Source organism: Pecten maximus, chromosome 3 (genome assembly GCF_902652985.1).
Source record: "Pecten maximus chromosome 3, xPecMax1.1, whole genome shotgun sequence".
NCBI lineage: Eukaryota > Metazoa > Mollusca > Bivalvia > Pectinida > Pectinidae > Pecten > Pecten maximus.
The window spans coordinates 27,624,489-27,685,436 of record NC_047017.1 but is presented as its reverse complement, the minus strand read 5'-3'; the positions used below and the strand labels follow the sequence as shown (position 1 = coordinate 27,685,436).

General features: G+C 38.2%; 4 protein-coding genes across 4 annotated transcripts; 2 read left to right on the top strand and 2 right to left on the bottom strand.

Moving 5' to 3' along the window:
• Positions 1-535: 535 nt before the first annotated feature.
• LOC117322696 (uncharacterized protein DDB_G0290685-like) lies at positions 536-997 on the bottom strand. Its single transcript, XM_033877634.1, has one exon. It carries the CDS (start codon positions 995-997, stop codon positions 536-538), a length of 462 nt encoding a protein of 153 aa, XP_033733525.1.
• Positions 994-1,584, bottom strand: LOC117322695 (cylicin-2-like). The gene has a single exon (XM_033877633.1). It carries the CDS (start codon positions 1,582-1,584, stop codon positions 994-996), a length of 591 nt encoding a protein of 196 aa, XP_033733524.1.
• A 677-nt stretch (positions 1,585-2,261) lies between these two features.
• Positions 2,262-10,351, top strand: LOC117323775 (homeobox protein prophet of Pit-1-like). Its single transcript, XM_033879210.1, has 4 exons — positions 2,262-2,383; positions 3,519-3,620; positions 7,654-7,868; positions 9,262-10,351. Exons 1-4 carry the CDS (start codon positions 2,315-2,317, stop codon positions 9,644-9,646), a joined length of 771 nt encoding a protein of 256 aa, XP_033735101.1. The 5' UTR covers positions 2,262-2,314; the 3' UTR covers positions 9,647-10,351.
• A 2,401-nt stretch (positions 10,352-12,752) lies between these two features.
• Positions 12,753-46,041, top strand: LOC117323774 (dipeptidyl peptidase 3-like). The gene is made up of 20 exons (XM_033879209.1): positions 12,753-12,779; positions 29,144-29,218; positions 30,408-30,578; positions 31,236-31,355; positions 32,479-32,568; positions 33,057-33,194; positions 33,344-33,418; positions 33,935-34,025; positions 34,812-34,960; positions 35,434-35,564; positions 36,240-36,298; positions 38,621-38,815; positions 39,093-39,205; positions 39,426-39,518; positions 39,893-39,955; positions 40,754-40,878; positions 42,681-42,801; positions 43,225-43,404; positions 43,579-43,741; positions 44,522-46,041. Exons 3-20 carry the CDS (start codon positions 30,423-30,425, stop codon positions 44,653-44,655), a joined length of 2,196 nt encoding a protein of 731 aa, XP_033735100.1. The 5' UTR covers positions 12,753-12,779; positions 29,144-29,218; positions 30,408-30,422; the 3' UTR covers positions 44,656-46,041.
• Positions 46,042-60,948: the final 14,907 nt, after the last annotated feature.

Sequence of the window (60,948 nt, the reverse complement as noted above, 5' to 3'; positions counted from 1 at the left end):
AGTAACCATGATATTACAGTGGACAGTGATATGCTCCTCTCTCACACAACCCATTGATTGACTCCGGTCTCCCATCACACATTAAACTCTCGATTGCCCCTTCCCTCCTGTTATGATTGATCCCCTCTCTTCTTCTCCTTCCCGTCCTCATTGTTCTCTTCTTTCCCCCATCTTGTTTGTCCCCCCTCCTGTCTCCATTGTCCCCCTCTCTTCCTCTCGTCTTATTTATCCTCTCTTCACCTCCCTCCTGTCTTGAATGTCTTCCTCTCTTCTTCTCCCTCCCATCTTCATTGTCCTCCTCTTTTCCCTCTCTCCCGTCTTGTTTGTCCTCTTCTTTTCCCCTCCCTCTCGTCCTATTTGTCCTCCTCTCTTCTACTCTCTCCATTCTTGTTTGTCATCTCTTCATCCCCCTCCCGTCTTCATTATGCTCCTCTCTTCCCCTCTCTCCCGTCTTGTTTGTCCTCCCCTCATCTTCTCCCTCTCGTCTTGTTTGTTCTCCTCTCTTCCCATCCTTCCTGTCTTGTTTGTCCTCTCTTCATCCCCTCCCGTCTTCATTGTGCTCCTCTTTTCCCCTTCCTCCGTCTTGTTTGTCCTCTCTTCCCCTTCCTCCCGTCTTCATTGTGCTCCTCTCTTCCCCTCCTTCCCATCTTGATTGTCCTCTCTTCTCCTCCTTCCCGTCTTGTTTGTCCTCTCTTCTCCTCCTTCCCGTCTTGATTGTCCTCTCTTCTCCTCCTTCCTGTCTTGTTTGTCCTCTCTTCCCCTCCTTCCCGTCTTGATTGTCCTCTTTTCTCCTCCTTCCCGTCTTGTTTGTCCTCTCTTCTCCTCCTTCCCGTCTTGATTGTCCTCTCTTCCCCTTCCTCCCGTCTTCATTGTGCTCCTCTCTTCCCCTCCTTCCCGTCTTGATTGTCCTCTTTTCTCCTCCTTCCCGTCTTGTTTGTCCTCTCTTCTCCTCCTTCCCGTCTTGATTGTCCTCTCTTCCCCTTCCTCCCGTCTTCATTGTGCTCCTCTCTTCCCCTCCTTCCCGTCTTGATTGTCCTCTCTTCTCCTCCTTCCCGTCTTGTTTGTCCTCTCTTCCCCTCCTTCCCGTCTTGATTGTCCTCTCTTCTCCTCCTTCCTGTCTTGTTTGTCCTCTCTTCTCCTCCTTCCCGTCTTGATTGTCCTCTCTTCTCCTCCTTCCCGTCTTGTTTGTCCTCTCTTCCCCTCCTTCCCGTCTTGTTTGTCCTCTCTTCCCCTCCTTCCCGTCTTGATTGTCCTCTCTTCTCCTCCTTCCCGTCTTGTTTGTCCTCTCTTCCCCTCCTTCCCGTCTTGTTTGTCCTCTCTTCCCCTCCTTCCCGTCTTGTTTGTCCTCTCTTCTCCTCCTTCCCGTCTTGATTGTCCTCTCTTCTCCTCCTTCCCGTCTTGATTTGTCCTCTCTTCCCCTCCTTCCCGTCTTGTTTGTCCTCTCTTCTCCCTCCTTCCCGTCTTGATTGTCCTCTCTTCTCCTCCTTCCCGTCTTGTTTGTCCTCTCTTCCCCTCCTTCCCGTCTTGATTGTCCTCTCTTCCCCCTCCTTCCCGTCTTGAGTTACCTCCCAACCCATTCCACATCCCCACTTACCTCTATCTCTCACCCTGTATTATGACATTTATCTCCCTCCACTTTCCTTTCTTTATAGCCATCTTCTTATTGTATCATCACCCTATTCATTCTTTTGATCTTAAATGTAAGCAATCCCATCTTCTTCAATTACTTTATTTGGCCCGCCACATGCTCCAGGCCCTCCCACGGAAGTATGAACTTTTTTTTACTGTCATGGTGGAAACCTGTCGTCTCGAATAACTATAAACCCCAGAACGGCAAAGCTCATTGTCTCTGTGAACCAATTAACATATAAGGAACGATTCCAATCATTACTGTTTAATTAACAGTGCAATGTCCTGTCGTGATACAACCACACAACACTCCTGGCACATCAGCATAATTTCCGTATAGAGCCACTGCTTGCAGTAATTTTCTGTTGTCCCGTACTTGCCCTTTTTCCACTCGTAGGTCTACCGATCTCTAATTGATCTAGCTGAAGATCTGGGTGTAATGGGATAAACGTGGCCGCGAGCTGCCGTCTGACACGTATATGATATAAATAGCAATACACGTACTTTAATCAGTTATTATATATTAAGTTCTGGTACGTAATGGGCTGCTAATACGATTCATGAAATAGCTTGGTATTTTTTTGGACATGGACAGTGTTTAATACAGCAATTAAATTAATAAAAATTGGTCAGATAATTTAACGTTCGAATTTTGAATTAATTTAATCATTTTATAATTGTAGAAATGACCATGGGAGCTCCGTCCGACAGGAAGTGTTCACAGAGGAACCGCATCAAATATACTCCGGAACAGGTCAGTCATGAAAAACATGTAGGATATAACTGAATGACGCGACAAGACCTTATCATATGTATACAGTATATACAGGTGGACGTCATATTATTGATAGCAGTGGAAACTAATTATAAGGAGAAATTACATAAAAAAAATCTAAATCTGCGCAAGAAAAAGGTCAAAACATAAAATAGTAACATAGATACCGACGTTATCACTGTAGTGTGGTAGATAATGTCGTTTAATATTACTGAAGGGAGGTAGATAATGTCGTTTTATATCAAAGTAGGGAGGTAGATAATGTCGTTTTATATCACTGTAGGGAGGTAGATAATGTCGTTTTATATCACTGAAGGGAGGTAGATAATATCGTTTTATATCACTGTAGAGAGGTAGATAATGTCGTTTTATATCACTGTAGGGACTAGGGAGGTAGGTAATGCCGTTTTATATCACTGCAGGGAGGTAGATAATGCCGTTTTATATCATTGTCGGTAGGTAGATAATGTCGTTTTATATCACTGCAGGGAGGTAGATAATGTCGTTATACAGCTGTATCACTGTAGGGAGGTAGATAATGTCGTTTTATATCACTGTAGGGAGGTAGATAATGTCGTTTTATATCACTGTAGGGAGGTAGATAATGTCGTTTTATATCATTGTAGGGAGGTAGATAATGTCGTTATATCACTGTAGGGAGGTAGACAATGTCGTTTTATATCATTGTAGGTAGGTAGATAATGTCATTTTATATCACTGGAGGGAGGTAGATAATGTCGTTTTATATCACTGTAGAGAGGTAGATAATGTCGTTTTATATCACTGTATAGAGGTAGATCATGTCGTTTTATATCACTGTATAGAGGTAGATAATGTCGTTTTATATCACTGTATAGAGGTAGGTAATGTCGTTTTATATCACTGTAGGGAGGTAGATAATGTCGTTTTATATCGCTGTAGGGAGGTAGGTAATGTCGTTTTATATCACTGTAGGGAGGTAGATAATGTCGTTTTATATCACTGTAGGGAGGTAGAAAATGCCGTTTTACACTAGTATTTCACTTAATGCTATCTTCTTCCATCCGGGCCAACAAGATTAGTTGGTACAACTTGCATCGCAGTAGTTACTGACGGCCATTGTTTTTATCAACAGCTGGAACGCCTGGAGAGGGAGTTCGGGGTTTCCCACTATCCGGACACGGCTACTATGGAGGACCTGGCTTTAGTGCTAGACGTCAGCCTCGACCGTGTGTCGGTAAGCTTTAAGTTGACAGGACACTATTACCCATAATGCAATATCTTTAAGAATTTACACAACAAATTTTGTGGTAAAAATGATTGAATCTTGAATCATATGCCGTATAATGCAACGTTTGGGTGCTATACGGAACCTTTGGATTTCGAAAACGTATTTCTGTATCCGTCTTAAGTAAGGTATGAATGTCCCTAACAGGGCAGTCAAATTCTAATCACCTTTTGTCCGTAATTGTCACCCTTGCATCCGTAAACAATTTTAATTTTCAACTTCTTCTCAAAAACAAGTTTCATTTGAACTTCGCAAAAAAAAACCCATCCCAAACTTCCATGGCCAAAGATCCCCACAACCTTGGGCTTGAGGGGCGGGGTAAAAACGGGACAAATCGACTTAAGACTTCTTCTCAAGACACACAAAAAAGTTTTTAAGTAGCATCAAATCCATTTCACAGGAGAGCAAATGGAATGGCTAATAGTTGGGTTCCCAAAATTGTGAATTCCACGACCCTGTAGTCTCACGTTTGCCCCTTTAGAGAAGATGATATTTAATACATATAGGGAAATAATGTTCATGTTTATCGTTTGTTGAATTTCTGTTTGAATTAATCCAAAAACTTTTGACAAGTCAGTTTGATAGTATGCACATATTTACATTGATTGGACCCCGGGGCTGATGGGCGGGGCCAGATACAACTTGTACGTTGGTTAACAAAGAGTTTCATGACCATCGGGCTCGTGTTTATCTCTTGGGAGAGGGTAAACTTAACCATAGTTTATAACGAATTCTACCATGTTTGCTATGCAACGTCAGTTTTGATTGGTTTAAATCCATGTATTATTTTCCAATAACCCACGCTCGTGCCAATAATACACGGTCGGGAGTCACGGCTGTAACAATTTTATATATCTAATATTCACCTATTTTATAAAAGGTTACCATACCCGAGTGGGCTAATGGGTTAGTCTTTCAATACATTTTTATCACGACGCGAGTTCGAATCCTACGGAGGTCCCCCTTTTTTTCTTTCTTTTTTTATCCTTTTTTATTTTCAAAATCAATGCTATATGATAGATGCTCTTGATCGTACTACTGTATTGCCTGTATATTTCATCAACAAATAATGCAATACTCAAGAAATAAATTACAAGGTTTTCTCGGGGTTTCTTTTCAGAGCTGAGGTGACCGTTACTGTCCATTGGCCACTTGTGCTACATTGTTTCTATCATTATCATATCAAGAAAATTTTATGAAGTTTTACTGAAATCATCCCGATATGTCCGAAGGGAGACTGGAAATTCTAGATATACAGTCATTATGTTGATATTTGACCTACAATTATGCGTGTATACATGGGACGTCGAATGCAAAAAGAACAGTAATTGGTGCCATGTAAATCTATGATAAACAGGGATATGTTTCGTTCCTTCTGTGGTTTAGAGACCACGACATACAGGAGGAGATTTCATCGTAATATTGCCCGCAAACAAAAAGTTCAATATTGATCCGAGTGTTTGCATTTCTGTAGCTTTCTCACTCCGGGAGAATTAATCTTTATTACTATGTACTAATATACATTTCTTAGCACTACGTGGCCAGTGATTAATTTGATTATGTTCATCAGAGACATATAAACAGAGAGATTAGTAACATCGCTATTTCCCCGTACACATAGTGGCTCCCTTTATTCGTGACCACTCAAGCATATCCCTTATCGAGAGCGTCCTGTCTCCTATCAAACACACGCGAGCGCAGGTAAATCGGGCTATGCGCATGTGTGTATCGTAGTATTGGAACTTATTCGACATGTTCTGGTTAATCCGCCATTACGTCAGACCAAAACATCGTCATTTTAGATACACACAGAAAGCACATCGTTTTATTTTGGCCACTACAAAAGTTACCACATTAACCAAAAACTATCAAACTTATGGGATATAGTCTTATTGATCATGCATATTGTTGTCATTTATCCGTATTTTCGAAAATCCATTGGGTCCTATTCGACATGTCCAAGTTTGTAATTAAGCCGCCATTACGTCAGACCAAAACATCGTCAATTTTAAACGAACACAAAAAGCACATCGTTTTATTTAGGCCACTACAAAAGTTACCACATTAACCAAAAACTATCATACTTATGGGATATAGTCTTATTGATCATGCACATTGTTGCCATTTATCCGTTTTTTCTAAAATCCATTAGGTCCTATTCGACATGTCCAAGTTTGTAAATAGCCGCCATTACGTCAGACCAAAACATCGTCAATTTTAAACGCACACAAAAAGCACATCGTTTTATTTTGGCCACTACAAAAGTTACCACATTAACCAAAAACTATCAAACTTATGGGATATAGTCTTATTGCTCATGCATATTGTTGTCATTTATCCGTATTTTCTAAAATCCATTGGGTCCTATTCGACATGTCCAAGTTTGTAATTAAGCCGCCATTACGTCAGACCAAAACATCGTCAATTTTAAACGCACACAAAAAGCACATCGTTTTATTTAGGCCACTACAAAAGTTACCACATTAACCAAAAACTATCATACTTATGGGATATAGTCTTATTGATCATGCACATTGTTGCCATTTATCCGTATTTTCTAAAATCCATTGGGTCCTATTCGACATGTCCAAGTTTTGTAATTAAGCAGCCATTACGTCCGACCAAAACATCGTCAATTTTAAACGCACACAAAAAGCACATTGTTTTATCTAGGCCACTACAAAAGTTACCACATTAACCAAAAACTATCATACTTATGGAATGTGGTCTTGATTATCATGCACATTGTTGTCATTTATCCGTATTCTCGAAAACCCCATAGGGACTTTTCGAAAATTGGAGATTCCCGCCGATCTTTCCTGCGTTGTGCTTGACTTTCATACTCAAAATACAAACACTTGGACAGCAAATTGTGATATATTTCATATTGATGACACTTCTGCACTTTGATATTAATAAAATTAAAGCACATAATTGGATCTTGGTGATGATTTCAAATAGAAATTATCGATAATTATGTGTCTGGTTTTCAAGTTTTCTCCAATATGGCGTCTAGTGAAGACTGAACCGAGCGACCGCAAAGGATTGTGGGAAGGTCAGGGGCCACTATGTAAACACAAGGGCAAATAGAGAATACGGATAGATGACAACAATGTGCATGATAATCAAGACCACATTCCATAAGTATGATAGTTTTTGGTTAATGTGGTAACTTTTGTAGTGGCCAAAATAAAACGATGTGTTTTTTGTGTTCGTTTAAATTTGACGATGTTTTGGTCTGACGTAATGGCGGCTAATTATAAACTTGGACATGTCGAATAGGACCCAATGGATTTTCGAAAATACGGATAAATGACAACAATGTGCATGATCAATAAGACTATATCCCATAAGTTTGATAGTTTTTGGTTAATGTGGTAACTTTTGTAGTGGCCAAAATAAAACGATGTGCTTTCTGTGTGTATTTAAAATGACGATGTTTTGGTCTGACGTAATGGCGGCTTAACCAGAACATGTCGAATAAGTTCCAATACATCGATACACACATGCGCAAAGCCCGATTTACCTGCGCTCGCTTGGTTTGATAGGAGACATGACGCTCTCGATAAGGGATATGCTTGAGTGGTCACGAATAAAGGGAGCCACTACGTGTACGGGGAAATAGCGATGTTACTTATCTCTCTGTATATATGTCTCTGCATGCTAATATCTACTCATGATGTAAATTATCATTCAATTCGTATTTTGTTCTATTTCGGTGTCATTCTATCTATACTTTTTGGCGTAATTCTGTCGAATACACACCTAAGGATGTAAATTGTCATACAATTTGTATTTTGTTCTAATACTGATGCGGAATTAGCCATCTTATGATGAGCTTTTCAAAATATTTCTGATGATAATATTTTTCATGTTTCTTTAATAAATTGTCATCTTGTATAAGATGGCCTTTTCAATTCAATCATTGGTTTTAGTTTTATGTGGAGCATGCATAAATATTTTTTATTTGGCATATTTGTAGATATGGTTCCAGAACAGGCGTTCCAAGTTCAAGCGTCAGTCCAAGGACAGTCACGTGACATGGATGAGGAAGCAGATCTTTAACCAGGATACAGCTTCCACTTCCTGTAGTATCGTCCAGCCCAAGTTTGTTTCCCAGCGCCACGTGCTGTCGGCGCCTTCATACTCACCCAGTCGGAGGCGAGATATCTCGTGGCACCGACAACCGTCCTCCAAGTAAGTACTTAGACTAGTTCATCGAATGTCAAATTATAAGAGGGGCACGTTATACTGTCTCCTGTTCTTGCCGATTGTGTCTTTCAGATATTGTAGTTCAGAGAGTAACCACCCGTTGACCATTTTTATGTTTGGTGTAAGAGTATTTGATTTTTCTTCGATCATTTTTATATTTGGAGCAGAGAATAATCTCCCTTCGATCATTTTCATTTAGACGTAGATAATAATCTTCGATCATTTTTATGTTTTGCGGAGAGAATAATCTCCCTTTGATAATGCTCTATGTTAATTTGAGAGAGTTATCTCCCTTTGATCATTTTATTTTAATTGGAGAGAGTAATCTCCCTTTGATCATTTTAATGTTTAGGCGAGAGATTAATCTCCCTTTGATCATTTTTATGGTTAGTCGAGAGAGTTATATCCCTTTGATCATTTTATTTCTATTGGAGAGAGTAATCTCCCTTTGATCATTTTTATGTTTAGGGGAGATAGCAATCTCTCTTTGATCATTTTTATGTTTAGGCGAGAGAGTTATCTCCCTTTGATCATTTTATTTTAATGGGAGAGAGTAATCTCCCTTTGATCATTTTTATGTTTAGGCGAGAGAGTAATCTCCTTTGATCATTTTATATGATCACTTTAAAACTCATGTTTGATGGGAAGAGATGACCATAAACTACTTGTAATACTGATTTAAAACGTCACTTTCAGTTCTCTGCTGTCGACAAATTTTACTTCAAAGGCATATTCGTTTATTGAAAGTTCAGGGTCATATATATTATAGTTCCCTCATAATTTCCATTTCAAACAAAACTTAGCAGAAGGTCAGCTTTATCTTTCCCGGTCTGTTATGTAAAATTTACCATACCTAAGTCAGCTCCTATCCAGTCGGTCGCGGTCTACAAGTAAACTTCACCATACCAGATCGAGTCAGTTCTTATCCTGTGGGTCCCGATTATATGTAAAATTTACCATTCCTTAGTCAGCTCTTATCCTGTCGGTCGCGATTTGTATGTAAATATGAGTCACTCCCGGTCTATTTAAATCAGTTCCGGCATATACATCAACTGAAGTCATTTCCGGTTTAAATATCAACTTTAATCAGTACCGGAATATTATGTCATTTTGAGTCATATCCGGTCTATAAACAACTTAAAAGAGTTCCGGATTATATGTCAACTTGAGTCATTTCCAGTCTATATATCAACTTTCGTCAGTTCGGTTTAGAAAGCCTACATGCCAACCTCAGCTATTTCCGGCCTTCAGTTAACTTACTGTGTTGCTTTTTTTGAAATTAAGGACAAAGGAATTATTGCGCAGAAAGCTTTTATTTACATTTCCATTCGCAAAAACGAGAATCTGATTATAAATTTATATTTGGTCTTTTTTTCAGTCTCAGTTATCTACCGTCGCCACACGCCATATTTGACCAACAAGTGGATGTCCATCATGCCCATGTTCAGCCGCCATCGCCAAACGGAAGTCACTGTTCCGCTATACCGGAAACAGCGTTCTATGCATACTCCCAGTACCCCACCCCAGGAGGACACTCGCCGCCCCAGTCACCACCCGCATCATCGCCACTGTCACCGCGCGCAATGATGTTTTCCCAACTGATGAGTGAAGGTCATCAGATGATCCCCTCCACCACTACATACCAGATGAGTACCAACCAAGCGCCACCTAGTTGCGTATTCGCCGACCATTACAACCCCATGCCATTCTATCCAGCCTGCTCTACGCCCTTTTCGTCCCGACCCCAGCTGACGGGGTTGTGATACTACACTACACAAATTAATATCACAGAATGTGCTATGATACTCGGTGACTAAATCAGACACTAATTTGTACAGTGTTGTGTATATATACTGGTAATTATTGGGCCGATGTAAATATACTTGTGTTAGGCGCTGTATTTTGGACAGTAAAATACAGATCTAGACAATCTCCATTATTGTGAATTTCATGGATTTTTTTTGTTAAGTATATGATGCCTTGTTTCTAATCCAAGGATTCTCATGTTTTCTACTGGACGATCACACTGTTGTTTTCATATTCGCCTCATCACATTTAGTCCACATGCGTGAAGTGTTGACAGCCTAAATAAGTTAATTTCTTCTATTTGTGCATGTGGATAAAGGGTTTTCAAAAACATTCTTCTGTTCATTAAACTGGTGAAATATATGGATATAGTAATGACAATGATTGTGATCAAAATACATTGATACAAGGTACATGGGAAGATGGTGTCCTTGAATTGGTAATGACTGACTACTTATAGCATTTCGGAGAGAATATTCATCCAACAGCAACAATTTTACCTCAGTTTTCGCAGGGACGTCTATATTTTCGTTAAAGTATTTTTTGTTGTAGTAATATATTGGGTAACTTTGTGTGAACTTCGTTACAGAGACATATTGTTTTGGTAATGTATCGGAGTAAACAAACTTGTGTGTACTTGTACATAAATAAAGATACCACGTCAAATCAGGTGTTTTTTGTTGTCCTTGTCATGTTTACCCGAAGGTAGCGACCTATCTATTCACAGCGCTTATCTGTTGTGTTTGCACTGACTAACGTGTCGAGTTCCTACATGAAAATGATAAAATGACAACTTAACTATTTTTGGATTCTATGCATTACATAATTCTATAAGCTTGACGGCGACATTTTAGCCTATACTGAAAAGTATCGAGAGAACAAACCCAATATATATGTCTCTAGATATACATGTAATCGTTTAGGCGTAAGCAATTAGATATAATTGAGAGAACTATTACTCTGGACAAACTTTATATGTAAAAGAAAAAAGAAGAAAAAAAGTGTGTGTGTGTGTGGGTGGGGGGGGGGGGGGTTGTAACTCATTAAGACAGGTACACACATAGAATAAACGCAAGTACACATCTGAAACTAGGTTTCAGAAAAATTGTATAATAACCGTGAAATGAGAGTGTCTACTGGGAATTCGAATTATATATAAATCCACATTCATTTAACATAATTTGTAGAAAAAGTTTGTCTAATCTGAAGACAGATATATATTCAGTCTGTCTAATCTTAAGTCATAGTTATTCAGTCTGTCTAATCTTAAGACAAAGTTATTCAGTCTGTCTTATCTGAAGACAGATAGTTGTTCAGTGTGTCGATATCTGTTCAGTGTGTCTTATCTGAAGACAGATAGCCGTTTGTCTATATTTACAGGTTTAACAGAAACAGAGTTTATTTCTGTGTTATCACAAATTTTGTTTTCATCACACAATATTCTGAATTAATCTAGCATCCTGACTAAGACGGAATTTATGCTTTCTATTGATTATTGTTGGTTCGCATTTTGTGTGAACAGCTGTGTTATTACGAGGGACTGGTTTACTATTTACGTATTCACTTTTTTACATCTGAAAATAATTTTTGATTGAATTATTTTTTATATCGGAAAATGCTTACGATTTTTATTAATACCAGACAATTTTTTTTTATTTCAAACATCCATTTTCTATTAGTTTAAACAATATTTTTTTATTAACATTCAAGTATATTCACAATACAAATCAAATATACATGTATACATATAGGATTGGAAAACAAGCTAAAAGCTTATACTAATTCCTTTCCTAAAAACCGATTACGGCGTTAAATCATGGACATTTACACACAATAATGAGATGGACAAATTAACTTCTCAACAAAATACTTCAGTTGATTACATATTTGATACTTTCAATTCTGGAAACTTTGATGTAACCTCAGTGGTGTTTGAAAACTAAAGATGCTGACATTATTAAAAAAAATTACTGTTGCAAATAAAGTTCTGCACAGAAATGAATATTACATTTGATAAATATTGTTGTCTGATACGATTGTGATTAATACAATTGAATGAATAATGTAAATTGTCTTCTATCATAAAACCACATGTACATCGAGGTGAATCCACAAGATTTTTACGAAAAAGATGCTGGTTTAGTGAAAATGAAAATAAGCAGTAATCAGTTGCCGTTTTACTGTTTATTCATTTTATTTGATCATAATCATGATTTTATCTACATATAAAAATGAATACTTGATATAAACAATTATAAATAGTTAAATGGTGCCTCATATGTCATCAGTATACATATTTGTCGTTGAGTTTTTTGAAACCAAAGTTAGATCGTACACAAGATGGACGTTAAAGGTCGGGGGGTCGAATCCTGAGGACACCGACTGTGAGGGGTTGATTATTATTTGTAGTTTAAACAACCATTTATTATAGGTGGCATTAGAGCAATTTATATACGTTAATAATTGTGAGTAACCTATTACGGTCTATAAGATCAAGGGTCCCGATAAATATCCCTTAACAGAATCATATTGTGCTCTGAAACCCGATCGGCATTCTACCCCCGTTGTAGTAATTTGTAATATCTTTACATCAGTAAACAAGCCAACAATCTAAATGATTTGATAAACGTTTCGTGATATCTCCTGTTGAGTGCTGCTTTGCTTTCCTTGTAATATGTTTATTTCACACAGGTTTCACGGGACAAAATTTTATAATCTACGTTCTTTTTTGTTTTTACAAAAAGATAACATTATCAAATTGGAGCAACTTTCACTTTGGCTTTTCGTATACTTGTACATGGGACTGTATAATGATAAATACTAGTACTTATATAGGTCACTATCTAGTGCAAAATTACTCCAAGGCGCTTCACATTCATATACTAAGTATACCCAAGTGTTATACAATACACAGAGCAAATAATAGGTACATGTAATATATTCAGGAAGCCGATCTGCGCGGAAGTCTAAAAAACTGACGTAAACAGGTAAGGTTCATTGAATGTTATCAGGGTTTTTGACTTCCTGGTGACGGATGGTAAAGTTCCTAAAAGCGACTGTTATCTCTCTGAAACATTGGATACCATAAACGTAAGTACGAGAGTTTGGAAACGTATAACAAGGATTCTGTCGGCAATCGTCACGGCTGGTAGAGGCTGACAAATTACTGTAAGAACTGAAGAGAGTTTTACCATTAATTGATTTGTCCACCGTGCAGTACAGTATAGGTAGCTGTAGAACCCACGACATGGCCGACGCCGATCCAGGAAAGCAAAAACATGTCTGTTTTCATATTTAAGAACACGTGTTCATGCATAGTTTAAGGCAGTTTGGAAATGTGGCGTAAAGCTGTAAGGGTGGCGGTCTATAACAGGTGAAATGACGAGTGGTGTAAATTTGGGCATGTCGTCTAGGTCACTGAAAACATGTTTTGAAAGCGAAAGTAGGTAACTGAAATTATAGGTAAGTAACTGAATTGAAAAGAGGTAACTGTATACAAAATTGGCTGCGTTGGAATCATTGATGGTATATATTTGTGTTAAGGCTGTTTTCGTCGATGGACATAAAAAAACGTTCTGATCGATTTAGCCAGTCGACGCATCTAAATAACCTGTTCAAATTGACTAACATATCGTCTGTCTATAGGGGTTCCTTCGGAGCAAGATTATTGGACATTGTTTCAGTTACATTTGTTTTTTCATTCTCAAACTGATTTTAGTACGCCTTTTCAGCATTTTTTTCTTCCACGACAGCACAATATTCATGATGAAAGGCTTATGATATTTTATTGGTTCTCACTCGTATCATAACGGAATGTCACGTGATCGTTCGGAGCCGAAGAGAGCTTTCAGCGTACTCAGACCATCACGTGAGAAAATTATACCCATAATTCTTTTTTCCGATTCTTACTAATCGCAAGAAGGAAGTAAAGCAGTACAGTGCAACGTTTTACTGACACTGAAATCACAAGCACTTGCTTTGTGCAATTTTGGAGACCAAACCCCAGGTTTTCATTTCTATTCACAGTGAAGTTTTTTGTTTTACATTCGTAAAACATGTGCATTTTAAGCAAATGATAAAAAGAGTACGTGTATGTTAAAAAATAAAGAACTATTTACCAAGTTACTTTTTAAACCGAATGATCTACATATACTGTTTGTACGTATACAGGTATCGCTGAAATCCGGAGTCATAACCTGTGTATATATATGGCCAAGAATGAGAAAAGACACACCTCATGGTCCGACCCCTAGATAACTTATCATTGTCATTCTGGATAATAGGAACGTGTCATGCTCCTGTGTAAACATGTACATGTTTGTACATCAAAAATGGAAAATCGAGATCTCCCGAAACCATGTCCTGCATTTGCACGTGCACACGTCCGATATTACAATCCTGCATATATGTAGAACATTATGTATTAAAGAAAACACAATATCTAACTTTATTGCTACCCCTATTTTTGGACAGTTCTTCAGAAAACTACAGAAGGAAATGCTATTATACTAGATTCTGCCGCTGTTTATAATGCTCTTTGGCAGTGACAAGTACATCATGAATGATTCATGTTTTTGTATACATAGTAAACCGTGATAAAAAGGGATATTCCCATCCAAAATTTTTACTCATTAAATGTTGAATTCAATTTGGAAACCTTGCTCCTAACGTGAACCTAAATTCAAATGTCTGTAGATATGTAAAAAGCTATTATTACATCCAGCAACAGATTTTGGTAGTACATTGTACTAAATATTGTATTATTGTAGAAAAATGCATGTTTTCACTGTATTACAGTAATACCAGTCCTCTGTATGTAAATGTGTTTTGTGAGAAGGCGTAAACAAGTTATGTTTGTGCCTAATCCTTTGTTAAAAGTTCAATGATACATATGTTTAAATCGAAATAAAACAGTGCACGTGTAATTTCATCGGTTGGATTGGGAACATGCATTTTGCATAAGGGATATCATTCTGTCACGTGATTGTCTGTTTACTTCCAAATATAGCGTATTTTCGACCTACTCCGGTACGCTGAGAAGGCGCGTATCCGTGGAAAAGCCTTTTCAACTTATCACTTACACTGCACTTTAATGTACAAATTTGAAATAACACAATTTCACAACTTGGGCAATCTAGGAAAAATAGAAAATATTGGATATTTTCACTGGGAACAAAGATTTCCCATGTTTGACAATTGATCCAGCATAATCTGTAGCCACACCACAGTCCTAACACATAAATAAAGGTCTCGTATGCTTTTAGCTTCTATAATATGTACACATCTACCCAGTCATGATCAGTTACGAGCCGCACCGTGATTAGCGAAAAGCATCCAGTTTCACAGTTTATTTTTCAGTTACCTACGGCATCGTCATTTTTGAGCAAGGCTTCTAATGGCTAGCGAAGATGTTTTTGGGGTAGCCGGTTTCACTTATCCATAGAAGTTTATAGCAAAATAAGTACCAAAGTCGTTAAGTATGAGAAAAGAGACATTGATTTTTTTTTACCTGGATCAGCTTCGACCATGTTGGCGGTGGGTACGCGGTACCTACCTCCGGTTAGGTGTAGTGGGTAACTACCTACCCCCGGTTCGGTGTAGTGAGTAACTACCTACCGCCGGTAAGGTGTAATGGGTAGCTACCTACCCCCGGTTAGGTGTAGTGAGTAGCTACCTACCCCCGGCTAGGTGTAGTGGGTAACTACCTACCCCCGGTTCGGTGTAGTGGGTAACTACCTACACCCGGCTAGGTGTAGTGGGTAACTACCTACCCCCGGCTAGGTGTAGTGGGTAACTACCTACCCCCGGTTCGGTGTAGTGAGTAACTACCTACCGCCGGTTCGGTGTAGTGGGTAACACCGCCGGTTCGGTGTAGTGGGTAACTACCTACCCCCGGTTAGGTGTAGTGGGTAACTACCTACCGCCGGTTAGGTGTAATGGGTAGCTACCTACCGCCGGTTAGGTGTAATGGGTAATTACCTACCGCCGGTTAGGTGTAGTGAGTAACTACCTACCGCCGGTGAGGTGTAGTGGGTAACACCGCCGGTTAGGTGTAATGGGTAATTACCTACCGCCGGTTAGGTGTAGTGAGTAACTACCTACCGCCGGTGAGGTGTAGTGGGTAACTACCTACCGCCGGTGAGGTGTAGTGGGTAACTACCTACCCCCGGCTAGGTGTAGTGGGTAACTACCTACCCCCGGTTCGGTGTAGTGGGTAACTACCTACCGCCGGTTAGGTGTAATGGGTAGCTACCTACCGCCGGTTAGGTGTAATGGGTAATTACCTACCGCCGGTTAGGTGTAGTGAGTAACTACCTACCGCCGGTGAGGTGTAGTGGGTAACTACCTACCGCCGGTTCGGTGTAGTGGGTAACACCGCCGGTGAGGTGTAGTGGGTAACTACCTACCGCCGGTGAGGTGTAGTGGGTAACTACCTACCGCCGGTGAGGTGTAGTGGGTAATTACCTACACCCGGCTAGGTGTAGTGGGTAACTACCTACCCCCGGCTAGGTGTAGTGGGTAACTACCTACCCCCGGTTCGGTGTAGTGGGTAACTACCTACCGCCGGTTAGGTGTAATGGGTAGCTACCTACCGCCGGTTAGGTGTAATGGGTAATTACCTACCGCCGGTTAGGTGTAGTGAGTAACTACCTACCGCCGGTGAGGTGTAGTGGGTAACTACCTACCGCCGGTTCGGTGTAGTGGGTAACACCGCCGGTTCGGTGTAGTGGGTAACTACCTACCGCCGGTTAGGTGTAGTGGGTAACACCGCCGGTTCGGTGTAGCGGGTAACTACCTACCCCCGGTTCGGTGTAGTGGGTAACTACCTACCGCCGGTTAGGTGTATTGGGTAACTACCTACCGCCGGTTAGGTGTAGTGGGTAACTACCTACCCCCGGTTCGGTGTAGTGGGTAACTACCTACCGCCGGTAAGGTGTAATGGGTAGCTATCTACCGCCAGTTAGGTGTAATGGGTAATTACCTACCGCCGGTTAGGTGTAGTGAGTAACTACCTACCGCCGGTGAGGTGTAGTGGGTAACTACCTACCGCCGGTTCGGTGTAGTGGGTAACACCGCCGGTTCGGTGTAGTGGGTAACTACCTACCGCCGGTTAGGTGTAGTGGGTAACACCGCCGGTTCGGTGTAGTGGGTAACTACCTACCCCCGGTTCGGTGTAGTGGGTAACTACCTACCGCCGGTTAGGTGTAGTGGGTAACTACCTACCCCCGGTTCGGTGTAGTGGGTAACTACCTACCGCCGGTAAGGTGTAGTGGGTAACTACCTACCCCCGGTTAGGTGTAGTGGGTAACTACCTACCCCCGGTTAGGTGTAGTGGGTAACTACCTACCGCCGGTTCGGTGTAGTGGGTAACACCGCCGGTTCGGTGTAGTGGGTAACTACCTACCGCCGGTTCGGTGTAGTGGGTAACACCGCCGGTTCGGTGTAGTGGGTAACTACCTACCGCCGGTTAGGTGTAGTGGGTAACTACCTACCCCCGGTTCGGTGTAGTGGGTAACTACCTACCGCCGGTTAGGTGTATTGGGTAACTACCTACCGCCGGTTAGGTGTAGTGGGTAACTACCTACCCCCGGTTAGGTGTAGTGGGTAACTACCTACCCCCGGTTAGGTGTAGTGGGTAACTACCTACCGCCGGTTCGGTGTAGTGGGTAACACCGCCGGTTCGGTGTAGTGGGTAACTACCTACCGCCGGTTAGGTGTAGTGGGTAACACCGCCGGTTCGGTGTAGCGGGTAACTACCTACCCCCGGTTCGGTGTAGTGGGTAACTACCTACCGCCGGTTAGGTGTATTGGGTAACTACCTACCGCCGGTTAGGTGTAGTGGGTAACTACCTACCGCCAGTTAGGTGTAGTGGGTAACTACCTACCCCCGGTTCGGTGTAGTGGGTAACTACCTACCGCCGGTAAGGTGTAATGGGTAGCTATCTACCGCCGGTTAGGTGTAATGGGTAATTACCTACCGCCGGTTAGGTGTAGTGAGTAACTACCTACCGCCGGTGAGGTGTAGTGGGTAACTACCTACCGCCGGTTCGGTGTAGTGGGTAACACCGCCGGTTCGGTGTAGTGGGTATCTACCTACCGCCGGTTAGGTGTAGTGGGTAACACCGCCGGTTCGGTGTAGTGGGTAACTACCTACCCCCGGTTCGGTGTAGTGGGTAACTACCTACCGCCGGTTAGGTGTAGTGGGTAACTACCTACCCCCGGTTCGGTGTAGTGGGTAACTACCTACCGCCGGTAAGGTGTAGTGGGTAACTACCTACCCCCGGTTAGGTGTAGTGGGTAACTACCTACCCCCGGTTAGGTGTAGTGGGTAACTACCTACACCCGGTTAGGTGTAGTGGGTAACTACCTACCCCCGGTTCGGTGTAGTGGGTGACTACCTACCGCCGGTTAGGTGTAGTGGGTAACTACCTACCGCCGGTAAGGTGTAGTGAGTAACTACCTACCCCCGGTTAGGTGTAGTGGGTAATTACCTACACCCGGTTAGGTGTAGTGGGTAACTACCTACCCCCGGTTCGGTGTAGAGGGTGACTACCTACCGCCGGTTCGGTGTAGTGGGTAACACCGCCGGTAAGGTGTAGTGGGTAACTACCTACCCCCGGTTCGGTGTAGTGGGTAACTACCTACCGCCGGTTAGGTGTAGTGGGTAACTACCTACCCCCGGTTCGGTGTAGTGGGTAACTACCTACCGCCGGTAAGGTGTAATGGGTAATTACCTACCGCCGGTTAGGTGTAGTGAGTAACTACCTACCGCCGGTGAGGTGTAGTGGGTAACTACCTACCGCCGGTGAGGTGTAGTGGGTAACACCGCCGGTTCGGTGTAGTGGGTAACTACCTACCGCCGGTTAGGTGTAGTGGGTAACATCGCCGGTTCGGTGTAGTGGGTAACTACCTACCCCCGGTTCGGTGTAGTGGGTAACTACCTACCGCCGGTTAGGTGTAGTGGGTAACTACCTACCCCCGGTTCGGTGTAGTGGGTAACTACCTACCGCCGGTAAGGTGTAGTGGGTAACTACCTACCCCCGGTTAGGTGTAGTGGGTAACTACCTACCCCCGGTTAGGTGTAGTGGGTAACTACCTACACCCGGTTAGGTGTAGTGAATAACTACCTACCGCCGGTGAGGTGTAGTGGGTAACTACCTACCGCCGGTTCGGTGTAGTGGGTAACACCACCGGTTCGGTGTAGTGGGTAACTACCTACCGCCGGTTAGGTGTAGTGGGTAACACCGCCGGTTCGGTGTAGTGGGTAACTACCTACCCCCGGTTCGGTGTAGTGGGTAACTACCTACCCCCGGTTCGGTGTAGTGGGTAACTACCTACCGCCGGTTAGGTGTAGTGGGTAACTACCTACCCCCGGTTCCGTGTAGTGGGTAACTACCTACCGCCGGTAAGGTGTAATGGGTAGCTACCTACCGCCGGTTAGGTGTAATGGGTAATTACCTACCGCCGGTTAGGTGTAGTGAGTAACTACCTACCGCCGGTGAGGTGTAGTGGGTAACTACCTACCGCCGGTGAGGTGTAGTGGGTAACACCGCCGGTTCGGTGTAGTGGGTAACTACCTACCGCCGGTTAGGTGTAGTGGGTAACACCGCCGGTTCGGTGTAGTGGGTAACTACCTACCCCCGGTTCGGTGTAGTGGGTAACTACCTACCGCCGGTTAGGTGTAGTGGGTAACTACCTACCCCCGGTTCGGTGTAGTGGGTAACTACCTACCGCCGGTAAGGTGTAGTGGGTAACTACCTACCCCCGGTTAGGTGTAGTAGGTAACTACCTACCCCCGGTTAGGTGTAGTGGGTAACTACCTACACCCGGTTAGGTGTAGTGGGTAACTACCTACCCCCGGTTCGGTGTAGTGGGTGACTACCTACCGCCGGTTAGGTGTAGTGGGTGACTACCTACCGCCGGTTAGGTGTAGTGGGTAACTACCTACCGCCGGTAAGGTGTAGTGAGTAACTACCTACCCCCGGTTAGGTGTAGTGGGTAATTACCTACACCCGGTTAGGTGTAGTGGGTAACTACCTACCCCCGGTTCGGTGTAGAGGGTGACTACCTACCGCCGGTTCGGTGTAGTGGGTAACACCGCCGGTAAGGTGTAGTGGGTAACTACCTACCCCCGGTTCGGTGTAGTGGGTAACTACCTACCGCCGGTTAGGTGTAGTGGGTAACTACCTACCCCCGGTTCGGTGTAGTGGGTAACTACCTACCGCCGGTAAGGTGTAATGGGTAATTACCTACCGCCGGTTAGGTGTAGTGAGTAACTACCTACCGCCGGTGAGGTGTAGTGGGTAACTACCTACCGCCGGTGAGGTGTAGTGGGTAACACCGCCGGTTCGGTGTAGTGGGTAACTACCTACCGCCGGTTAGGTGTAGTGGGTAACATCGCCGGTTCGGTGTAGTGGGTAACTACCTACCCCCGGTTCGGTGTAGTGGGTAACTACCTACCGCCGGTTAGGTGTAGTGGGTAACTACCTACCCCCGGTTCGGTGTAGTGGGTAACTACCTACCGCCGGTAAGGTGTAGTGGGTAACTACCTACCCCCGGTTAGGTGTAGTGGGTAACTACCTACCCCCGGTTAGGTGTAGTGGGTAACTACCTACACCCGGTTAGGTGTAGTGAATAACTACCTACCGCCGGTGAGGTGTAGTGGGTAACTACCTACCGCCGGTTCGGTGTAGTGGGTAACACCACCGGTTCGGTGTAGTGGGTAACTACCTACCGCCGGTTAGGTGTAGTGGGTAACACCGCCGGTTCGGTGTAGTGGGTAACTACCTACCCCCGGTTCGGTGTAGTGGGTAACTACCTACCCCGGTTCGGTGTAGTGGGTAACTACCTACCGCCGGTTAGGTGTAGTGGGTAACTACCTACCCCCGGTTCCGTGTAGTGGGTAACTACCTACCGCCGGTAAGGTGTAATGGGTAGCTACCTACCGCCGGTTAGGTGTAATGGGTAATTACCTACCGCCGGTTAGGTGTAGTGAGTAACTACCTACCGCCGGTGAGGTGTAGTGGGTAACTACCTACCGCCGGTGAGGTGTAGTGGGTAACACCGCCGGTTCGGTGTAGTGGGTAACTACCTACCGCCGGTTAGGTGTAGTGGGTAACACCGCCGGTTCGGTGTAGTGGGTAACTACCTACCCCCGGTTCGGTGTAGTGGGTAACTACCTACCGCCGGTTAGGTGTAGTGGGTAACTACCTACCCCCGGTTCGGTGTAGTGGGTAACTACCTACCGCCGGTAAGGTGTAGTGGGTAACTACCTACCCCCGGTTAGGTGTAGTAGGTAACTACCTACCCCCGGTTAGGTGTAGTGGGTAACTACCTACACCCGGTTAGGTGTAGTGGGTAACTACCTACCCCCGGTTCGGTGTAGTGGGTGACTACCTACCGCCGGTTAGGTGTAGTGGGTAACTACCTACCGCCGGTAAGGTGTAGTGGGTAACTACCTACCCCCGGTTAGGTGTAGTGGGTAATTACTTACACCCGGTTAGGTGTAGTGGGTAACTACCTACCCCCGGTTCGGTGTAGAGGGTGACTACCAACCGCCGGTTCGGTGTAGTGGGTAACTACCTACCGCCGGTGAGGTGTAGTGGGTAACACCGCCGGTGAGGTGTAGTGGGTAATTACCTACCGCCGGTTAGGTGTAGTGAGTAGCTACCTACCCCCGGCTAGGTGTAGTGGGTAACTACCTACCCCCGGCTAGGTGTAGTGGGTAACTACCTACCCCCGGTTCGGTGTAGTGGGTAACTACCTACCGCCGGTTAGGTGTAATGGGTAGCTACCTACCGCCGGTTAGGTGTAATGGGTAATTACCTACCGCCGGTTAGGTGTAGTGAGTAACTACCTACCGCCGGTGAGGTGTAGTGGGTAACTACCTACCGCCGGTTCGGTGTAGTGGGTAATTATCTACACCCGGCTAGGTGTAGTGGGTAACTACCTACCCCCGGCTAGGTGTAGTGGGTAACTACCTACCCCCGGTTCGGTGTAGTGGGTAACTACCTACCGCCGGTTAGGTGTAATGGGTAGCTACCTACCGCCGGTTAGGTGTAATGGGTAATTACCTACCGCCGGTTAGGTGTAGTGAGTAACTACCTACCGCCGGTGAGGTGTAGTGGGTAACTACCTACCGCCGGTGAGGTGTAGTGGGTAACACCGCCGGTTCGGTGTAGTGGGTAACTACCTACCGCCGGTTAGGTGTAGTGGGTAACACCGCCGGTTCGGTGTAGTGGGTAACTACCTACCCCCGGTTCGGTGTAGTGGGTAACTACCTACCGCCGGTTAGGTGTATTGAGTAACTACCTACCGCCGGTTAGGTGTAGTGGGTAACTACCTACCCCCGGTTCGGTGTAGTGGGTAACTACCTACCGCCGGTAAGGTGTAATGGGTAGCTATCTACCGCCGGTTAGGTGTAATGGGTAATTACCTACCGCCGGTTAGGTGTAGTGAGTAACTACCTACCGCCGGTGAGGTGTAGTGGGTAACTACCTACCGCCGGTTCGGTGTAGTGGGTAACTACCTACCCCCGGTTCGGTGTAGTGGGTAACTACCTACCGCCGGTTAGGTGTAGTGGGTAACTACCTACCCCCGGTTCGGTGTAGTGGGTAACTACCTACCGCCGGTAAGGTGTAGTGGGTAACTACCTACCCCCGGTTAGGTGTAGTAGGTAACTACCTACCCCCGGTTAGGTGTAGTGGGTAACTACCTACACCCGGTTAGGTGTAGTGGGTAACTACCTACCCCCGGTTCGGTGTAGTGGGTGACTACCTACCGCCGGTTAGGTGTAGTGGGTAACTACCTACCGCCGGTAAGGTGTAGTGGGTAACTACCTACCCCCGGTTAGGTGTAGTGGGTAATTACTTACACCCGGTTAGGTGTAGTGGGTAACTACCTACCCCCGGTTCGGTGTAGAGGGTGACTACCTACCGCCGGTTCGGTGTAGTGGGTAACTACCTACCGCCGGTGAGGTGTAGTGGGTAACACCGCCGGTGAGGTGTAGTGGGTAATTACCTACCGCCGGTTAGGTGTAGTGAGTAGCTACCTACCCCCGGCTAGGTGTAGTGGGTAACTACCTACCCCCGGCTAGGTGTAGTGGGTAACTACCTACCCCCGGTTCGGTGTAGTGGGTAACTACCTACCGCCGGTTAGGTGTAATGGGTAGCTACCTACCGCCGGTTAGGTGTAATGGGTAATTACCTACCGCCGGTTAGGTGTAGTGAGTAACTACCTACCGCCGGTGAGGTGTAGTGGGTAACTACCTACCGCCGGTTCGGTGTAGTGGGTAATTATCTACACCCGGCTAGGTGTAGTGGGTAACTACCTACCCCCGGCTAGGTGTAGTGGGTAACTACCTACCCCCGGTTCGGTGTAGTGGGTAACTACCTACCGCCGGTTAGGTGTAATGGGTAGCTACCTACCGCCGGTTAGGTGTAATGGGTAATTACCTACCGCCGGTTAGGTGTAGTGAGTAACTACCTACCGCCGGTGAGGTGTAGTGGGTAACTACCTACCGCCGGTGAGGTGTAGTGGGTAACACCGCCGGTTCGGTGTAGTGGGTAACTACCTACCGCCGGTTAGGTGTAGTGGGTAACACCGCCGGTTCGGTGTAGTGGGTAACTACCTACCCCCGGTTCGGTGTAGTGGGTAACTACCTACCGCCGGTTAGGTGTATGAGTAACTACCTACCGCCGGTTAGGTGTAGTGGGTAACTACCTACCCCCGGTTCGGTGTAGTGGGTAACTACCTACCGCCGGTAAGGTGTAATGGGTAGCTATCTACCGCCGGTTAGGTGTAATGGGTAATTACCTACCGCCGGTTAGGTGTAGTGAGTAACTACCTACCGCCGGTGAGGTGTAGTGGGTAACTACCTACCGCCGGTTCGGTGTAGTGGGTAACACCGCCGGTTCGGTGTAGTGGGTAACTACCTACCGCCGGTTAGGTGTAGTGGGTAACACCGCTGGTTCGGTGTAGTGGGTAACTACCTACCCCCGGTTCGGTGTAGTGGGTAACTACCTACCGCCGGTTAGGTGTAGTGGGTAACTACCTACCCCCGGTTCGGTGTAGTGGGTAACTACCTACCGCCGGTAAGGTGTAGTGGGTAACTACCTACCCCCGGTTAGGTGTAGTGGGTAACTACCTACCCCCGGTTAGGTGTAGTGGGTAACTACCTACACCCGGTTCGGTGTAGTGGGTAACTACCTACCCCCGGTTCGGTGTAGTGGGTGACTACCTACCGCCGGTTAGGTGTAGTGGGTAACTACCTACCGGCGGTAAGGTGTAGTGGGTAACTACCTACCCCCGGTTCGGTGTAGTGGGTGACTACCTACCGCCGGTTAGGTGTAGTGGGTAACTACCTACCGCCGGTAAGGTGTAGTGGGTAACTACCTACCCCCGGTTAGGTGTAGTGGGTAATTACCTACACCCGGTTAGGTGTATTGGGTAACTACCTACCCCCGGTTCGGTGTAGAGGGTGACTACCTACCGCCGGTTCGGTGTAGTGGGTAACACCGCCGGTTCGGTGTAGTGGGTAACTACCTACCCCCGGTTCGGTGTAGTGGGTAACTACCTACCGCCGGTTAGGTGTAGTGGGTAACTACCTACCCCCGGTTCGGTGTAGTGGGTAACTACCTACCGCCGGTAAGGTGTAATGGGTAATTACCTACCGCCGGTTAGGTGTAGTGAGTAACTACCTACCGCCGGTGAGGTGTAGTGGGTAACTACCTACCGCCGGTGAGGTGTAGTGGGTAACACCGCCGGTTCGGTGTAGTGGGTAACTACCTACCGCCGGTTAGGTGTAGTGGGTAACATCGCCGGTTCGGTGTAGTGGGTAACTACCTACCCCCGGTTCGGTGTAGTGGGTAACTACCTACCGCCGGTTAGGTGTAGTGGGTAACTACCTACTCCCGGTTCGGTGTAGTGGGTAACTACCTACCGCCGGTAAGGTGTAGTGGGTAACTACCTACCCCCGGTTAGGTGTAGTGGGTAACTACCTACCCCCGGTTAGGTGTAGTGGGTAACTACCTACACCCGGTTAGGTGTAGTGGGTAACTACCTACCCCCGGTTCGGTGTAGTGGGTGACTACCTACCGCCGGTTAGGTGTAGTGGGTAACTACCTACCGCCGGTCAGGTGTAGTGGGTAACTACCTACCCCCGGTTAGGTGTAGTGGGTAATTACCTACACCCGGTTAGGTGTAGTGGGTAACTACCTACCCCCGGTTCGGTGTAGAGGGTGACTACCTACCGCCGGTTAGGTGTAGTGGGTAACTAGTTACCGCCGTTCGGTGTAGAGGGTAACTACCTACCGCCGGCTCAGTGTAGTGCTTGTATGATCTCAATTCCACAGGTAGCCAATGCAATTTACTGTAAAAGAAATGGGTTGGTATACGGTCTCTGTCACTCATGCTTCGTATCGCGACGGAGACCCGGGTTCGATTCCTGTCGGTGTACTAGACAGTAGTTTGTTTGTCTCTGTTCTTTCATATTGGCTCCAAAACTAAAACCACACGGGAGGTATTGGTATTTGGGTAAATATCCAGTCGATGTCACTCAGCTCAAGAGGTTGAACCAGGGATAATCACACAGGGGACCCGGGTTCCCTTTCTGTTGAGACAATCCTGAAGAATGTGTTTTTCTCTGTTCCTTCATAGCATAAACACTGGTGTGATGTGCTCCCCTTTCGAGTATGGGTAACAGTTGTGCTGCAGTGTTCTGGACAATCTACAGGCGGCTAATACACCAGAACATAAAATCATACCATAGTCTAATAAGCGAATGCATCAATGCCTTGCATGCCCCTGTGTTGATAAAATGCCTGATACACCAATATTTCTGATTTGGTGATAACAGGAACTCCCAATAGTGTTAAACTTCAGTCCGGTCTAGGGTTACCATTTCCCCTTTGTTAAAAAAAAGGGTGATACCAAAGTCTCCCGGATGCCCAGTTCGGGTTCAAACCTAGTTTGGTACTAATGCCATTTTTGTTTTACATGGTATAATTAAGAAAATGGTCTCTCTAAGTCGTAGGCTCTGTCTGTTGTTTTGTAGACTATCTTAAAAACCCTTGGCAGTGTTAATAGACACAAGTTATTTTGAAAGCTTTTTAGGTCAGGGTGACCTATAGCCATCGTGCTTCGTTCGTCGTCGTCCGCCGTCCGTAAAATTTTCACATTTCAAACTTCTTCTCAAGTTCCACCAGTGGGATTGAGCTGCAACTTGCCATAAATGATCCTGAGATGGTCCTTACCAAGTAATGTTCTTTATCGGGTCGGTCCAGCCATCTTGAAAAACACATTTTAAACTTCTTCTCAAGTGCCACTGGTGCCATTGAACTTGAAATTGGTGAGGATGTTAAGGACCAAGTGTTGTTATTTTTCGGCCTCGTAATAACTTTGACATGGCAGCCACGGTGGCCATTTTGTAACATGATTGTGCTGTCATGGTTTTCCTGAACAACACCTATTTCAAACTTCTTCTCTAGTTCAAACAGCGGGATTCAGCTCTAACTTACCTGAAAGGACCCTGAGATGATCCTCACCAGGTGCTATATTTTTCGGGTCGGTCTGAAATCCAAGATGGCCGCCCTCTTGAAAAACACATTTTAAACTTATTCTCCAGTTCCACTGGTGCCATAGAACTGGACATTGGTGAGGATGTTAAGGAAGGGGGCTATCAAAGTGTTGTTATTTTTCGGCCTCATAAAAACTTTGATATAGCAGTCATGGCGGCCATTTTGTAACATGATTGCACAATCATGGTTTTCCTGAACAATACCTATTTCAAACTTCTTCTCAAATTCCACCAGGGGGATTCAGCTCTAACTTAGCAGAAATGATCCTGAGATTGTCCTGACCAAGTGTTGTTTTTTATCGAGTCGGTCTTTCCAAGATGGCCACCATGGCAGCCATCTTGAAAAACACATTTTAAACTTATTCTCCAGTTCCACTGGTGCCATCGAGCTGGAAATCGGTGAGGAAGTTAAGGAAGGAGAGCTAACAAAGTGTTGTTATTTTTCGGCCTCATAAAAACTTTGATATAGCAGTCATGGCGGCCATTTTGTAACATGATTGCACAATTATGGTTTTCCTGAACAATACCTATTTCAAACTTCTTCTCAAATTCCACCAGGGGGATTCAGCTCTAACTTAGCAGAAATGATCCTAAGATTGTCCTGACCAAGTGTTGTTTTTTATCGGGTCCGTCAGAAATCCAAGATGGCCGCCATGGCATCCATCTTGAAAAATACATTCAAACTTCTTCTACAGTTCTACTGGTGCCATTGAGCTGGAAAATGGTGAGGATGTTAAGGAAGGAGAGCCAACAAAGTGTTGTTATTGTTCGGCCTCGTAAAAACTTTGACATGGCAGCCACGGCGGCCATTTTGTAACATGATTGCGCAATCCTGGTTTTCCTGAACAACACCTATTTCAAACTTCTTCTCAAATTCCACCAGTGGGATTCAGCTCTAACTTACCAGAAATGATCCTGAGATATTCTTGATCAAGTGTTGTTATTTTTCGGGTTGATTCAAATTCCAAGATGGCCACCATGGCCAACAGGTACACACATAATGCATACTACAATAGTATAAGGGTCTTTAATTTAGAGTCAGATGACCGTTAAGGCCATTGGGCTTCTTGTTTATCATGCTAGCGGGTATAGATACAAGGGGAGGGATTGTCTCTCTTTCTTTACTCCATGTACATACATGTATGTAAATGTTTTTGAAAATGAATTTATTAATTCTTCATGTGACGCTTTATTCCTAAGAGATATTTTGTTATTTCTTGTTATGTATGTAGATGATATTGTCCTTTTTCTGAATTTTCTTCTGGTTTGCAGAAAATGTTAGACTCTTTAAAACAATATAGTGACAAGTGGCAATTGACAGTTAACACAGAGAAAACTAAAATGGTTGTATTTCGAAATGGTGGTAGATTACGTATTGGGGATTTTTTTTTAATTTGATGGTAATATAAATTGTTTACAGATTTAATTATGTTGGTATAGGCCTAGTACAATTGTACTAAACTTTAACGGCAAGGTTACAAAAGCCCAAGCTATAATTGCTGAACAAGGTCGAAAATTAATTATAATGCATTTAGAATCTGTGATATTTTGTCCCTCAACGCAGAATATAAACTGAATGTTTTCTATGTCTTTGTTTCAAAAGTTCTTTATTATGGTTGCAAAACGTAGGATTTTCATGCTGCAGACAAAGTAGAAAAAATGCATGTTGATGTTTTGAAAAGAATTTAGTGAATGTAAAGAGAATTACGCCATTGTTGATAGTGCACTCGGAGTTAGGGCGAATGCCTTTACATATTATTAGGAAATGTCGAATTGTCAAATATTGGTTGAAACTAATTAAATGTGATAATTGTGTTATTAAAGCAGTTTATGATGACATGGATGAGTGTAATCACAGAAATTGTGATTGCCGTTGTCAAGTTAGAAACTTATCACTGGCGTCTGGCTTTGGTAATGTTTGGTATACACACTACGTTGATAATGAAACTGTATTTTTACATTGTTTTCAGCAGCGTTTGATAGAAGACTTCATTTAGACTAGGAATTAATTTTCTGAAAATTCGTCTAAATGTCTTTGTTTTATTACATATATGTGTCAAGTCACTGTCGTCTCCAGATTTACACATGAACCATGTTGTAGTCCGTCCCCTGGCTGCTCCACTAGATTCAGTTCCTGTTCTTAATTTAAATCATATATACTTTGTTGAGGCTCGAATATTTTAGAAATATTGCCAGCTCCTTATCGTTTTTCGACAGACTGGGTAATACAGATTTAATATCTAAGCTGTCCATCTTCATAATTTTTCTCGTACAAATGTATTTTTTAAATAATCATGTTTCGTAATGATGATAAATTATGTTGTAATTATAATCATTGACTGTTGTTTATATGTTGTTATACTTGTATGTTTATGAGCCGTAGGGCTTCAAGTGAAATAAAAAAAATAAGCATTGAAACTAGTCAAATGGTGCACTAAGATTTCTCATGGTTTGGACTGCCTAACCAAGATGTTATATTTAGTGTATACACAACTTGAGAGAGAATCGTACAGGAGTTATAAATAAATATATATTTTTTCAGTTAACGGAATGATTTTAGTCAACTGGATGGAGAATTGAAAAGAAAAACTGATAAAAAAAGAAAGAAAAATAAATCCTCCCCGGCGGGGAATTGAACCCCGGTCTCCCGCGTGACAGGCGGGGATACTTACCACTATACTACCGAGGATTGAATATAGCAATCAAATTAACAATATTTATACATAGCATCTTGTTAACCTTTTTTTTTAAATACAATTAATGCTGTTATAAATTTTAGTTTTATTTCTTAATAATCCGAAACGACTTTTTAACATTTTTAATAAATTACAATATTATCATAGTCATTCTGGATATTAATTATATTACTTGCTTCCAGATTCCAAGTTATCTCCCTTGTGGACGCCGGCTTGCAAACAGAGAAGATAGAGACAGACTCAGAGTTGACTTTTGTGTAAGCTTCGTACGATGTAATTAAGTATTGTCTTCGCTTATACGGATAGGTTGATTATTATTTAGTCGAGTAGCTAAGAAATAGCACAGAAGCTAAATATTCCGCTGTTTCGAAACATCTGGTTTTGGTTCTGGTTCACGACATTTCCACTTTCTGTTTACAGCAGTAGGTCTGTGTGTTACATGTACTCAGTAAGCGTAAGTAGTCTATGTACAATCACGGATATGAACTAAATCGGTAGACTGAGTCCGTACTCTAATTATTCCGTGACACAACGTATGTCATATATTGAAATAAATCTGTCGGTGAATCATTAATTGTACTTGGCTATTTAATAACATTTTTACAGCAGGATTTCAATTTTGTTCTTGCATTTTTTTCCATCTTCGCGAAATTTACATTTCTGATCAATCTTTTTAATGATAATGTTAGTTTTAAGACAGTTACAAGTCTGCATAACATTGATAAATGATAATGTGCATTTAATTCAGAGGTCCGGGTTGGTAGTACAACACATATGAATACAGTACTGTACAGTTCATATTGCAGGTATACATGTAATTAGACGTAAACAGATGTTCGAGTTATTCTCTATTGTTCTTGACCATGTTCTAAGTCATAGAGGTCAAATATGTAACAGTTCTTATCCTCAACAGCACACTTAAGATATTGAGTGTACTGTACATTATCTCTTCATTATATTGGTGGCCACTGCATGTTTATCTGTGATCTGACTTATTATAACTGGACTCTGACTTAATTCAGTCTATTTTTTGGTATCTTTACACTTTGGTGTGTGATGTACAACATCTCGGGCAAAAAACATATTTCTGTTAGAAGAGATACGGCCAGAGAGTACAGTGGTCCCATTCACTAAAACAACCACGGTTTGGTTCTGGAATTTAATTTAACCAGTCAGGATACTCCGGTTTCCTCCCACAGTAAGACCCCCTACTTATACACTACCATCAGCCTGACAAATGTTTTATATTAGTTGATGAAATGTGTTCACAATTTTCATTGAAAACTTCAGCGCATTCATTTTTGTCCTAATAAGAAAAATGGCAGAATAATTAAGGTACAGTAATTTGCAAACATATTTTCCTACCTGGCTATGACAACATTGGGAACTCATGACTACAGTTTATTTCTACATGATGTTGGATAAATTTTTACTTCAAACTTGCAGCTGTACACCGATAAGATGGCAGACATTTCCCAGTATGTGATGCCCAATGACACAGGCCTGTGTTTGTTAGACTGCAGTGATGCATTTGGTAATCTGACTGACCGGGAGAAGTTGTACGCACACTACATATCACAAGCATCCTGGTACGGAGGCCTCATTGTCTTGGTACAGGTAAGTAAGTCATGGTAAATATAGAAAGAGGTAAGTCATGATAAATGTAGATACAGGTAAGTCATGATAAATGTAGATACAGGTAAGTCATAGTAAATGTAGATACAGGTAAGTCATAGTAAATGTAGATACAGGTAAGTCATAGTAAATGTAGATACAGGTAAGTCATAGTAAATGTAGATACAGGTAAGTCATAGTAAATGTAGATACAGGTAAGTCATAGTAAATGTAGATACAGGTAAGTCATAGTAAATGTAGATACAGGTAAGTCATAGTAAATGTAGATACAGGTAAGTCATAGTAAATGTAGATACATGTAGGTAAGGCATAATAAATGTAGATGCAGGTAAGTAAATACAGATAAAGGTAAATCACAAAGTAATTATAGGTACAGTTTTATCATGGTTGATGTATTACAAAATTGATAACACAATTTTTCACAGACTTTTTGTAAGAAATGTTATAAGAAGATTATAGCCATTGCAATTTAAAAATTGACTTTGATCTTGAACAGTTCTGGAGTTCTGTTGATTGTGAGCCAGTACATGTATCTATTTCTAATTTGAATTTTACTGAAGTGTAACTCTGCCTTGTTCATTAAGGTTAAAATGGAGTTCCTTGGGCTTTATTATTTAATCCTTTTTTTTTTTTTTGCAGACATCTCCTGAATCACCTGGAATTTTCTTGCTGCTACAAAAGGTGTTCCGTGGACAGACAATCGATCAACTGAAGGAAGCTGTGACTAAGGATGGCTCACTGACTGACAACCAGTTCCAGGTAAAGGAACCAAAGTTGATTGTTTTTGTTTCACCTGCAATGAAGTTGTGAAGTAAGACTAAGGTGTAATACAAATGTATATATATATATAAAAGTGGGACAGGCAAGACATAAAATGATAATATTGTATTGTTGTAGAGTAAGACAGTAACTGTGGCCTAATAGAAAAGTAAGAAACACATACTGGTATACTGGAGGTACATTAGGATGTCTAGAATTATCTTTACAGGAAGTGTTGATCTAGATTTGTGAAATCATTGATATCATTACAGACAGTGTTGATCTAGATTTGTGAAATCATTAGTATCTTTACAGACAGTGTTGATCTAGATTTGTGAAATCATTAGTATCTTTGCAGACAGTGTTGATCTAGATTTGTGAAATCATTGGTATCTTTACACTGGAAGTGTTGACCTAGATTTGTAAAATCATTGGTATCTTTACAGACAGTGTTGATCTAGATTTGTGAAATCATTGGTATCTTTACAGACAGTGTTGATCTAGATTTGTGAAATCATTGGTATCTTTACAGGAAGTGTTGATCTAGATTTGTGAAATCATTGGTATCTTTACAGGAAGTGTTGATCTAGATTTGTGAAATCATTGGTATCTTTACAGGAAGTGTTGATCTAGATTTGTGAAATCATTGGTATCTTTACAGGAAGTGTTGATCTAGATTTGTGAAATCATTGATATCTTTACAGACAGTGTTGATCTAGATTTGTGAAATCATTGGTATCTTTACAGACAGTGTTGATCTAGATTGTGAATCATTGATATCTTTACAGCAGTGTGATCTAGATTTGTGAATCATTGGTATCTTTACAGACAGTGTTGATCTAGATTTGTGAAATCATTGGTATCTTTACAGGAAGTGTTGATCTAGATTTGTGAAATCATTGGTATCTTTACAGACAGTGTTGACCTAGATTTGTGAAATCATTGGTATCTTTACAGGAAGTGTTGATCTAGATTTGTGAAATCATTGGTATCTTTACAGACAGTGTTGATCTAGATTTGTGAAATCATTGGTATCTTTACAGGAAGTGTTGATCTAGATTTGTGAAATCATTGGTATCTTTACAGGAAGTGTTGATCTAGATTTGTGACTTTAAATTTACAGGCAGTGCTGATCTATGCCTCTGCCTTCTATGCCAACATGGGGAACTATAAATCATTTGGAGACAGCAAGATCATTCCAAATTTACCAAAGGTAGGTAAGGTACATGTACACCTCATTATGGAGAAAGCAAGAACATTCCAAATTTATCAAAGGTAGGTAAGGAACACCTCGTTATGGACACAGCTAGATCATTCCAAAATTACCAAAGGTAGGTAAGGTACAAGATCTCCTCAACATGGACATCTATGTGTCATTAGAAATATACCAAATGTAGCTAAGATTGATTAACATTATTGAAATATCAACCAATTAACATTGAGACAGCAAGATCAGTTATAATTCCACCAGAGATATGAATATTTAAAACATGTCAATTAATCAAGGATTTTTTTCCAAACGAGTCTCATTGATTGTCTTTTAATCAGTAGAATCATTATCTGTCCTGCTGGTTTTCTCCTTCAGCTTTCTTCTAAAATTGTGTTTTCATATGTGTTGTATTAAGTGCTATTTTCAAAAGTTTCCAATCAGCAGCTCACCATGAAATGAGTAGTAATTAATGTATGATTGTTTGTACACAGGAGAAGTTTGAAGCTCTGGTAATGAAAAGTGCTGCCTATGAAAAAGACGCCCGTGGGATTAAGGCGTTGTGGGACTCTGTGAGTGACAGGATGTTTGGTTTAACAGAGAGACAAAAGGAACTGGGACTCGGAGAGAAGGTTTGCTATTTAACTTTTAAAAACAGAAATATATACAAGTGTGACTAACAACTGGTTTTTCTTTTGTAAATTGAATTTAATGTTATGACCAAATAAATGTCATCAGAGTTTAAAGTTTTGTAATATGTCATTGTTTGAAATATTTTCAGGGAACTACATCTTACTTTTCTGCCAACTGTGATTTAGACGACGCAAAGATTGCTCAAGAATTCATGACAGCAAAAGTAAGTTCAGTGGTATCAGTTGAATAATTGATAGATAAAAGAATTGATTTTAGCATTCATGGTTAAAAGATATTTAATTTATATATGAATAAAGTTAATGGATATCAACATAATAGATTTAAACATAATTAATGGTAAAAAGATAATTGATCTGAATAAAATTAATGGATGAAAACATAATTGATTTAAACATGCATAATTAATGGTAAAAAGATAATTGGTCTGCATGAATAAAATTAATTGATTGAATAATAATAATAAATGGTCAAAAGATAGTTTAATAATGGGTATGAATGAAATAAATGGATATAAAGATATTTTATTTTAGCAAAATAAAGAGTCAAATTAAAATTCAAAGGTACATTGTAATGAATATGAATGGTGGGTTTAAAACATAATTTATGGTTAAAAGATAATTAATAAATGTAGATATAAATATGATGGATTGGAACATAATGACTAGATATGACCTTATTGCATACACATCTAAATCTGACTGGTTTCTCATTGTACTAGGACCTCAGTCCATACAACACTAGATTATTCAAAACCACAGAGAACGGGAAAACGTGTTACGAAGTCAGACTGGCCTCAGCAGCAACAGATGGTAAGTACTGTACAATTTTGTATTTACTATAAAAAAAACAGCAAACAAACTCTGATGTAGAGTGAAGAATGTTGTATTTTTTTAAACTTGTTATTTTGATGAACAAACATTGAAATTTACTAATGTAATGTAACTAAAATCTTCATCGCTACACTCTGAAGTGATGGGATGGGGACAAAGGTCAAGGTTATTTTACTAAAGACTTCATCACTACACACAGGTGTGATGGGATAGGGCCAAAGGTCAAGATAACCTAACTAAAGAATTCATCACTACACACAGGTGTGATGGGAGAGGGACAAAGGTCAAGGTTACCTTACTAAAGACTTCATCACTACAAACAGGTGTGATGGGATAGGGCCAAAGGTCAAGGTTACCTAACTAAAGAATTCATCACTACACACAGGTGTGATGGGATAGGGACAAAGGTCAAGGTTACCTAACTAAAGAATTCATCACTACACACAGTGTTATGGTGGGATTAGGGACAAAGGTCAAGGTTACTTCAATAAACATTCACCACTACACTCAGTGTGGTGGGATAGGGACAAAAGTCAAGGTCACCTAAGTAAAACATTCATCCCTAGACATTGTGGTGTGATGGAATAATTTCAAAGGTCAAAGTCACTTAATTTATAAAACATTAAACAAACATTATTGTTTGGTGAAATGTCAGTCTTGCACAGGTTGTGCAACCAAACACTCACTTTGTCTACTTCATTGATTTACTGATGTTATTGAATTATATTTTCACATGCCATATTGTCTTTTAATCCTGAGTTACAGATGGAGCAGTAACAGGATTTCCAGAGGGAATTCTGGGTAGTCATGAGTTCACACCAACTCTCACCTCACAAGCCTGTACATTCCGTGTCACAAGGGGAGACTACTCTCCTCTCATGGCCTTAGTGGCAGAAAATCTGAAAAAGGCACAAGTAAGAATGATACTGAGAAGGTAGAATCTTAATCCAAGTATAGTATAAGATATCAATTTTCTCTTATGAATGCATCTAACTCCTATATATATATGTAGGTATTACTATTAGATGTCAAGTTTTGATCAGAGATAAAGATGAACAAAATTATTAATAAATATTTTGAATTAGGAAGTATCTGACAAAGATAAACTATAGAGTAATGTACTCTTAACATGTAACACCTGTGTTCCATATAATGTGGACCATATCATAAGTTGATGTGTATAGCTGAGCTCACCTGTGTTTCCCAATAATATGGACCATATCATAAGTTGATGTGTATAGCTGAGCTCACCTGTGTTCCCTATAATATGGACCATATCATAAGTTGGTGTGTATATATTGCTGAGACCACATGTTTTCTTTTAATGTGGACCATCTAATAAGTTTATACTACACATTTAGCTGAAATCACCTGTGTGTTATTGAAGGGATATGCTGCCAATGACCTTGAGAGGAATATGTTGAAAGAATATGTTGACAGTTTTACCTCCGGATCAATTCTCTCGCACAAAAACGGGTCCAGACATTGGATTAAAAACACAGGCCCCATCGTAGAAACGTAAGTATACAGTGTACCACGACATTGATTGGTATAGGAACAGATATACTGTATTTCATATTTCACCAAAATCCATGGTACACACTTAATTGTTTTATGTGATGCTAAAAGTCATTAATTTGGGAATTAGAATAGATGAACAGGAAACCTTTAAAATTTACTCTAATAATTGATTCAGTGTTGAGATGTTTTGTTTTTAGGTCACCTGAGATAAAGTCTCAAGTGACCTATTCTATTTGCCTTTTTGTCTGTCTTCGTGCTTATTGCATACCTAAACAAGTTACATTTTTTACTTCTTCTCAGAAACCCCTGAACCAATTTCGATGAATTTTTTGCAGAAACATTCCATGGCCAAAGTCAACCAAGATTGTGAATTATGTATGGTCTGACCATGATTTGTTTTAATTGCCAATGGAAATATACAAACTTGGTTAGAATTATCAATATGGGGTGGCAGGGGCTGATGGGCAGGGCCAAAAAGGATCAAATTGACAAATATTTCAGAACTCATGTGACTGTTAAAAATACTTTTTAAATTCAAATAAATCTTAATGAAGAATGACTGTTTTCCCCAGAAACATAGTACATATGTATAACAAATAAATTAACATAATATGTAGATAATCAGTTGGTATAAAAACCCTTACATGATAATTTCATGACTTTCATTCCCAGATACATCGGCTTCATTGAGTCATACCGAGACCCATTTGGAATGAGGGGAGAATTTGAAGGCAAGTCATTTGATTGATATTCTTTTAGTTTTGTAAGCTAATTAAGGCCCTATAGTAATCAGGTTGTCCGTCTGTCCGTCTGTCCGTTTTTTTTCTTCTGCACAAAAATGATTGAAGGAGATGAAGGATTTGTATCAAATTGGAACTGATGATTCCTCATGCATCCTAGATCAGATGTGTAGTATTTCATGCAAATCGGATTCAAAATGGCTGTTAGGCGGCCATATTGGATTTTAACATTAACATGAAAATACTGGATCTTTGTTGTTTTTAACTGTTCACTATTCCATTGTGCAAAGTTGTCAAGAAATAAACCAAGAGTTAACTGACAGAATGATCAAACTCATAGTTCAAGGTCACAAGTTCAAAGGTCAACGGTCAAGGTCATCCTGGGTCGGCTTCAAAATGCCAGGTAATCGACCCTTTTGGATTTTAGCAGTCAAAACAATTTTGACATTTTCTTATCAATGAATGATCTTGTTTTTGATATGCTTTTATATAAATTTGAAACATTAGTTATAGCAGATTGCAGAATTGTTTATTAGGGCCCCGCATCAAAGATGCGGTGCCCTATAGTAATCAGGTTGTCCGTCTGTCCGTCTGTCCGTCTGTCTGTCCGTCTGTCCGTTTTTTTCTTTTGCGCCAAATTATTGACAAGAGTTGGAGGATTTTGGTGAAAATTGGTACATAGTGGTATTTAGGGAAGCCAAACACAATGGTACCACTTACAAAATCGTCTGTTGCCATGGTAACAAATGGAGGTTTCTGATTGGTTGAAATTTCGATATTGTTCGATTTCGGTGAAAATTGGTACATAGTGGTATTTAGGGAAGCCAAACACAATGGTACCACTTACGAAACCGTCTGTTGCCATGGTAACAAATGGAGGTTTCTGATTGGTCAAAATTTAGTTATTGTTCGATTTTGGTGAGAGAATTGGTATATAGGGGTTTTGAGGGAACAATGGTTCACCTTTCCAAAACCTGTGTTGTCATGGGAATGAAACAGAGGCTTCTGATTGGTAGAAATTTTGATATTATTTGATTGCGGCGAAAATTGGTACATACAGGTATTGAGGGAAGCCGATTTTCGATGATGTAACATTTTACATATTGACATAAAACCACAATACACACATACATATACAATACTATTACAGTCTTCCATTAGCATAATTTATGACTTATGCAAAGTTGGTCACAATCAAACAAGATATCAACTGACCAAAGTTCAAAGTCAATGGGTCATATGTTAAGGTCGGATTGACATTTTTTAAATGGTAAATCTTAAGTTGGTCACAATCAAACAAGGTATCAACTGACCAAAGTTCAAAGTCAATGGGTCATATGTTAAGGTCGGATTGACATTTTTTAAATGGTATTAAAGATTTTGTTATGACATTATGAAGGTAAGTTGGTGTCAAGCGACCAAATTTTGAAGTTGATTGGGTCTAAATATAAAAAGTTTTAAAACAAAAAAAGGTGAAAAAAGTACTGGTTTGGATTTCTTATACCTAAAATGACAAAAAAAGGACATTATTAAAATATTTTTAAAAATCCTTTTTTTCTCCCCTTTTCTTCACATTTGGTATGTTTTGTTTTTCAGAAAACCCTCTCAAGTTTACCTTATTAGAATAACTGCATTGAGTTTATATCAGTTTGTGTGCTCCTTGATATCAGATTTGAAACAAATTTGAAAAGTGTAATGCTTGTAGAATTCTTTTAGCTAGCTTTTCCATACAATAATAATAAGCAGTATTGTCAGTGGCCCTATTAATGCTAACATTAATGAAACAATAGCAAAGGTTAATCAAAAACATATATCTAATAGTTTCATGTCAATATATTACAATCAGTGTTTTTCCTGGGTATTTTGGGAAAACTTCAATATGCCAAATTGGGAAAATTTGAGCGCAAACTGTAAATTACACCCAAACACACACATTGAATTTTCTATGCTAACCAATTTTACAGTGCACAGTGTATTCCTAAAAACGAAACTGGGAATTTTTTCATTGATTGTGAAAAGTCGTCATACAAATGTTATTTGGAATTTTCGAGTTGATTTTGGGAAAAAATCAGGCTAAAACGCATTGAGAATGGGGTCGTTTGGCGCACCCAGTTATATAGGCAGGAAAAACACTGACAATAATTATTACATTTACCCTGAAGGGTCAGACACATAGCGGGGCCCTTTCTGACGTGTCAGTGTTCTAGTTTTAACTTCATAAAAGAGACATAATTATATTCTTTGTGAACAATTCTTAATTTGCCTTAGGAGGTTTTGTATCCCAGCTAAACAGACATAATCATATCTATTCAGGTTTTGCGGCGGTTGTGAACAAAGAAATGAGTGCCAAGTTCACAGAGCTTGTTGACCATGCTGAGAAGTTTCTACCTTTATTGCCATGGCCTAGCTCGTTTGAAAAAGACAAGTTCCTTCGACCGGACTTTACCTCACTTGATGTGCTGACATTTGGAGGGTCTGGCATTCCAGCAGGGATAAATATTCCCAACTGTAAGTCTATCCTGACCAATATATTACACAAAAACAATATCAACACAAAAACAATATCAACAAAATCTGTAAGGTAGATAGAAATTTAGGCATCATTTCTCCTTTTATGTAGCATCCCTTTTACAATACATCAATCTTGTGTGATTATAATACATGTATTTGTCACTTCAGAAAATAAACACAATGCTGTATTGATAAAGGTATTATTACTACAAAGCTGCTAATGATGTTGTATTGATAATTTAGGTATTGCTACAATGATATTGTCTCTTTGTAGATGATGATATCCGCCAGTCGGAGGGATTTAAGAATGTGTCATTAGGAAATGTCATCATATCTGCTTACAAGGACACAAAAGAAAAAGTCAGCTTTCTGGCCGAGGAGGACAAGGTCAGGGTTCAGTAGGGTCAAAGGTCATCAGTAATCTGTTCGTCAGTGATACAGTTGTTAAAATTAATACATTTTCTGGGTCTCAATACATTGGATTTCATATCAATTTATGTTGTAGTGGTTTCACACTGTAAGAATATTAATTAATGTGAATTAACTAGAATAATTGCTCTTTGATAAGAGTTTTTCATAAATTGCTAAAACAATATTTCATTTGCAGGAATTATTTGTTAATCTAAAGACAACAACATTTGAAGTTCAAGTCGGTCTGCATGAACTGCTGGGCCACGGCAGTGGAAAGTTGTTTGTCAAGGTAGGTTTTCAATATAACAGTAGAAAGTTGTTGGTAATGATAGATATTCAACAGAACTGCTTGCTGATCCATAAGCCATAATGAAAGTTGTTTGTCAATGTATATATTTAACATGGCAGTGGAAAGTATTTGGTATAATTTCAAAGTATTGGCTCGATCAAGAATCTTTTAACCATAAAATCTAAAGGGTAAAGGCAGATAAGAATGAAATGGTTAAGTTATTTGGGTTTGTACCTGTGGAAACCTCTCTCTAGTTGTTTATGTCAGGTATTTAGATATTTTTTTCTGGGTAATGTTTACAGTAATAATATTTAATGTGTATACAGAGGAATATTTGGAAAATCAATTACAGAATTTTGACATCTTTCCCACAGGACAAAGATGGAAACCTGAACTTTGATGTGGACTCGGTGACTAACCCAATAACAGAGGAAAAGGTATAGCCATTGATTGTGTAATATCTTACATAGTATTGTATGCTTCCTTATCAGTGATGCCCAACAGATAGGGTGTAAGAATTGTACCTACTGCCCCCATTGCATGATAAGAGGCGACTAAATTTGGGATCATATCTTTTTTCTTTTTTTAGCAACTTTCTTTTTCTGAATGTTTTTCTTGACACTGCCACACTTTTGACCTATAGTTGAGCGTTCGCCCCTGTGTGGAAGGCTTTTGGTTCTGTCCGCTTATCAAGACATACCATAGTCTGTAAAAATGGTAGTTGCTACTCCTGCTTAGCAGCATTTTTGGTACTGGGTGGGGTGTCCTGTTAGGTGTCTTCGGCAGTATGCTTCAGTTAGGTTGCATTATGAAGTTAGCATCAGTTCTGTGCTGTCACAAGGAGACCAATACGATACACTGCAGTCTCCCAAAACATCGACATATTTACCACAGGCATGCATCTCGCACATAAGGAAGGCTGTCATAAAATAACCTTAGCTGTTGATAGGACGTTAAACAATACAAAGGCAAACCTTACAAATACCATATCACCTACAGTAGTGATTGATATTACAAATAAAATCACAAAGTTTAACAAGCTTTTATCACAAATGTTTTATAGACAGAGAAGTGGAATTTACATTTCTTTCCACACAGAAATACAAAAAAACATTTAATAGATATATAACACTACTTTGCACATTGTACCAATTGATGTGATATATTCATTGTGTTACAGGTAGATAAGTTTTGAATATGGTACCAATTGATGTGATATACTCATTGTGTTACAGGTAGATAAGTGGTACGAACACAACGAGACTTGGGATAGCAAGTTTACCTCCCTTGCATCAAGTTATGAAGAATGTCGTGCAGAGTGTGTCGGGATCTACCTCTGTCTCTCAGCCAAAGTCCTCAGGTACTGTACTGTCTACTGACACGTAGGTATAATATGGTGTTGAGTTTGTAGTATTTCATTTGGGGTACATCAATTTTCCTAGTACCAGAATATTGTAAAATCAATTTTTTGGCCCCAGGGGTGAGGATTTGGTGGGGTGAGGTGGGGGTCAGGAACATTGTAAATGACAACCCCTGTGTCATCTATCAATTAAAACATTTGGTAGGGAGTACTTTTTATTTAAGAGGGGTACATTTTGGTAGTGGTAGGGGTATAAATGTACCTAGGTACTTTTTATGCAGATTAAAAAGAATCTGGATACCTCCTATGCAGGAGGTACATATTATGCATGACACTTCCCTTTTTGTTTAGATCATACGTTAACCTGCTCTTAACAGGAAATCATTTCAAAATAATTTATGTTCATAAGTATATTCCAAAATTTATATAGGTTTTGGCTTTATATAGATATCAGGCTTAGATTTCTTAAAACTGACAGTGCAAGTTAAAAAGCTTCAAATTTAGATAAAAAGAAATACACCAAGTTTCACTATTCAGAAATTGATATTGAGAGATTCCCCTATGATTGTGTTCCAGTCATTGTATCTAAGGAAGTACTGTCATTTTAGTTTGTGCTCTGCTTGGAGATGAATACCTGTATATGACCCCTAAAAAAGCCAGTGAAATTGTCACAATTGCAATCCCAACACTGGTGTCTATGCCAACACACATGCAATATGTACTCTATATCGCATGACCTGATTGATCAGGTGAATACTAACACTCGTACCTGAGGTCATAGTAGTGAAGATGGTCAGTACCTCTCAGCTGTCCATCAAAGTCTTCTCAAAATAAAATTAGCACACAAAAGATAACAGCAAATGATGTACATAGATCACAAATACATGTACTGTATATTTTAGCGGTAATCTTATTTCAGCGATTTTAGCTCTTGGAGTATTGCGCTAAATTATGATTGCGCTATTTAACTTTTGTATGTGCTATTCCTACAGAAAATATGAGAATTCTTTCAATCTTCATTGTGCTGATTTGTTATAATTTGGAAAAATTTGAGTGTGCCAAAATTGATATTTTACAATAGTTCATCCATTTTTAGCTCGTCTCTTCAGAAGAGGGAGAGCTAAGGGCTATTCCATCAACTTATCTACCTGACCCCAGGACTCCACAATAAATCACTTATATCCATGGTTGGATTGGCTTCCTATTTCTTCTATGTAATTTATTAAATAAATTCTATGGTTGGTACCACTTACCGGTAATCAAACCTGGAGTTCTGGGGTGGGGTAGTTGTTTTACTGGAAAAGCCCTAATGTTGTCACCCGAGTGCTGGCATCGATTTTCCAACTTTAAGTTTTTGGTATAAGTGTTTAAAGGCATTGACACATCACTTTATAGTTGTACTTGGGTACTGATATTTGTCACTAGTGTCCCTGTGGGGTTAGGCTATCCCATCCCGAGTTTAACTGAAAGATTTTTTGTGTTTGGATAAAAATACTGCTTTTTGACATGTTTCGGACTTTGAATTTTTATGTGAACAAAAACTTTTTGGTGCAAGTGTTGGAAGGCATTAACCCGTCTACTTTATAATTGTACTAGGGTACTGTGCATATTGTGGCTATGCTCCATCTGTGAAGCACTTAGAAATGAAGTATAGCCACACTTACTGTCAGTTTTGAATGAATTAATGGTCTGTTACTTCTATTGTCTCAATCATATTCAGGCCATGTGTTATCTCTGCATCTAGTCGGAGGTAGATTACTGAAAAATAAATAAATTTACTACATATGACCATCTTTTTACAGTATATTTGGCCATACTGATGATGATGCTGATGATGTGATCTACATTAACTGGCTAAACATGGTCCGGGCTGGACTACTGGCACTCGAGTTCTACTCCCCGGAGACCGGTGCCTGGAGACAGGTGAGTCCTTAATATCATCAAATGTCCAGCTTTAATCTCCTGAATAATACTGTGTTACTATAATACTGTGTTTGGTATTGTAGGCCTGGTTTGTTGTCCTATGTTACTAATACACTTTATATGCTTGTCATAATTGAGAGTATTATGGTATGACTTCATCCCACATAAAAAAATTGTATCCAGCAATCTCCTGCATTTTCATCCAATGTCTTTGATACTTGGCTTTATAATTTTGATAAGATTTTGTGTTTCCCTGAAAAGATTTATGATAAAGATATCACGCTATGTTTAATGAGTTAAAGATAGTATATAACACTATATGGCATTAGATGGGCATATATTGTTCCGCCTAGAAGTACTCTTGTTAATATTGTAGACCCGATGATTCTGAGTGTTACTATAATACTGTGTTTTGTATTGTAGGCCCATATGCAGGCTCGGTTTGTGATCCTGAGGGTGTTGCTGGAGGCAGGGAATGGATTGGTTACGATAAAGCATTTCACCGCTGATGATGGCAGTGAGGACATGGTCCTTAAACTTGATCGTAGTAAGATCTCCACTGTTGGCAAGACAGCTATCGGAAACTTCCTGAGGAAACTACAGGTATTATAGATGTGTTGTTAAATCTGAATCCTCCATACAGATTAGGGATAAAGATACCAAGGGTTACATATATAATTTAATTTGTATCAGTGAAATACATTGAGTATATGTTGGATACTAATGATTCCTGTTAGTGAGCTCTTTTTAATTTCTTGATGACTTTGTGTTGACCAGGTGTACAAGTCAACATGTGATGTTGAGGCAGCCAAGAAACTGTACAATTACTACTCGGATGTACATGATCGTGAGGAACCCCACTTCCTTGCAAGACGAGCCACCGTCCTCGCCAGGAAACAACCACGAAAGATGTTTGTCCAGCATAATACCGTTGTGAATGGTAAGTATATTGTTCAGTGTTATACCATAGTGAATGGTAAGCCTTTTGTTCAGTGTAATACACCTGTAAATGGTAAGTCTTTTGTGTAACCTGGACTTACTTTCAAGTTCACATGGGTTAAAGATGTGTAAGAGGAGAGAATATTGCAACACTAAATTCAGGATAAATTGTTTGATTTGCTTTTTATACGCCCGTCAACAACGGGTCGTATTATGGTATACCCTACGCTGTCCCTACGTCCATCAATTAACTTTTCCTTGTAAGCACTCAACTAGAAGCAATTATGTTCAACATACATAAGGGGTTTTTATATGCCCATCAACAACACTACATTTTCCTGTGGTAGCTTTTCCAGTGACGGGCGTATCATGCTCCTGCATGCGGAGCTCTTGTTTGATTAATAAAAGTATAAGTTTTCCTGTTGGATTCATTTTGGAGTTTACAGCATGGTCTTAAAATTTGTTCAAATGAATGACCTTGACCTGAAGTGTACATTCAAGGTTACATGGGTCAGATGTATTAAAATTTAAAAAACAAAACATCAGCTATCTGTATACATATCAGAACTCAGGTGAGGTATAAGGCCTATGTGCCTTTTGTTCAGCATAATACTGTTTTCAGTGGTAAAAATTTGGTCTACATAAATTTTAATTTTAACCTGAATTTATTTGTAAAAGTTTTACTTCCTGGTTAAATCTAATTTTAATCTGCAGAGTTTAAATAGATGTGTTTATTTGAAAAATAGTGATTCAAGCTTTGAATTATTCTGTGCTGATATAGGCTCTACAGTGGATCTGAAGAATTATGATTCCAGTGCTGCTGGTCTCATTCAATCATTTGCTGAGCGTTTCCCGTCCACTGACATAGATGACATTGTAGAGAAGCTGTGGGAAAAAGAGAAGCCTTACTTCTGAGGACAGTGCTACAGTACTTATAACCAGTGCTAAAGTCATCTCAAATTATAGTCGGACCCAAGGAGTTTTACAGATCTGCTGTATAGTGAGGACCCATGAAAAGAGGATGGTTACAATGTGCGCGTGTGTCAATTCATTTCAAGTTCGGTTTCTGTCACTTCTGGAAATATGTGTTGTTAATCTGTAAAGTGGAATGTATCCAGCGACGTTCATCTTCTTATGTTAATTTATAAAGAGGAATGTATCCAGCGATGTTCATCTTCTTATGTTAATCTATAAAGTGGAATGTATCCAGCGACGTTTATCTTCTAATGTTAATCTATTAAGAAGAATGTATCTATCAGACATTCATATTCTATTTAACTGACAAACATATTCGACCAATGAATTTTTTTATATTTATTAAAAATTAGCTTTTTTTTGGGTGTTTTTTATGGTATTTTTTCCTATATTTTATTTTCTACAGACTTTATATTTCTATTAACAGAGATTAATATTGACAGGTCATTATCAACTGATTTAGATTCATAAACATGTGAAATACACACTTGTTCTTTTTTGCTGTTATTTTAAAGAAAGGAAGACATTGTTTGAGATAATTACATTGAATGGTATTATTTAAACAGCACTTTCTGTTCTACAATGAAGTTATAACTGGATGTCATCAAACACGAAATCCATCCATTTTTACTATAGCAACTTTGAAACAAAAGCATTGTATTATCATTTCACCTCTTACGAAGAAAGTAACAGTTGCTACCATTGTTACTATTGTCCTTCAGTTCACCGATGTGTGGCTCAATGTATCACAGTGGAGTTATATATTTATAAGTATGTTACAGCTACAGTACATTATATATAATAATATATCTTCATGATCAACTAATCATATCATATTAAAAAAAAATGTATACAAGGAACATGCAGTCACATGGCGCCAATCTTCAAATTGTCACGTGTCATAGTTTTAATTCTACTAATCCTAATGGCAGCATATTGGCTGTGATTACAACCACATCTCTGTCATGATATGGATGTTAAGGACGAGGGACAGTTGATGGGGGACAGGTGGCAAGGGACAGGTGATGAGGAACATGACGAGGGACAGGTGATGAGGGACATGACGAGGGACATGTGGCAAGGGACAGGTGATGAGGGACATGTGACTAGGGACAGTTGATGAGGGACATGTGATAGGGGACAGGTGGCAAGGGACAGGTGATAAGGGACAGGTGGCAAGGGACAGGTAGCAAGGGAGACAGGTGATGAGTGTAGTAGCTTGTTATTCACATTACCAGATGTGGCATACATGTACAAGCATGTAAACAATAAACATTGATACTCATGATGTGTCAGTAACTTTACAATAAATCATTTTTAAAGGGTCATGTGATTTTTGTTTTTATTTGTATGTATTATGTTTGTCAGGAATTAGATGTAGGTAACCAGTATCGGCCTATACTACCGTGTATTGGGTAACCGGTATCGGCCTATACTACCGTGTATTGGGTAACCAGTACCGGCCTATACTACCGTGTATTGGGTAACCAGTACCGGCCTATACTACCGTGCATTGGGTAACCAGTATCGGCCTATACTACCGTGTATTGGGTAACCGGTATCGGCCTATACTACCGTGTATTGGGTAACCAGTATCGGCCTATACTACCGTGTATTGGGTATCCAGTATCGGCCTATACTACCGTGTATTGGGTAACCAGTACCGGCCTATACTACCGTGTATTGGGTAACCAGTACCGGCCTATACTACCGTGCATTGGGTAACCAGTATCGGCCTATACTACCGTGTATTGGGTAACCGGTATCGGCCTATACTACCGTGTATTGGGTAACCAGTATCGGCCTATACTACCGTATATTGGGTAACCAGTATCGGCCTATACTACCGTGTATTGGGTAACCGGTATCGGCCTATACTACCGTGTATTGGGTAACCACTAACCAGTATCGGCCTATACTACCGTGTATTGGGTAACCAGTATCGGCCTATACTACCGTGTATTGGGTAACCAGTATCGGCCTATACTACCGTGTATTGGGTAACCAGTACCGGCCTATACTACCGTGTATTGGGTAACCAGTACCGGCCTATACTACCGTGTATTGGGTAACCAGTACCGGCCTATACTACCGTGTATTGGGTAACCAGTACCGGCCTATACTACCGTGTATTGGGTAACCAGTATCGGCCTATACTACAGTGTATTGGGTAACCAGTATCGGCCTATACTACCGTGTATTGGGTAACCAGTATCGGCCTATACTACCGTGTATTGGGTAACCAGTATCGGCCTATACTACCGTGCATTGGGTAACCAGTATCGGCCTATACTACCGTGCATTGGGTAACCAGTATCGGCCTATACTAACATGTATTGGGTAACCACTAACCAGTATCGGCCTATACTACCGTGTATTGGGTAACCACTAACCAGTATCGGCCTATACTACCGTGTATTGGGTAACCAGTATCGGCCTATACTACCGTGTATTGGGTAACCAGTATCGGCCTGTACTACCGTGTATTGGGTAACCAGTATCGGCCTATACTAACGTGTATTGGGTAACCAGTATCGGCCTATACTACCGTGTATTGGGTAACCAGTATCGGCCTATACTACCGTGTATTGGGTAACCAGTATCGGCCTATACTACCTAGTATATAGGTCTCTGATTGATTGCAATTTTGATTTTAAATTTTCTCGGTTTATCCATAAATGGTTGTCATCCTTGTTTTGTTGGAGTTGTCTCCCTTTAAACAGTTAAAAGCACTCTTACTTGCCCCCCCCAACTTCCCCCAACTATTCCAATTAGCCAATTAAGAAATAAAAGAAATAGTTGCTGAACTACGAGATTAATTGTTCACTTCAGATTGTTCTTTACGTGGTTATTTACGGGGAATAGGGGTGCGATACTAGCCCAAAATCAACATTCTACATAAGGTAGAATAAGATATGTGATATAGGTATCTGGTAGAATGGTATACCAAGTTAATTAATTTAACCTTGGTGTCGAGCACCTTACAATTGATCTTACCTAACATTAAGATTACCCGGACAAATCATTATTACAGCTTTATTGGTTTAAGGACTTAAAGTTATCAATCTGGTTAGTGTAGGAAAGGTTTAAACTTCAGAGACAAGAGTTCCTGAGTTAGGGACCTTGTGATAGAAAATTGCATCTATTATATAACTCACAAAGACGAGATTCATTGGTATGTGTGGCTTTACCTTATAGTAGTTATAGCGTGGCGATATCGCGTGCTTCACTCGGCATTTCAAACTCCAGACGTCACAGTTTAAACGTGTATGAAACCATTTTCGTACTAGGAATTCGGCATGTACTTGCCCTCGTTAAGTTGTAGGTTTACTTTTGTCCGGCTTTGATATAGAACTGCAGAGCTAACGTTAAAACGTTAAAATATTCAGTTTTAATGGACCCGACGCATTTCTCATCTTTCGCACACCTGATAAGTACAAAAAAGTCAAAACCATTCAGGAATGTATCTTTCACGATAAAAAGAATTAGCGCCTTGTCTGATTAAATGCTTTCCACTGGAAGACTGGAAGCCCTCATCTTTTCCCGCCATTTCTTGTGACCCCAGGACCAAGGTTCCATACCCAAATGTAGAGGATATAAATAACTGACACAGACTGATCTACACGATGAAGGGAATCAATCTCTGTTTAACATTAACCTGTCAACGATTCCCAAATACACTTCACAACTCGCATTAGGAACAGATTGTTTGTGAGTATCCGTTGATTGGCATGGTGCTTCCATTGTTAGGAGACATTTCTAAATCCCCGTAAAACCGACAATGTGAGTTAGAGAGGGCCATGTAAAACATCGCTCACTTCAGAAGGGGCCATCTGGTAATACGGTGTTATTTTCAGAAGCCTTCATCTATTTTTATTCCAAAACTGCTCTGCGGAAATGGTGTCCCCTTTCCCGATTAAACCTGTTGAGATAAGGGTTCTCGCCGACCCCGAGAATCCATTTCAGTACACTGCCCCTGTGTTTACTCTAACACTCCATTTATGTCTTATTTTGGGGCATGTACCGGACGTGTAGCGAATTTTTAGATAAACAAGTAAAAGTCAACACCGTTTCGAGGTCGCCTGTACCTTGTGTTGCCAAGGTTCTATAGAGTATGGTATGGTAATATAAATGTTCTATAGAGTATGGTATGGTAATATAAATGTTCTATAGAGTATGGTATGGTAATATAAATGTTCTATAAAGTATGGTATCGTAATATAAATGTTCTATAGAGTATGGTATGGTAATATAAATGTTCTATAGAGTATGGTATGGTAATATAAATGTTCTATAGAGTATGGTATCGTAATATAAATGTTCTATAAAGTATGGTATCGTAATATAAATGTTCTATAGAGTATGGTATCGTAATATAAATGTTCTATAGAGTATGGTATCGTAATATAAATGTTCTATAAAGTTTGGTATCGTAATATAAATGTTCTATAGAGTATGGTATGGTAATATAAATGTTCTATAGAGTATGGTATCGTAATATAAATGTTCTATAGAGTAAGGTATCGTGATATAAATGTTCTATAAAGTATGGTATCGTAATATAAATATTCTATAGAGTATGGTAATATAAATGTTCTATAGAGTATGGTATCGTAATATAAATGTTCTATAAAGTTTGGTATCGTAATATAAATGTTCTATAGAGTATGGTATCGTAATATAAATGTTCTATAAAGTTTGGTATCGTAATATAAATGTTCTATAAAGTATGGTATCGTTATATAAATGTTCTATAAAGTATGGTATCGTAATATAAATGTTCTATAGAGTATGGTATCGTAATATAAATGTTCTATAAAGTATGGTATCGTAATATAAATGTTCTATAGAGTATGGTATCGTGAATTAAATGTTCCATTGAGTATGGTATCGTGAATTAAATGTTCTATAGAGTATGGTATCGTGAATTAAATGTTCTATAGAGTATGATATCGTAATATAAATGTTCTATAGAGTATGATATCGTTATATTTACGTTCTATACAGAGTATGGTATCGTGAATTAAATGTTCTATAGAGTATGGTATCGTGAATTAAATGTTCTATAGAGTATGGTATCGTAATATAAATGTTCTATAGAGTATGGTATCGTAATATAAATGTTCTATAGAGTTTGGTATCGTAATATAAATGTTCTATAAAGTATGGTATCGTAATATAAATGTTCTATAGAGTATGGTATCGTGAATTAAATGTTTTATAGAGTATGGTATCGTAATATAAATGTTCTATAGAGTATGGTATGGTAATATAAATGTTCTATAGAGTATGGTATCGTAATATAAATGTTCTATAGAGTATGGTATCGTAATATAAATGTTCTATAGAGTATGGTATCGTAATATAAATGTTCTATAGAGTATGGTATCGTAATATAAATGTTCTATAGAGTATGGTATCGTAATATAAATGTTCTATAGAGTATGGTATCGTAATATAAATGTTCTATAGAGTATGGTATCGTAATATAAATGTTCTATAGAGTATGGTATCGTAATATAAATGTTCTATAGAGTATGGTATCGTAATATAAATGTTCTATAGAGTATGGTATCGTAATATAAATGTTCTATAGAGTATGGTATCGTAATATAAATGTTCTATAAAGTATGGTATCGTAATATAAATGTTCTATAGAGTATGGTATCGTAATATAAATGTTCTATAGAGTATGGTATCGTAATATAAATGTTCTATAGAGTATGGTATCGTAATATAAATGTTCTATAGAGTATGGTATCGTAATATAAATGTTCTATAGAGTATGGTATCGTAATATAAATGTTCTATAGAGTATGGTATCGTAATATAAATGTTCTATAGAGTATGGTATCGTAATATAAATGTTCTATAGAGTATGGTATCGTAATATAAATGTTCTATAGAGTATGGTATCGTAATATAAATGTTCTATAGAGTATGGTATCGTAATATAAATGTTCTATAGAGTATGGTATCGTAATATAAATGTTCTATAGAGTATGGTATCGTAATATAAATGTTCTATAGAGTATGGTATCGTAATATAAATGTTCTATAGAGTATGGTATCGTAATATAAATGTTCTATAGAGTATGATATCGTGAATTAAATGTTCTATAGAGTATGGTATCGTAATATAAATGTTCTATAAAGTATGGTATCGTAATATAAATGTTCTATAGAGTATGGTATCGTAATATAAAGTTCTATAGAGTATGGTATCGTAATATAAATGTTCTATAGAGTATGGTATCGTAATATAAATGTTCTATAGAGTATGGTATCGTAATATAAATGTTCTATAGAGTATGGTATCGTAATATAAATGTTCTATAGAGTATGGTATCGTAATATAAATGTTCTATAGAGTATGGTATCGTAATATAAATGTTCTATAGAGTATGGTATCGTAATATAAATGTTCTATAGAGTATGGTATCGTAATATAAATGTTCTATAGAGTATGGTATCGTAATATAAATGTTCTATAGAGTATGGTATCGTAATATAAATGTTCTATAGAGTATGGTATCGTAATATAAATGTTCTATAGAGTATGGTATCGTAATATAAATGTTCTATAGAGTATGGTATCGTAATATAAATGTTCTATAGAGTATGGTATCGTAATATAAATGTTCTATAGAGTATGGTATCGTAATATAAATGTTCTATAGAGTATGGTATCGTAATATAAATGTTCTATAGAGTATGGTATCGTAATATAAATGTTCTATAGAGTATGGTATCGTAATATAAATGTTCTATAGAGTATGGTATCGTAATATAAATGTTCTATAGAGTATGGTATCGTAATATAAATGTTCTATAGAGTATGGTATCGTAATATAAATGTTCTATAGAGTATGGTATCGTAATATAAATGTTCTATAGAGTATGGTATCGTAATATAAATGTTCTATAGAGTATGGTATCGTAATATAAATGTTCTATAGAGTATGGTATCGTAATATAAATGTTCTATAGAGTATGGTATCGTAATATAAATGTTCTATAGAGTATGGTATCGTAATATAAATGTTCTATAGAGTATGGTATCGTAATATAAATGTTCTATAGAGTATGGTATCGTAATATAAATGTTCTATAGAGTATGGTATCGTAATATAAATGTTCTATAGAGTATGGTATCGTAATATAAATGTTCTATAGAGTATGGTATCGTAATATAAATGTTCTATAGAGTATGGTATGGTAATATAAATGTTCTATAGAGTATGGTATCGTAATATAAATGTTCTATAGAGTATGGTATCGTAATATAAATGTTCTATAGAGTATGGTATCGTAATATAAATGTTCTATAGAGTATGGTATCGTAATATAAATGTTCTATAGAGTATGGTATCGTAATATAAATGTTCTATAGAGTATGGTATCGTAATATAAATGTTCTATAGAGTATGGTATCGTAATATAAATGTTCTATAGAGTATGGTATCGTAATATAATGTTCTATAGAGTATGGTATCGTAATATAAATGTTCTATAGAGTATGGTATCGTAATATAAATGTTCTATAGAGTATGGTATCGTATATAAATGTTCTATAGAGTATGGTATCGTAATATAAATGTTCTATGAGTATGGTATCGTAATATAAATGTTCTATAGAGTATGGTATCGTAATATAAATGTTCTATAGAGTATGGTATCGTAATATAAATGTTCTATAGAGTATGGTATCGTAATATAAATGTTCTATAGAGTATGGTATCGTAATATAAATGTTCTATAGAGTATGGTATCGTAATATAAATGTTCTATAGAGTATGGTATCGTAATATAAATGTTCTATAGAGTATGGTATGGTAATATAATGCCAAGGTTCTATAAAGTATGGTATCGTGATATAAATGTTCTATAGAGTATGATATCGTAATATAAATGTTCTATAGAGTATGGTATCGTAATATAATGTTCTATAGAGTATGGTATCGTAATATAATGTTCTATAGAGTATGGTATCGTAATATAAATGTTCTATAGAAGTATGGTATCGTTATATAAATGTTCTATAGAGTATGGTATCGTAATATAAATGTTCTATAGAGTATGGTATCGTAATATAATGTTCTATAGAGTATGGTATCGTAATATAATGTTCTATAGAGTATGGTATCGTAATATAAATGTTCTATAGAGTATGGTATCGTAATATAAATGTTCTATAGAGTATGGTATCGTAATATAAATGTTCCATAGAGTATGGTATCGTAATATAAATGTTCTATAGAGTATGGTATCGTAATATAAATGTTCTATAGAGTATGGTATCGTAATATAAATGTTCTATAGAGTATGGTATCGTAATATAAATGTTCTATAGAGTATGGTATCGTAATATAAATGTTCTATAAAGTATGGTATCGTAATATAAATGTTCTATAAAGTTTGGTATCGTAATATAAATGTTCTATAAAGTATGGTATCGTTATATAAATGTTCTATAGAATATGGTATCGTAATATAAATGTTCTATAGAATATGGTATCGTAATATAAATGATCTATAGAGTATGGTATCGTTATATAAATGTTCTATAGAATATGGTATCGTAATATCAATGTTCTATAGAATATGGTATCGTAATATAAATGATCTATAGAGTATGGTATCGTGATATAAATGTTCTATAGAGTATGGTATCGTAATATAAATGTTCTATAGAAGTATGGTATCGTAATATAAATGTTCTATAGAGTATGGTATCGTATATAAATGTTCTATAGAAGTATGGTATCGTAATATAAATGTTCTATAGAGTATGGTATCGTTATATAAATGTTCTATAGAGTATGGTATCGTAATATAAATGTTCTATAGAGTATGGTATCGTAATATAAATGTTCTATAGAGTATGGTATCGTAATATAAATGTTCTATAGAGTATGGTATCGTAATATAAATGTTCTATAGAGTATGGTATCGTAATATAAATGTTCTATAGAGTATGGTATCGTAATATAAATGTTCTATAGAGTATGGTATCGTAATATAAATGTTCTATAGAGTATGGTATCGTAATATAAATGTTCTATAGAGTATGGTATCGTAATATAAATGTTCTATAAAGTATGGTATCGTAATATAAATGTTCTATAGAGTATGGTATCGTTATATAAATGTTCTATAAAGTATGGTATCGTAATATAAATGTTCTATAGAGTATGGTATCGTAATATAAATGTTCTATAGAGTATGGTATCGTGATATAAATGTTCTATAGAGTATGGTATCGTAATATAAATGTTCTATAGAGTATGGTATCGTAATATAAATGTTCTATAGAGTATGGTATCGTAATATAAATGTTCTATAGAGTATGGTATCGTAATATAAATGTTCTATAGAGTATGGTATCGTAATATAAATGTTCTATAGAGTATGGTATCGTAATATAAATGTTCTATAGAGTATGGTATCGTAATATAAATGTTCTATAGAGTATGGTATCGTAATATAAATGTTCTATAGAGTATGGTATCGTAATATAAATGTTCTATAGAGTATGGTATCGTAATATAAATGTTCTATAGAGTATGGTATCGTAATATAAATGTTCTATAGAGTATGGTATCGTAATATAAATGTTCTATAGAGTATGGTATCGTAATATAAATGTTCTATAGAGTATGGTATCGTAATATAAATGTTCTATAAGTATGGTATCGTATATAAATGTTCTATAGAGTATGGTATCGTAATATAAATGTTCTATAGAAGTATGGTATCGTAATATAAATGTTCTATAGAAGTATGGTATCGTAATATAAATGTTCTATAGAGTATGGTATCGTAATATAAATGTTCTATAGAGTATGGTATCGTAATATAAATGTTCTATAGAGTATGGTATCGTAATATAAATGTTCTATAGAGTATGGTATCGTAATATAAATGTTCTATAGAGTATGGTATCGTAATATAAATGTTCTATAGAGTATGGTATCGTAATATAAATGTTCTATAGAGTATGGTATCGTAATATAAATGTTCTATAGAGTATGGTATCGTAATATAAATGTTCTATGAGTATGGTATCGTTAATATAAATGTTCTATAGAGTATGGTATCGTAATATAAATGTTCTATAGAGTATGGTATCGTAATATAAATGTTCTATAGAGTATGGTATCGTAATATAAATGTTCTATAGAGTATGGTATCGTAATATAAATGTTCTATAGAGTATGGTATCGTAATATAAATGTTCTATAGAAGTATGGTATCGTAATATAAATGTTCTATAGAGTATGGTATCGTAATATAAATGTTCTATAGAGTATGGTATCGTAATATAAATGTTCTATAGAGTATGGTATCGTAATATAAATGTTCTATAGAGTATGGTATCGTTATATAAATGTTCTATAAAGTATGGTATCGTAATATAAATGTTCTATAGAGTATGGCATCGTAATATAAATGTTCTATCGAGTATGGTATCGTAATATAAATGTTCTATCGAGTATGGTATCGTAATATAAATGTTCTATAAAGTTTGGTATCGTAATATAAATGTTCTATAAAATTTGGTATCGTAATATAAATGTTCTATAGAGTATGGTATCGTAATATAAATATTCTATAGAGTATGGTATCGTAATATAAATGTTCTATAAAGTTTGGTATCGTAATATAAATGTTCTATAAAGTATGGTATCGTAATATAAATGTTCTATAGAGTATGGTATCGTACTATAAATGTTCTATAAAGTATGGTATCGTAATATAAATGTTCTATAGAGTATGGTATCGTTATATAAATGTTCTATAGAGTAAGGTATCGTAATATAAATGTTCTATAAAGTTTGGTATCGTAATATAAATGTTCTATAGAGTATGGTATCGTAATATAAATGTTCTATAGAGTATGGTATCGTCATATAAATGTTCTATAGAGTATGGTATCGTGATATAAATGTTCTATAGAGTATGGTATCGTAATATAAATGTTCTATAGAGTATGGTATCGTAATATAAATGTTCTATAGAGTATGGTATCGTAATATAAATGTTCTATAGAGTATGGTATCGTAATATAAATGTTCCATAGAGTATGGTATCGTAATATAAATGTTCCATAGAGTATGGTATCGTAATATAAATGTTCCATAGAGTATGGTATCGTAATATAAATGTTCTATAGAGTATGGTATCGTAATATAAATGTTCTATAGAGTATGGTATGGTAATATAAATGTTCTATAGAGTATGGTATCGTAATATAAATGTTCTATAGAGTATGGTATCGTAATATAAATGTTCTATAGAGTATGGTATGGTAATATAAATGTTCTATAGAGTATGGTATCGTAATATAAATGTTCTATAAAGTTTGGTATCGTAATATAAATGTTCTATAGAGTATGGTATCGTAATATAAATGTTCTATAGAGTATGGTATCGTAATATAAATGTTCTATAGAGTATGGTATCGTTATATAAATGTTCTATAGAGTATGGTATCGTAATATAAATGTTCTATAGAGTATGGTATCGTAATATAAATGTTCTATAGAGTATGGTATCGTAATATAAATGTTCTATAGAGTATGGTATCGTAATATAAATGTTCTATAGAGTATGGTATCGTGATATAAATGTTCTATAAAGTATGGTATCGTAATATAAATGTTCTATAGAGTATGGTATCGTAATATAAATGTTCTATAGAGTATGGTATCGTAATATAAATGTTCTATAAAGTATGGTATCGTAATATAAATGTTCTATAAAGTATGGTATCGTTATATAAATGTTCTATAGAGTATGGTATCGTAATATAAATGATCTATAGAGTATGGTATCGTAATATAAATGTTCTATAGAGTATGGTATCGTGATATAAATGTTCTATAGAATATGGTATCGTAATATAAATGTTCTATAGAGTATGGTATCGTAATATAAATGTTCTATAGAGTATGGTATCGTAATATAAATGTTCTATAGAGTATGGTATCGTAATATAAATGTTCTATAGAGTATGGTATCGTAATATAAATGTTCTATAAAGTATGGTATCGTAATATAAATGTTCTATAAAGTATGGTATCGTAATATAAATGTTCTATAGAGTATGGTATCGTAATATAAATGTTCTATAGAGTATGGTATCGTAATATAAATGTTCTATAGAGTATGGTATCGTAATATAAATGTTCTATAGAGTATGGTATCGTAATATAAATGTTCTATAGAGTATGGTATCGTAATATAAATGTTCTATAGAGTATGGTATCGTAATATAAATGTTCTATAGAGTATGGTATCGTAATATAAATGTTCTATAAGTATGGTATCGTAATATAAATGTTCTATAGAGTATGGTATCGTAATATAAATGTTCTATAGAGTATGGTATCGTAATATAAATGTTCTATAGAGTATGGTATCGTGATATGTATCGTATAATGTTCTATAGAGTATGGTATCGTAATATAAATGTTCTATAGAGTATGGTATCGTAATATAAATGTTCTATAGAGTATGGTATCGTAATATAAATGTTCTATAGAGTATGGTATCGTAATATAAATGTTCTATAAGTATGTATCGTAATATAAATGTTCTATAGAGTATGGTATCGTAATATAAATGTTCTATAGAGTATGGTATCGTAATATAAATGTTCTATAGAGTATGGTATCGTAATATAAATGTTCTATAGAGTATGGTATCGTAATATAAATGTTCTATAAAGTATGGTATCGTAATATAAATGTTCTATAGAGTATGGTATCGTAATATAAATGTTCTATAGAGTATGGTATCGTAATATAAATGTTCTATAGAGTATGGTATCGTAATATAAATGTTCTATAGAGTATGGTATCGTAATATAAATGTTCTATAGAGTATGGTATCGTAATATAAATGTTCTATAGAGTATGGTATCGTAATATAAATGTTCTATAGAGTATGGTATCGTAATATAAATGTTCTATAGAGTATGGTATCGTAATATAAATGTTCTATAGAGTATGGTATCGTGATATAAATGTTCTATAAAGTATGGTATCGTAATATAAATGTTCTATAGAGTATGGTATCGTAATATAAATGTTCTATAGAGTATGGTATCGTAATATAAATATTCTATAAAGTATGGTATCGTAATATAAATGTTCTATAAAGTATGGTATCGTTATATAAATGTTCTATAGAGTATGGTATCGTAATATAAATGTTCTATAGAGTATGGTATCGTAATATAAATGTTCTATAGAGTATGGTATCGTAATATAAATGTTCTATAGAGTATGGTATCGTAATATAAATGTTCTATAAAGTATGGTATCGTACTATAAATGTTCTATAGAGTTTGGTATCGTAATATAAATGTTCTATAGAGTATGGTATCGTAATATAAATGTTCTATAGAGTATGGTATCGTAATATAAATGTTCTAGGTAGTTGTAATAATGTTAATAGGTATGGTTATTAAATGTTTTAGAGTTGTACGTATATAAATTTCTATAGAGTTGGTATCGTAATATAAATGTTCTATAAGTATGGTATAGTAATTAAATGTTCTATAGAGTATGGTATCGTATATAAATGTTAAAGTATGGTATAGTAATATAAATATTTTTAAGTATGACTAAATAAGTATAGGGGTTGTATATAAATATTCATTAAAGTATGGTATCGTATATAAGTTCTATAATATGGATCGTATAAATGTTCTTTAGAAAATGGTATCGTAATATAAATGTTCTATAGGTATGGTATCGTAATATAAATGTTCTATAGAGTATGGTATTAGATAAATGTTCTATAAGTATGTATCGTACATAAATGTTCTATGATTGGTATAGTACTATAAAGTTCTATAGATTTGGTATCGATATAAATGTTCTATAGAGTATGGTATCGTAATATAATGTCTATAGAGTATGGTATCGTAATATAAAGGTTCTATAGAGTATGGTATCGTAATATAAATGTTCTATAGAGTATGGTATCGTAATATAAATGTTCTATAGAGTATGGTATCGTAATATAAATGTTCTATAGAGTATGGTATCGTAATATAAATGTTCTATAAAGTATGGTATCGTAATATAAATGTTCTATAACGTATGGTATCGTAATATAAATGTTCTATAGAGTATGGTATCGTGATATAAGTATGGTATCGTAATATAAATGTTCTATAGAGTATGGTATCGTAATATAAATGTTCTATAGAGTATGGTATCGTAATATAAATGTTCTATAGAGTATGGTATCGTAATATAAATGTTCTATAGAGTATGGTATCGTAATATAAATGTTCTATAAAGTATGGTATCGTAATATAAATGTTCTATAGAGTATGGTATCGTAATATAAATGTTCTATAGAGTATGGTATCGTAATATAAATGTTCTATAGAGTATGGTATCGTAATATAAATGTTCTATAGAGTATGGTATCGTAATATAAATGTTCTCTAGAGTATGGTATCGTTATATAAATGTACAGCCTACAAAAAGCGTAGAGAGTTCGGAAATTTTCCCAAAACCATTGGACCAGCATCAATCTATGCTGCAAGCTGAGTAGCAAGTTAATAAAACGTTTTCACTCCTGTACTGTAGAACCTCAGCGCCAAATGTGTTCGGAGTCTTCCATTGCCATCTGCTTTTGTCGTAACTAATTATATCAAATATATCAATTTGGCAAGACTTGATGGCAGTGCACGCATTCTTGTTACCATATATTTACTGTTCATCACCAGTAAATAAACTGATTAAATACCTTGGTGAAGCTAATAAAGAAACCTAAACTAGTTCGTGTCACAATAACGGGTAACATGACGCCCGCACGTGCAGGGGGTTGTAGATATATGCATTCCGTCTCACCAAATACCTTTCTAAACTGACCATAATTGACCTTTTAAGAGCTCATCCCCTGGCAAGCCTACTGCTATATTTAGGGACACGTGTTTGTCCAGCACTTAGGAGTAAATCATGCGGATACTGTATCTTACAGTTCGTCATCTGATCAGGATTTAGAACCATCCCAAGGTCCACTATCTCCACTCCTCCTGAACTCTGTATCAGCGATTAGGTCAGAAAGAACAAGTTGTTTATTTGTAGTTTGAAAATCTGGACTTCTTCCATATGCCGTGTATATTGATGTATGGCGAGACATGGTGTTGTATGAAAGAATGAGACGATGTATCTATATTATAATGATGGGACGAGACTGGGTACCTGTATTATAATGATGGGGTGAGACAGGATACCTGTATTATAATGATGGGACGGGACAGGGTGCCTGTATTATAATGATGGGACGAGACAGGGTACCTGTATTATAATGATGGGTCGAGACTGGGTATCTGTATTATAATGATGGGAAGAGACGGGTACCTATATTATAATGATGGGACGATACAGGGTACCTGTATTATAATGATGGGACGAGACAGGGTACCTGTATTATAATGATGGGACGAGACGGGTATCTGTATTATAATGATGGGACGAGACAGGGTACCTGTATTATAATGATGGGACGAGACAGGGTATCTATATTATAATGATGGGACGAGACAGGGTACCTGTATTATAATGATGGGACGAGACAGGTTACCTGTATTATAATGATGGGACGAGACAGGGTACCTATATTATAATGATGGGACGAGACAGGGTATCTATATTATAATGATGGGACGAGACAGAGTACCTGTATTATAATGATGTGACGAGACGGGATACCTATATTTTAATGATGGGACGAGACAGAGTACCTGTATTATAATGATGGGACGAGACAGAGTACCTATATTATAATGATGGGACGAGACAGGGTACCTGTTTTATAATGATGGGACGAGACGGGTACCTGTATTATAATGATGGGACGAGACAGGGTACCTATATTATAATGGTGTGACGAGAGAGGGTATCTATATTATAATGATGGGACGAGACAGAGTACCTGTATTATAATGATGTGACGAGACGGGATACCTATATTATAATGATGGGACGAGACAGAGTACCTGTATTATAATGAAGGGACGAGACAGGGTATCTATATTACAATGATGTGACGAGACATGGTACCTATATTATAATGATGTGACGAGACAGGGTACCTATATTATAATGATGGGACGAGACAGGATACCTGTATTATAATGATGGGACGGGACAGGGTACACTGTACCTGTATTATTATGATGGGACGAGACTGGGTATCTATATA

Bases quoted from the DNA above. Each gene is read 5' to 3' on its own strand.
- LOC117322696 (XM_033877634.1), bottom strand. From the start codon at position 997: ATGAAGACGGGAGGAAGGGGAAGAGAGGACAATCAAGACGGGAAGGAG.
- LOC117322695 (XM_033877633.1), bottom strand. From the start codon at position 1,584: ATGTGGAATGGGTTGGGAGGTAACTCAAGACGGGAAGGAGGGGGAAGA.
- LOC117323775 (XM_033879210.1), top strand. From the start codon at position 2,315: ATGACCATGGGAGCTCCGTCCGACAGGAAGTGTTCACAGAGGAACCGC. The intron at 2,384-3,518 runs GTCAGTCATGAA...TTTTATCAACAG, and splicing joins TCAAATATACTCCGGAACAG to CTGGAACGCCTGGAGAGGGA. The intron at 7,869-9,261 runs GTAAGTACTTAG...TCTTTTTTTCAG, and splicing joins CACCGACAACCGTCCTCCAA to TCTCAGTTATCTACCGTCGC.
- LOC117323774 (XM_033879209.1), top strand. From the start codon at position 30,423: ATGGCAGACATTTCCCAGTATGTGATGCCCAATGACACAGGCCTGTGT. The intron at 38,816-39,092 runs GTAAGTCTATCC...GTCTCTTTGTAG, and splicing joins AGGGATAAATATTCCCAACT to ATGATGATATCCGCCAGTCG. The intron at 40,879-42,680 runs GTACTGTACTGT...ATCTTTTTACAG, and splicing joins CTCTCAGCCAAAGTCCTCAG to TATATTTGGCCATACTGATG.